Below are 72,089 nucleotides of genomic sequence, written 5' to 3'. Positions count from 1 at the left end.
CCTGCCTGCATCTACTACTATTACTCCACACATCGACCGCTATCCAGCATGCATCTAGAGTATTAAGTTCATAAGAACAGAGTAACACATTAAGAAAGATGACATGATGTAGAGGGATAAACTCAAGCAATATGATATAAACTCCATCTTTTTATCCTCGATGGCAACAATACAATGCGTGCCTTGCAACCATTTCTGTCACTGGGTAAGTACACCGCAAGATTGAACCCAAAGCTAAGCACTTCTCCCATGGCAAGAAAGATCAATCTAGTAGGCCAAACCAAACTGATAATTCAAAGAGACTTGCAAAGATAACTCAATCATACATTATTCAGAGAAGATTCAAATATTTCTCATAGATAAACTTGATCATAAACCCACAATTCATCGGATCTCGACAAACACACCGCAAAAAGAGTTTACATCGAATAGATCTCCACAAGAGAGGGGGAGAACATTGTATTGAGATCCAAAAAGAGAGAAGAAGCCATCTAGCTAATAACTATGGACCCGAAGGTCTGTGGTAAACTACTCACAACTCAGCGGAGGGGATATGGTGTTGATGTAGAAGCCCTCCGTGGTCGATTCCCCCTCTGGCGGAGCGCCGGCGAAGGCTCCAAGGTCTTCCCTCGTTTGCAGATAAGGCCTTCCCTCGTTCATCCTTTTCTCCCACAAGATAAACTACTCATATAAATGCATCTTCATGTTTCGTGCAATGCACGGGCATCTTGCTAGTTACTTGTAAAATGTGAATGGAAAATGAGATTTTGTTATACCCCAACAAAAGAGGACTGGAGGGAGTGATTTCTCTGACACGGACGCGACCTCTCATAGCACAGGAATTGAACTGGCGCCCCGGCCAAGAGGGCCCCACTCGCTGTAGGCCCGGCTGAACACGCCTCCTCGCCGCATGCAACCGGCTTCAGACTGCCCCGTCTGCCTTCATTGAATCCGCGCATGTGCCGGCAACACGTCCTTCTGCGAGCCGGACGGCATTTTAGAACACAAAAAATGACCAAAATATAATTAATTACGCATGGTCTTGACTTGTTGTGCTCACACTGGTAGCAGGAACTAGAGGTTTTTCTTTATTTATAACTCTCCTCACATTTTTTTGTCTTTGAAGTGAATCATCACTACTAGGGAAAACCTAATACACAGAACTTTAGCAGTAGCGCCGGTCAAAAAAGCACGTTGGTGCTAAGTAGCAGTAGCGCGCTTGTGTAAACGGCGCTACAGATAAAGTTCTAACAGTAGCGCGCCTGATGTTAAAAGCGCTACTACTAAAATTCCCACCGCTTAGCCGATAGGCTACACATAGTAGTAGCAATCTACATTGAACCGTGTTACCGTAGCAGCGCGTTTACGCTGAAAGGCGCTACTGTTAAAGGATATAAAATTAAATGGAAAGCAAATAGAAAAGTAAATGAAAATGAAAGAAATAGAAGAAGGTATGATACTATTCGGGATGTATTAGTGATAATATTTGATGAAGTACGGACGCAAGAGATGATTTACTTTTTCTTATTGAATGCATGCTAATTTGAATACTTATTTATTTTACGATTTGGTTTTGCTTATTGAATGCTCATGTCAATATGAGTCCTATAAGATATTTTGAAATGTATATCTTCCGTTGCTCAAATAGGATATGTGCTTGCCCAAGTGGCCGGTCATGTTTGCAGGTTACACCTCCGAGTGGCCTATGTTTTGCCGGAGTGTAGATTCATTTCCGTTCCGGCAAATTTCAGGCGCTCGATATGTCCTATTTTAGCGAAGGTCATGCCGGATTTTTCCGTGAATTTTGGCATGACTTGTGCCAGAATATGTAGGAAATATCGAGTGCCCCAGATTTGTGTGTTGAGTATCTTGGTAGTTGTCTTCGATTGATTTTCAATTAATGTTTCAACTATGAACATAGGAAATGTCTGACGACGAAAAGGATTTCGGTATTTGCAAATACTACGAAGAGGAGCGCAGCCTGTGTGACAGAATCTTCCTAGATGATTATAGGCGCTTCAGCATCAAGCTGGACAAGGACTTCGAAGTGGATACAGTAAGTCACAATGACAAGTCTTTTTTCGTAATTAAGCATGACATCTTCTTCATTTGCTTCAACTTATAATTTATTTATTTTACTATTCTACTAGCGTATCCCCTGCCATGCAAGAGTTTTTGTCTTGGATAAATAGGTTTCAGTCCTATGAAAACTACTATGGTGGTAAAGAGAGTTTACTTGAAGACCGAGCATGGTTGTATTTCCACGCAAAATTATACAATGCAAACACCTACACCTATTTTGGATGCAAAACTTGGCAAGCACTATGCAAGACTTATGCATTTGAGCCTGATATGGTTATCACCTTTGATATTCGTCCGGAAGATGATATTGAAGGTAATATCGACATCTGGGTTGATGTGCAGACGCCTACAGTTATACCATTATGTGAGTTTCTCAACCATATTTATGTCTTTGATATTGTTTATTCAAAAATAGTTGAGAACTAATTTATATTGACAGCTTATTTCCATTCAAGCAAACATGTCCAGCGCTTGGTAGACAGTACCTACTACTGTCCCGGGGCTGAACTAAACTACGAGGAGATAAGTCATTATGTTTCAAGGCTTGAGGATCTTCATACTGTCAAGACAAATTATTTTTCTGGACTTGAAAATCTTAGTACTCAAAACGTGCGACCAATAGTGTTCATACTTAACTACGGTCACATCTATTTAGTAAAGATGGTAAGATTTTTACTATTTGTGCTCAGTGCATCTTTTGCATACATTTATTTTTTAAGCTAAACTTCATTGCTAAGTATATTACTATACGATGTTCTTCAACAGGGACTCCCGATGAATTTTGTGCCTCATTGGATCGAGACTAAAGGTCGCATGAGAATTGTTATCTTACGGCCAAGATATCCTACAATGCACTTTAGTGCATACATGATTTCTAATAGCGAGGAATGCTTAATAGTGAAAGACTAGAGCAAAATTGTGAACGATCACAGAGAAGTACTAGGGGGCAGCAATCAGAAGCGCAGCCCACGATTAGGAGACATGTTCATTTGCATGCCCCAACTTGATGAAGCAGGAGTGCTACACATGTTTTATGTTATTTTACCCGAGAGAGAGAGAAGAAGGAGTGATTAATTAGCTAGCTAGAAATGAGTTTGAAGATGATGATGTGCTACACTATGACTATGATGATTACATAGCTAGTGTTGGTGGTAATGACTATTATTAGCTAGTGTTGGTAGTGATTACATAGCTACCACAGCTAGTGTTGGTGGTGATTAGCTAGCTAGAATGAGTTTGAAGATGATGATGTGCTACACTATGACTATGATGATTAAATAACTACTGTCGGTGGTAATGGCGATGATGATGATTAAATAGCTTGTGCTGGCGGATTATATTCAAGTGGAGGCAACATGTGGTGCACATCGAAAGTACTACTAGTACAAACTAGATCAAGTTTGGATTAGTAGTATACTTTTGACATGCACCACATATTGCCTCCACTTGAACCTAATCCACATTTATTTGACACACTGTTATGGACATAATGATATAAACCTAATAATTGGTATTGTACAAAAATTTGTATAACTGCGTATAAATACACTCAAAATAAAAAAATAAAAAAGAATACTAGTAGCTATGGACAGAAAACACAATGTTACTAGCTAGATTAGCAGCAGCGCGGGAAAGAACACACGCTGCAGCTATGTGTCTTAGCAGTAGCGCACGTCGCATGCGCTACTGCAAAGTAATAGTTGTAGCGCCTTATTAGTAGCGCAGTTACCCGCGCTACTAGTGGGCACTAAACGCGCACTACTACTAGGGTTTTCCCTAGTAGTGCATGGTTGTGGACAGTATGTATGAATGTGCAGATATCTGTGAACATGAGTTTGATGTGGAAGTTGAACTTGGAATGTCTGGCTTGCGCGTGAACTATACCATGTCCAATGCTTCATCTGTTATTGTTTGGAAAGTAATTGCTGTTACTACATGACCCGAAAAAAATATTTTGTGCCACATTAGTAGATGCACGGACATCACAACAGTTATGCCGACTGGATAAACATTTGAACCTAGCTACTATGAAGGAAATTTTGAATTGACAACAGTTTTAGATAGCATGAGACGCCTAGCCTGCTCTGCCTCTGCTAGCTTATTTCTGGCTTATTTCATCTCTCCTTTGGCTTGGGTGAAGAGAGCATCTAATTGCTCTTTTTGCTTCTTCAGGCACTCGGCTACTTTCTCAAGGGCTGCTGCACGCTTTCTTTCAGCCTTTACTAGAGCCACGAGGACACGAACAGCTGACGTCTCCACCTGGCTTGTGTGTAATCCAGCATCATCTGGGAATTTCACCTTGTGTATAATCCAGCATCATTAGGGAACTCGCACCTTGTGTGTAATCCAGCCTCATTTTGTAAACATGATCTCGAGGTTGACCATACTTCCCTCCTCGCAGGAACTGCATCCTGACATGAAGTTACTTCTTTTTTAGATCAATACTCAGAGAAACCCAGATCCATTTAGTAGAAGCCAGATAAACAGAACTCGGAGAAGTGAATTCAAAAGGAAAAAATATAAAAACAGACTACAAGGTGAGAACACCCACTTCCTACATCAAGCTAAAAATGAAAGCATTAGGACGATTAAGTCTCTTCTTATTACACATCGAAGAACACAAGGCTTAAGAGAAACAGAAACTACAACATATACACATCGAAGAAAATGAGGCTAAACGAAAGTAATTGAAAGGGTGTTACTTACCAAAGCTCGTTTTACAGGTTCAGTGCAGCTCCTCTTTAACTTGCCACACTCCTTGAAGATGTCCCGAATATCCCGTGTTTGGTCTTCATTGTTGTGCTGCATGTTCGCACTCGTGGTTTTAAAATCTCAACATGGCAAGAAAGATATACTACTAGTAATACTCACGCATCTTGTGGGCAACATTAAAGCACCCGTCTGCCATGTTAGAGCATCTCCAATAGAATCGCAACACGCGGTGCTTTAAAAAAGCGTTTACAGTGCTGAGATCGAGAAGTAGAGATAGAGAGTAGAGACTAGAGAGTAGAGGATAGTTCTCAGCATAGATAGATAAAAAAATAGATAATTCACCTACTCCTCCTCGGTGATGTCCTCCTCCAACGTCTGACTGTAGGCATGAAGATACCGATCGTCAACGGATTCCCAGGGCGATGCTGCTCCTAGCCTCATGTTGAATTAAGCATCCTCTTTTCGCCTATGCTTGTCCTCGCGATAGGCGGATCCCCCCGCCCTCCTCTTATCCCTCTCTGTCCTCCTTTGCACGTAGAACTCGCACTCGTTGATGATGTCCTGCGGGAAGCGTTGGCGCCACAATGCCATGGCTTCCTAATCCATCTAGGTGATGCCGAGATGGTGCTCCCACCTCCGGTGGTCGCGATGATCCTCGTCGGTGATAAGCCGCGCAGAGGCGCGAGCTCCTGCGCCCATTCCCGCGTCGGCACACTGGGTAAGTTCAATGTTCTATGAGGCTACCAAAGGCGCCACGCCGCCGCGTCGTATGCGTGGGCGGCCTCGTTGGCGGTGTCAAAATTGCCGAGGCCAAGGCGCATCCCACGGAACCGGATCTCATCGGAGAAACCGCCGGAGGGGCGCGCACGGACGCCGCGGTATCCCCAAGTTTCCCGGCGACGCGGTGGCATTGTGGCGCGGCGGCGGCGAGGCGAGAAAGAGCAGGGAGAGAGTGGTGGCGAGGCACAGAGCAGGGAGAGAGCGGTGGCAAGGCACAGAGCGGTGGGAGGGCATTGGATTTTATAAAGCGCACCGGACGCTGCGCGCCAAAACTAGCGCACGCCCGGCCACTTTTTCCTGCGTGCGCGATCCTTTCCCTACGTCTCAGCTATCTCTACTCTCTTCTCTACTATTATATTGATTTTATATTTAATATTTATATTTATCTCTACTTCTCTACTGTCTACTTTTTTTATCTATACTTATCTCTACTCTTATAAAAAGCAGAGTTGGTGATGATGGTGTGCCTGCCATCCTGCTATATAGGTCGTCCGATCTATATCTAACGGATAGGAAGGAAACTATGACAATTTACCCGCACTCCTGTCCACATTTGCAGATAAGGCCTTCCCTCGTTCATCCTTTTCTCCCAACAAGATAAACTACTCATACAAATGCATCTTGATGTTTCATGGAACGCACGTGCATCTTGCTAGTTCTTATAAAAAACAGAGTTGGTGATGATGGTGTGCCTGCCATCATGTAATATAGGCCGTCCAATTTATATCTGACAAATAGGAAGGAAACAATGAGAATTTTGCAAAAAGATACCCACACCCCTCTCCAGATTTGCAAATAAGGCCTTCCCTCGTTCATCCTTTTCTCCCACAAGATAAACTACTCATACAAATGCATCTTGATGCGTGCAACGCATGGGCATCTTCCTAGTTCTAAAAAACTTTCCATCATTTGCCACACTACTGGTTGCAGAGGAAAAACCTACCCAAGCACAGCTCGATACAGGTGCGACGCACAATTAAAACCCGATATTCTGTTGGACAATGGAGTCTATAACCAATTACTTTTACGGGAACAATAGCACCCAGGAAATTTGAAGGGTAGGTATGAACAAAATTGGAACTGCACATGTACTGCTAAGTGATTCAATACACACATTACCAATCGAGGAGGAAAATGATGGTCGTGGCAGCCTCTGTGAGTCATGGTCGGCAACGGGAGTCAGTTTATTGTCCACGACGGTGGTGCTTCTGCGCTTGGAGTCAGCTTCCACGAAGCAGATCCGAGACCGTGGAAGACGGTGCCGGGGAAGAGGCTCCATGTACGATGACAATGGTGGACCGGCTCTAGTGCGGCGTATGACGTCATTGATGAGGCAGATATGCTGCGGTGGACGAGTGCGCCGATGTAGAAGGGGAGAAGCATGAAGACTGCGGTTCCGTGGAGAAGTCTATTTTGTGGTGGGGATAGAAAATGGGGGGGTATTCAGGTGTACTACTTTGGGTGTCGGGGTGGGGTTTGGCTGGGTAAGGTGAACCTGAAGTTATGAAAACAGCCCCCTACCAAGCGTCATCCATATGCCTGTTCTGAAGGCTATGATGGTAACTTCCCACTGCTCATCAGGGTCGTGGGAGATTTTTCCCGCCGGCCCTCAAAATTTTGTGACACTGAACTCCCCGTGTGGCGTGTTGGGTGATACGGCTAAGCAACTAGCGAGTAGTACTAGTAAACTCTGCATATTAGGTTTGACCGAAGTCAAACTTCCTAAAGTTTGACCAAGTTTATATAAAAATATAAACATTTACCATAACAAAATATGTATGATGTGAAAGTACATTCAATAATGAATCTAATGGTATTTATTTGTTATTGTATATGTTAATATTTTTGTTATAAACTTTCTGAGAGTTTACAAAACTTGACTTTGACCAATGCTAATACACAGACTTAAATAAAAATGGAGGGAGTACACATTTGTTTTCTTAGTTTGTAGTGAACTAATCATTTGTTGAAATTGTGAAATAAATATATTAGGCTACTGACTTCAAATGTAATGGTCTATACAATTCAATAGTTACAATCATTGTCAAATTCCAAGATGTATACGAGGTCTATAGTACTTCACAACATGCTCAAACTCACATAATCCCAGTCAAATGAGAATCTACATTGCATTTCATAGTTATTACTTTGTAGGATGCAACAAAACCATCCATAACTCTACATCGGCCATTATAAAAGCAACATTTTGAACATATCCCAATGTGTGAATGAAACGTGTAGAGAGAGCTTGCAAAGATGGAGCAGATAGGGCGGAAAGATTGTATGTATGTGGATGAGAGAGTAGGAGACAAACCTAACGAGACAGAGAGAGATAGAGAGAGAGAAAGAGAGAAGAAGTTAGGTCTGTGAGAAAGATGGAGACATGTAATATACGTGAGATGGGTGTGCATCCGGATTCTGTACACGTGGATGGAGAAGAGACAACATGTTTGATGAGAGAGCTGGAAAAACATGGACAAGAGGGGAAGGATCTCGTGGGTTGAGGGATTGATAATTTTGTGCAGGGGAGAGAGGGATTGGTAATTTTGTGCAAGAGAGAGAGGGTGGGGGAGCAGTCAGTCAGCCGTCGTCACATCATCCTGCTTCCAAATGGCCCCGCATTCTCTAGCGCAGTGTGGTCGTCGTCTTCGATCTCCTCGATTCCCTCTTTGAAGATTGAGGTGTTGTGCATGCTGGGGTGCAGAGAAGCACAAGCTAGAGTGGTCGCCATATAACCTTGCATGGGGATGAATTGTGTGCTCGGGGGAGGGTGTGTGTGTTGTGTTGTGTGTGTATGTGTGTGTGTGTGTCAGATATTGAGAGAAAACAAACCTAAGGAGAGAAATGTGTGTGTATGTGACGGAAAGCTACATGCTAAAGAGGGTATTCACGAAGAGATTGTGCGGGCCTTGAGGTGGGCAGGGGCCGGGTGAGGGTGTCAAAATGTGTGCGTTGATGCATGTGTTACATACGATCATGCGAGGGACGGACGAATTGAGAGAGATGGTTGTTGTGTTACGCATGCTCCTCTCTCTCTCTCTCACGCACACACACACACACACACAAGTAAAATAGAAGTATGTTCTCTCATGTATACACAACGTATCGGCATCTGTCTATGTCTCACTCATGCATGATCATTTGCACATTCACGCCTCTCCATGTCTCTATCACACGCACACCGTCTCCACATTGCCCTTCTGCCACAACACACATATGGACACATACACACGTTCTCTCTCAGTCACACACACAAAATCAGTATTAAAAAAATCTAGGGCGCACCTAAAACGTCCAAATCCAAATAAACACGAACTGGAGCCAAATTCAAATATATGGAAATATTGTAGCGTCAAGAACTTTTCCAGGAAAAAAAAGTTGAGTAATATTCGGGGATTCTTTTCACACACACAAAAAGGTTCAGTGGATGTCCGTCGAGCACGACACGGTGATGCACCGTTGGATCGACCGTGCAGTCGCGGTTCACGCGCTTGCACAGGATTCCGTATCGTGGCTGTGGTAACTAATAAAAGTGCTGCCTAAGTCTAAGGTTTACGTGTACTAGTACGGTTTTCTTTCAAGTTTGACCAACCCTATATAAAACTAAACTAAGCTCCCATACGCGCACTCATCAATATGTCGCCGCCGCCGTTGTGCATGCCGGCGCCCGCCTGCTCCGGCCAACAATTTCTCGCCCATCACCGCCGTGTCGCCGCCATCCCTGTGCCATGAAGCCGAAGGCTCGCCCGCTCACGTCTTCTGTAGTCCCTCCTCGTGATGCCGCTGCGCTGCCAAGCATGCGAGAAGTTGGTGGAGCCGTGTCTATGCACGCAGCATACGAAGAGGAGGACGAGCGCGTGCTCCAACACGCCGGTGAGGAGGAACTAGCGTGTCATTGTTGTCTCCGCCCGCGCGGAGGAGGCGCGCATGGTGGCTATCGCGGCGGAAGCCGGTCGCGCGCGCGTCGAGCCCACAAACCAGGTGCGGACGCGGAATCTACCTTCGAGACCTTGAATGCCACGTGGATCCTGCAATCTGAAGGAGCAATTTGGGTCAGTCGACTCTTGTGAGCCGTTTTATGCAACATGGATGGCTAGAAGGGCTTCTTCAACCTCCAAAATTGATGCACGGTTCATCTTCTCAGCCCGCCACACGCCTAACCGTCTGCCGCCACCCCGCCCTCCCCTGAACCGCCTGTCACCACGATGCTCCCCCCACCCACCCCCGCCATCCGTTTAACCTCGGGCACGATCCATTTTTTCGGTGAACTGCATTCCACACCCAACACTCATAAGATAGATCATGGGCACCCTGCCACCCTAATATAGATACTGGGGTAGCTTCTCTACCATCTTCTTCCTTCAGTCCGTCGAACTTATTTCACAAATCGACTGACCCAAATTATACTACTAGTACGAACGTATTAAGTACAGTAGGAACACGAAGATACGAGCAGTAGTACCAACTGCAAGAAGAACAGTAGTAAGACATAGTACTAGTACTATTGTACGTACTAAAGAGTTCAAATAACAAGAAAGAACATAAGCATAGTTCTGTTGGGGCCTCAGCACAACACACCCTTGAAAATAAACTAAGAAACTAGTCCGCTTGAGACTGCAGTAGAACCAGCATGAGCGACGGCACTGCCACCTACTCGGAGTCCGAGTCCACGTCCTCGACTTCGTCCTCGTCCCTCTTCCTCTTACTCTTCGCTGACACTTCTTCATCCAACCATTGTAGATATTTAAACAAAGGTAGGCATCCATTGCTGCTTACAGGATGTGATCTTCATCTAATGTCTTCGACTCCCATGCATGATGAAACTCGTGGTGAGGTTTCTTCAGTTTAGCGTACGAAGGATCAATCATGGCTGCTACCAGGGTTAGCATTGAAGGCTGAGAGGAGGGCACTAGGCTTTCCTTCTGGAGATCGAAGGGTTGGCCTACAATGAGGCCTATCCGACCCAGGACATCCCCGTAGTTCCTAAAGTCTACTGTAACGAATTTCACTCTTTTGTCCTTGAGGAAGTTCTTAAAATCTTGGCACTCAACGTCGGCATGGCATATGTGTTAGACCAAGCACACGTTATGTATGCAAACCTGGATCACGGCGGGCTTCTTCCTCTCTGCCTCCTTTAGATTCTTCTCTCTTTCCAGGACTGTGGTGTACTCAACATCTAGCCCAGCGACCCACTGATCCGTTGAACTGTTGAACATGCTTAGGAAGCGAGCAAGGCATGCTTTCACTGTTGCGGATCCACGTGTGTGGATGCCAATGAACTCATCACCGGTGATGGCTCTAACCTGGTACTCAGCGGCGACCATGGAGATTTGGGAAGTCATGGATTTTGAGGAGGGTTAGGATGAAGTTGAACTGGTGTAATGTGAAAGGATGGGACGACTGGGAGCAAACTATTGTAAGGTACTGTACTAGTAGAAGACGGGGACGAGTAGGCCGTGCGAACGGCGTGGGGTTGCTGGCTTGCCCGGTGGATAAACGGCTGCAAGACCCAAAGAGTTCTCGAGAACTATGTGGGGCCCACTAGATGTCATGTCTACTAGACCCATATCGTAGGCCTGACAGTATAGCTTCTGCCTGTTTGCACGCCATGCCGGCGCGTGTATGTAACTTCACTTAATTCCGTCAACCGTCGCGCCTCCCACGACCTTCACCACCCTTGCGCGTTCGCGCCCTTTGAGACTTTGACCGGCTATAAATGAGCAATTATTTTTGCCTACTCCGCATGCATGATACTCCCTCTGATCCTTTTTACTTCCGTCAACCGTTGGCAAAGTGTTTGACCAAATTTATACTAAAAATATCAATAGCTACAATACTGATTATAATGAGTATAAGAACTATGTTTTATAATGAGTATAAAAATATTGATTTCACATTGTGAATGTTGATACATTTTGCTATAAGTTTGGTCAAAGTAGAGGTACATTGACTTCAGACAAAACTTAAATGCACAATGCAGACTAGTTCCTCCGTCCAGGTACATGTCATGTCCTATCTTGTCATCACGACAAGGTTAGCTATTAGAGTACTACTACCTCCCTTCTAGTTTAAAGGGCTCGATTCAAAATTTTCACCTACTCTTAGCAAGATAGAGGCGGTGGAATAGTTTTTGTAGTCTGCAAAAGTACTCAACTAATGCTGTCGTTCTTCACAAAAAAATGTGTTTACTAATGCATGCATGAACACTAGTTACTCTAACCCCCCTCTCTTCTTTAATTCTTTGCCACATCAGCATGTTTTCTATTCCCGTGTGCATGATACCAGCTAAGATTCCACCATTATGGCTAGCCTTAATCATTGCATGCAATAATTTAGTGCACCTTGAAATATGAACATGTGTGGGGTGTGTATGTTTTTAATGACTTGATACTATACCTAGCCCGGCATGCAAGATGACTTATTATGCACCGTTCCCCATACCTGCAGGAAGCCCGTTCGTCTCCAAATCTTTTCCTCTCCATGTGTGGAAACAATAATATGCCTCCCAGACTCTCCTTCTCCCTCTGGCGGTCCCACCACTCCACCCCGTGTGGAAAAAATCTGCATGCATGACTCTCCTCCCCCCACGCTCGTCCAATCTGTTGTGACCAGCAATATTTCCACCCCTTCCCTCCCCCGTAATTTACTCCAACAAATATGCCCACGTAGCTGTTACGTTAATCACACAACATATCTTCTGGGACGCTGATTCAGTTACTTAACTGCAAGTGCATTGGGTCACTGACATATGGGCTCAACAAGGGTTTGGCCCACATGTTAGTGACGCAATTGGACCTGCAGTTAAGTCAGTGCAGCTCAGTCCATATCTTACGTAGGTGTTCCATTGCTCGCTATAAATACTGCGCCACCCACGGCATTTGGAAGAACACTCACATTCATCGCTATCTCCTCCCCCTCCCAAGCCCTAGGCGCCCCTCGCTGCACTGCCCGGACGGTCATGCGTCGTTGTTCCGTTCCTCGCCGCCACTAGTTGAGGAGGACGCGTCGGTGTTCCACTCCTCGCCGCGACGCGTCGGCGTTCCCAATCTCACCAGCACGCGCGTCGGAGGATGCGTCCGCTCCCCGCTACGAGGAGAACACCGCACCGCCCACCGAGCCCCCCCCCCCGCCTTGAGGAGCTTTGGAAAGAAATGGATGTCGCCATGTGGGAGGCTTTGCCGCCGACTAACCACACCAAAATAGAGGCGGAGAAGAAGGTGGAGAAGAAGGCCGAGGAAGAGAAGCGCGTCGCGGGGCAAGCTGCCTGGCAGGTCTATGTCGCGTCCGAGAGAGTCAGGCAATTGGCTCTTTGGCAAAAGGCTCGTGCAAGGACCATGAGGGTGGTGGAGGACGCCCGTGCCAAAGCCCTGTGTGCAGTCGGGCCCAAGCACCTCATCTACGCTTGGTGGTACGTGGACCGGGTGCACGCTTCTAGCGAGGAGGAGTACCTGCTGGCGCCGGATCACCACACCGGTGAGATCGCGTTTGCCCGCCGGCAAGCCGCCAATCAGCACCTCGTGAGTTGCGAGGCTGAGGAAGAGGCGGTGTGTCGGCGCGCTGGGAAACGGCTGCGCACTAGGGCACTCGTGGTGCGCCACAAGCGCTCCTGTGAGCGCCGTGGCTTTTAGTAGGAGTATAATTTAGCTTCGTAAGGTGATCTCATTAGTTTTGGGACCCAAATGATAAATCCCGAACGTTCGGAAATTATTAGCATCCTTAATTAAGTATGTAAGAGGGAAATTTTGGAAACCTTGTGTATCCGTACGCATTTTGTAAGTAGGTGCATATAGCACAAACTTTACTACTATATACCATCGCACTACACGTCTCTCTCTATATATGCTTGCAGACTGTGCTATTCCCTCCGCCCAGGTGAATAAGTCATCTTTGGTTGTGCACCATGACCAAGAAGGAGGGAAGACTTTATACACCTAGACGGAGGGAGTACTACTATTGCTTATGTACGTGCAAATGCACGTTTTAACATTACGATGTGGTTTTTGTAAAAGTAGAAAAACAGCACTAGTCAAGCTTGTGAAACGATTCAATGCAAAACAAATGCAAAAATGCTCGTTTGGTTGTTTACTTTTAGCTTCCTTCTCTGTGGTTATTTCTCTGTCGTACTTTGTACGGAGTATCTCACTGGTCGGAAAGGCATGCAAATTCCCAAACCGCTTCCTACACCATGTACCGAATTTTTTGCCTAACAAGTTGTGCCGTGCAATTAGAATTCCAACTTGAGTACTAGTACAACTAGTAGGAGTACCAGTGGCTAGTTCATTTAGGCTTCTAGATTACTAGTAGTAATCCCATTACTACTAGCTCCGTCCTGGTTTATTTGTCCCCATTGTAATCTGTGTCAAATTTTGATCATAAATTTAACTAATGAAATGTTTGTGCATGTCACATGCACTAACATTTTATCAATTAAATCTTTGGTGAAAATTTACCATAAATTACAATGGTGACGCATAAACCAGGACGGAGGTACTAGTAGTAGTTTAGAAGCCCAAATAAAGTGAGGCGCCTTAATGTTACTCTCCACTGTGACTAGTCTTATGGGAAAAGCTGGGGAAGAGACGGCTTATTTTTTAAGCCGCCAAAAGAACTAGCCCTAGGAGTAGTAGCTAGGGATACTAGGATTAGTATCTAGGGATATAGTGTGTGAGATGAACTGGAGAAAGTAAATGCAGAGAGATGAAATGCAAATAAGACGGAGGGATGTGATGGTTGCTTGTCCGTTCACTACTGGGAAAAGCCTAGCAGAAGCGCGAGTTTTGGGTGTATCAGTAGCGCGGGTGCCCGCGCTACTGATACGGCACCACAGCTAGCTTGTAGCAGTAGCGCGTGTTGACACACGCTACTGTTATACATGGTTAGATGTAGCGTGCGTTGCAAACAGCGCTACTGCTAATTAGCTGTAGCGGGTCTTATACCCCGCGCTACTGCTATTACTTTCAAAAACAAAAAAATCTCGATCCCGTGCGTGCTGTCAATGGCAGCAGTGGTAAGATCTAGCGATGATTGGCGTCGCCGGAGGCATGAATGGACAGCGGAAGACCAGATCCAGCAGTGGCTGTTGGAGAGGGCCCGTTTCTATGGCAGAGCCAGGCCGCGGCGTGGGGCTCCTCTTCCCGACCATGCCAGATAGCTCCGGGTCATCCATGGCGACAACCTGCACGGGCATGGACATGGGAGGGTGAGTCAAAGCAGAGGGAGAGAGAGAAAAGGAAAACCGAGGGAGAGAGGAAGGTGATGTAGGGAGCAGCGGAGCTAGTCACCGGTGGCAAGTGCTCCGGTGTGGTGGCGCGAGGCGGCGGCCTCCTAGACGTCGGTGGAAGACCGGCGAGCTCCTAGACGCCGGTGGCGCGAGGTGGCGGCCTCTTTAGGTGCCATGGAGGAGGAGGGGCGCATGGGCAAGAGGTCCATGTGAGAGTGTATGGAAAGTGAGAGGAGAGAGTGGCGGAAGAGAGGAGGGATTTGGAGGAGGAGATGGGGATTCGGCCGAGGATATGGTGACTTCACCTACCTCGTACTTAGTAGTAGCGAGGAGTATAAAACCGCGCTACTACTATAAACTTAGTAGCAGCGCGGGTTTATACCCCTCGCTACTACTATGGCATGTGTCGGGGGGCACGGTAGAGACCGCTTATTAGTAGCGAGGGTTAAAAACCCGCGCTACTACTATCAACTTAGTAGTAGCGAGGGTTAAAAACCCGCGCTACTGCTAATTAGCAGTAGCGCCTCTTTTTGTGCCGCGCTGCTGCTAAGATTCTGTGTATAAGGTTTTCCCTAGTAGTGGTTTATTTTACCAGGCCACTTATTACTAGCAGTGGTTGGGTTTTGTGATATGACGACTTTACTGCCACGCCACGAGCAGGTGAGACTCCCGTGCAGCGCCGCCCTACACACATGTACTACATCGGTCGTGGTTTATTAGTCCCCCATTGAATTTGACTGAAGATTTAACTGACAAAATGTTAGTGCATGTCAACAAAAACTATATCATTGGATTCGTATTTGAACATAGTTTTCAATGATATAATTTTAGGTGACAAGCATCAGCATTTATCGTACTATATATAATGTTAGTTCAATTTTTGGTCGTACTAATCTATAGTATTAAGGTGCCCGTGCGTTGCACGGAAGAGTGAAATGCATTGATCGGGGAGTTGTTTATTTTGACAAAGGATGTGGGGGTCCTCTCATGTGTAACGGGTATCGATAGGTTTCTTCAGATATTATTTCATCTCTAGAGCTCACAAACATCCGGGTGAAATAGATAAAAAGGTATCTTTTGCAAACAAAAGCATTCAATTGTTCAACCTGCATCCAAAACTTGTGAAGACATAACACTTTTTGTGGTTTGCAAGAAATGATCTTTAAGAATTAGTTTTTGAGTATCGATTGTTATACATGTTGGCTACAGATGACATGGCGCTTTCTTATAGTCAACAGTTGGCTATACTATTAAGTATTAACCATGCCCTTATACACCTAGACGGAAGGATTAAATCAGGATGACTTGGATGGGGCAGAGGAGATGTAAGAAATGGTTCATAGTAAGTCTTTCACCAGTACTGTAGTAAAAGTTCATACATGGAAGATTCTAGACTAAACCATAAATGGATACGCTTTTATTCATGCGCGATATTCCAATAGAGCAAGATCATGCATGGAAGTCTCCACATGCTTAAACAGCGGATTACATTGGGAGAAGACTAATGATGAACATTTAACTTGATAATGCGTATGTCCGGGTGAACCTCCTTGGAGTCCCCGTGCACCGTGTTGGGGGGTAAATAGTACCATGCGTTTTCCATGTCCACATCAGCGGGAAGGTCCCAGCTCGGCAGAGTCCAAGTCAGTTTGATGTAGCCGGTGTCGCCGCCCACATAACTCGGAGGGGTAGTAACAGTGAGCACGCACCCGTACATCGGCCTCGTGTCAGTGTCAGCGTCAGCAGCGTCGCCCCTGACGCACACTACAAAGACGGGGCGATGGCCTATGTGGGCCTCGCCGGTGCCCACGATCAAGAGGAAGACGTTGCCGTCCTCCTCCAATACTAGCACGCGGCAGTGATCCTCCAGCGACTCCAGCATGGTGAACGGGTAGCACGTCTCGTACTTGATGTTCTCCGCCTAGGGCCAGTAGTGACCGCTGCACGCATCCGTGAGGTGATGCACGATGTCCGCCGGCGAGCCCCAAAACGGCATCGGGCACTCATAGCAATAAATGAAGGGCTCCTTGGAGGCATCGACCAGGTCGTCCATGAAATGGGAGTGGCTGTAGGGGACGTTGCACTAGTTGAATATATGTGCAAGTTACTATGAGATTTAATCCGAATAAGCACAAAAAAATCATGACGGCTATAACAGAGATTAAAATAATCATGTGGACTAGCATAGTAGATGAACAGATAGAATCTACAGTAGTAGGATACAGAGTAGAAACATGAATTCTACCACGATTTCGAACAGGAAGGACAGAAACACATACAGTGCAACGGGAGCAGCACCGTTGGCGTTGAGGTTGTCGCCCATGTCATTGAGGAAGAGGTTGCCGAGGTCGGGGAAGAAGTCGTCGTCAGTGAAGTCGTGGCTGCCAGCAGTCGCAAGAGTGCGCTCCCCAAATTTCAACAGTGCCCGTCGAATGGAGCGTAGGAGGGAGTGGCTGTAGGGGACGTTGCGGTCGCCGAATGGAGCGCAGGACTAGCACATGAAGCAGTAGATGGTGCTCCTCCCTAAGTCTCTATCTCTACTACTCTTCTTTGTTTCTTATAACAAATCAAATAGTATTGTGCCATCTGCTGCATGCCCGGCTGAACACGCCTCCTCGCCTCCATCATCACCAACTGAGTCTTCTATAGGAGTAGGAGTAGAGAAAAAACCGAGTTGGTGACGATGGTGTGCCATGCAATGCATGGGCATCTTGCTAATTTTTTTGCATATAATTCCAAACACCACGTAGACACGGTCTTTGACCATTTTACAACTATGTTAGTATCATTGTTAGTGGTCCGCCGGTGCAAGTTATAGCCCCAGGTGTTTTAACCTTTTTTAGTAATGATATCTAGCGATTGTTCGGCACGAGCTCAATCCTGGCGAATCCCACGTAACCGTCAGATTTCCATCCAACGGTAGCCTGTTTTTCAGCCATAGTATTTGACAAAACCACCACCCTTACACACGTACTGTAACTGCGTCGCGGGCGTTTGCAACTGCCATGTCTCCTAGCGAACGTTTGTTGGGATTGGAGTTAGCACTGATGGCAGTTCGTAGTCGTTCCACGCTCGGGCATTGAAGTCTGTAACTATTTTAGATTACAATATACTACTCCTCTCGTGCTAGTAGTAGAGCAGAGTCCTACTCCACTACTACTCTACTCAAGCAAGTTAGGGCATAGTAGTAGGTAATGTAGGGAGTACCAGTACTATGATCACTCAAGCAAGTTTTCTGGCATCAATATGACCCTACGCTGCTGGTATGTGTCTCGTAAGTCAAGCGGCGTGCTGTAGTTATCATCACCTGTCCACTTCTGGCAGCACATATTTGCTTCTCCATCTTTGTACGCACATAATCTCGTCCAATCTTCCATCCCCACTAAGGCGCCTCCCCCTCTCGGCCGAAACCCAACCACTAAAAATGGCAGAACCGAGCAGCGTCCGTCGAAAGAGTGGCTGGAATTCGCTCCCCACAGAGGTAATCAAGCTCATTGTTTCGCGTGTGGACAATCTCAGTACCATGCCGCTCGTCGCGTGCTCGTCGGGGCTGTACCATTTACTCAAGGCCCTCAGGCCGGAGCTTTTTAAGCCAGCTCCTTGCTTGCTAATGCCACCTAATCTTCAGAAACAGCGTGTCACATAGCATAACGATCGTAGGGTGGCGAGTATCAACCCCCTTGACTGCGATCCGATCCCCGTCACCCTCAACTACATTAACGGTATGTACTGGGTCGGCATGAACACGTCTTGGGTGGTGCTCGTCGACGGACGCGGCAGCTGGATGCTCGTGGAGGTCTACACCCGGCGATTGATCCCCCTTCCTTCGATTAACACTGCACTGCTTTGGCACTGCAGCCCAGAATACTCGGAATCTTATGTAGCCAACATGATACCAAGTTTGATTTTCTCAAGGTTGTAATCTGCCAAGTGCCCACAAGATCTGCGAATTATAAAGACTTCAGGCTAATTGCGTTCTTCAACAGCGGTCTCGCTTATCTGACAAGTCATTGCGGTAAGTGGATAAATCTGCACGTCCATCATAGGATCATACATCCTCCATGGTTCTCTGATGCCATTGAACACAAGGGCTTCATTTACGCTGTCAACTCCTTCTATGGCTGGACGTATTGCTGGCCTACTCCAGTCATCGCTACAAACGGCTGTTACAGCAGTATGTTACTTTCCTATGATATCATGATGGCTTGCCTATATTACTGACAACATTTACTGAAAAAATATTCATGCTCATAACATGTTATTCTTAAGATTGACTACATCAAGAGCCCTTTTTTATTTGACTCCAACTTGATATGATGTTGTAGGACGCCTGGTGTCCCTACCCTTCCTAATCCCAGAACCTTTCAAAGAAAAGCGGCATGGCAGTTGCAGGTGGTTCCTGGCTCGATCAGACGACGGCGAACGATTGATGATCGTTCGCACGTACCGGACGTGTTGTTTCGCGGAATACAATCACAGTCACTGCAAGGTCTTTGAGCAGGATCCCAGCTTCTTTGAGCCTTCAGGAATTTTTGACTAGAGGTTGGTAAGTAGCCTTGGTACACGCTCTCTGTTTGACAGACTGAATTATCCAATTAACCAGGAGATAACCGACGGCAAGGATCATGATGGCAGTGCGGTTTCGTTCATCAGGCAAAACTGTGTGTACACAGCGTACCATGCATCTCTGCATGCACCATACCCTGATATGTGCTGTCACGCTCTGTAGCCCAAAGTAGGAGAGAGGGTTGCAAGTATCAGACTTCAACCTGCTGGCTGGAGTTTCCCCCGTCAAGCACCCATCTGGTTCAAGCCGTCAGCCAATCTCCACAGCTTAATAAATAGTAACGTCTAACTGAGCCAGTTAGTTGGATGCGTACACTTGGTGTAGTAGGATCTTTATTTAGTTTGATGCATACACTTGTTCTTTTTTGGTAGACTTTTTGTAATAATGGCTGATGTTTGGTTTGGAAGAGAGAGCTGCGTCTTCACTCTTTTGGCCTGCTTACTGCTTCTGTTGCACCCCCAGCCCTGGTTGCTACTGCTGCTATTTTCAATGTACAATCAGTAGTATATTTCGTCTGTTGGTTGAATAAATGTGTTGTTAGAACGACAAACACAATGTTTTGGAAGCCGTTGCATGGTTCGATCCTTAGTGCCCCGTACCGTACGTAGCGCATACTATTTTTTGTACGGAACACATTTTCCACTTGTTGATAACATGCAGCCCACTGATGAAGGCCCAATAGAGGAGCCTATAATTAACTGGAAGGGAGGCTCTCACATGAATCCGGCCCAGGTACATGCTCATGGTCCCCTAAACATAAATAAGTAAATAAATAAATAAAGCTAAATGCTCATGCACCAGTTCTTTAAATTCATGATTTAACAAGAGGATATTATTTCCTATGATAGTGTCGTTACATTCAGTCGATATTATTCTTAGGCAAAGATAGCAACCAGTCATCTTTCTCCCAGCATTTTCTTCATGCAACCAGCGGACCCATGCAAATCGTAGTCAACGTCGTAAATAGTTCCAGTCCATTTTTATTTTTCCAATAAGAATTTCCAACCCAGCCCAGCACATTGGCGACAGCACTTTATCCTCCGCCTTGGTGCGCTCGCCTCGGCGCCGCCGTCCGGCCCTGTCAACATAGTTTTTTTTAAACGCTCCCTGTCAACATAGTGAATCGGGAGAGAACTATAGTTGTGAGTATGATAGTACGGACCCACCAGGTCCACTCCCGAACACAAGCAAGTGCCTCTTTTACTACTCAGATGCACCCCTCGTTTTTTACTCTAATCCACCCTGCTGATATATGGGACCCACATCATTTTCAACGTATAGTCAATTAACGACAGAATTGCACAACTTTTTTTTGAGTAGTAATTCGGAGGAGCAGACTATAAATTGGGTTGTGCGGTCTCTGTGGCCCGTCTAACAACGTGACCAGCCCAACAGTTTTTTCTTTGGGAAAATAGGTAGCCTAGTATTTCTTTTTGAAGAATACCCAAGCTAGGCCTATTTGTTTTCTTCGACTTACTGGGCTGCAAATCTTTCAAGACGAGGAGGGATGCATTCCAGCCTGGCCAAAGAGTATGGTCAGTGTCTGTTAAAAGTAATATCAAAGGGGTTGAAAATTCCAAAAAAATTATAGAAAATGGGATATTAGTTTCTTTTTTTGTTTTTGTTCTTCATTGATACTTTATAGTATTTCATTGGATTTAACATGACATAGTACTAATTTATTTATAAATTTGTTTTAGTATGGCTACTAATTTTTGGATTAAGAATATTTTGTTCCTCGGTAAAAAATTGTGAATTTTCAAAATTTCGCACATATTTAGTTATTTTTTTAACCCTGGTACTGACCAGAAAATGGGCAGCAATTCTAAAAATGGAAAACGGGCTGCAATAAATTCCATATGAATTAGAAAATGAGTAAAAATAATAAAAATAATAGCAAATGGGTGGTACATGCCACAGATTTCAAGGCTGACTTGTTTACGCAAGGCCTTGTCAGTGAACACATGATTCTACCAGCAGTGACTATTGGGTGTCCATCCAACGGCCGACGTGCTTCTTCAATCTCTGATCTTCCTACTCCAGCCGCCTAAACTAACACCGGCGGGACTGCTTGCTCCCTCCTCTTGTGGCCCACTGCGATGTCGCGCAGGCTTCCCCGGCCCACCCTACTCCCTCCACTGGCCTGGCCGCACGCAATCAACTGCCTCCTTATTACGTGAAAAAAAATGATTCCTCCAACTGACATCTGGGGTGCACCGGTTGGGAGGCTAACCTGTGGGCCTACTAAATTGACACATATGCAGGGTTTGTCAACTTAGTCAACAAACGATTCTAGTAGCATTAACCGTTGGATTTGAATCGAACGGTCCTGCTACTTCTTCAATCATTGCTCTTCATGCACCAGCCGCCAAAACCTGCGCCGACGAGACCGCCTGCTCTTGCCTCCAGTGGCCGGCTGTGCTGCCCTGAGGCCTCATCGCCCCCTACTACTCCCACCGCTAACCAGGCCCTGCGGCGACGGCAGCCTCACACCGCAGCCGAACCAGTGAACCCTCGTACTCCTCTCCGCGTGGGCATCCACTACCGCGTCTTCCCTGGCTCCGCGTCTTCCCCGGCTCCGCATCGTCCCCTTCCTAGGCCTCGCCGTCGTCCACCACCCTGGTGCTCTCGGCGCGGCGTGGTCAACGTGGTCATGGAACAACTTCCATCGGACGTGGACTGTACGTGGAGAGGCTGACAGCTGGGTCCACGGCTGCACACAAGGAAATGTCTCCAACGTATCTATAATTTATGAAGCATTCATGTTGTTACATTATCTGTTTTGGATGTTTATGGGCTTTATTATACACTTTTATATTAGTTTTGGGACTAACCTATTAACCGGAGGCCCAGCCCATATTGTTGTTTTCTTGCCTATTTCAGTGTTTCGAAGAAAAGGAATATCAAACGGAGTCCAAACGGAATGAAACCTTTGGGAGTGTTATTTTTGGAACGAATGTGATCCAGGTGACTTGGAGTTGAAGTCAAGGAAGCTTCGAGGTGGCCACGAGGGTGGGGGGCGCCCCCCCCCCTACTGGGTGCGCCCCCTGTCTCGTGGTCCTCCGAGTGTCCCCCGACCGACTTCTTTCGCCTATATAAGTCCATATACCCTAAAACCTTCGAAGACAACAATAGATTGGGAGTTCCGCCGCCGCAAGCCTCTGTAGCCACCAAAAACCTCTCGGGAGCCCGTTCCGGCACCCTGCCGGAGGGGGGATCCCTCACCGGTGGCCATCTTCATCATCCCGGCGCTCTCCATGACAAGGAGGGAGTAGTTCACCCTCGGGGCTGAGGGTATGTACCAGTAGCTATGTGTTTGATCTCTCTCTCTCTCTCGTGTTCTCTTTATGACACGGTCTTGATGTATCGTGAGCTTTGCTATTATAGTTGGGTCTTATGATGTTTCTCCCCCTCTACTCTCTTGTGATGGATTGAGTTTTCCCTTTGAATTTGTCTTATCGGATTGAGTCTTTAAGGATTTGAGAACACTTGATGTATGTCTTGTCGTGCTTATCTGTGGTGACAATGGGATATCACGTGATCCACTTGATGTATGTTTTGGTGATCAACTTGCGGGTTCCGCCCATGAACTTATGCATAGGGGTTGGCCCACGTTTTCGTCTTGACTTTCCGGTAGAAACTTTGGGGCACTCTTTGAAGTACTTTGTGTTGGTTGAATAGATGAATGTAAGATTTTGTGATGCATATTGTATAATCATGCCCACGGATACTTGAGGTGACAATGGAGTATCTAGGTGACATTAGGGTTTTGGTTGATTTGTGTCTTAAGGTGTTATTTTAGTATGAACTCTATGATAGATTGAACGGAAAGAATAGCTTCATGTTATTTTACTACGGACTCTTGAATAGATAGAACAGAAAGGATAACTTTGAGGTGGTTTCGTACCCTACCATAATCTCTTCGTTTGTTCTCCACTATTAGTGGCTTTGGAGTGACTCTTTTTTGCATGTTGAGGGATAGTTATATGATCCAAGTATGTTATTATTGTTGAGAGAACTTGCACTAGTGAAAGTATGAACCTTAGACCTTGTTTCCTACCATTGCAATACCGTTTATGCTCACTTTTATCATTAGTTACCTTTCTGTTTTTATATTTTCAGATTGCAAAAACCTATATCTACCATCCATATTGCACTTGTATCACCATCTCTTCACCGAACTAGTGCACCTATACAACTTACCATTGTATTGGGTGTGTTGGGGACACAAGAGACTCTTTGTTATTTGGTTGCAGGGTTGTTTGAGAGAGACCATCTCCATCCTACGCCTCCCACGGATTGATAAACCTTAGGTCATCCACTTGAGGGAAATTTTCTACTGTCCTACAAACCTCTACACTTGGAGGCCCAACAACGTCTACGAGAAGAAGGTTGTGTAGTAGACATCAATGGCTGGGTTGGAACGGAGAAACTGCGACATCGTCGTGTTCATGGGGAGGCAACAGAATGCGTCCTGTTCATCGGGAGGCAACGGAATGCGTCGTGTTCATCGGGAGGCAACGGAACGCGTGGGAGCCAACCGGCTTGGATGGAACAGCTGATGGAAACGAGGCCTGGCGTACCGCACAACGGAGGAAACAGCCTTGTGTTCGACCGGCAACGTTCGAAACGGGATCCTGTTCATCGGGAGGGGTCTGGCATATCGCAAAACGGAGGAAACGGACTTGTGTTGGACCTCCTATGGTCAAAACGGGGTCTTGTTGATCGGAGGGGTGTGGCTACCGCAAAACGGAGGAAACAGACTTGTGTTGGAGCGCTACGGTCGAAATGGGGGTCATGTTCATCAGGAGGGGTGTGGCGTACCGCAAAACGGGACTCCACAGGATACTGTTCATCTCCACCATCGACCTCCTCCAGCCTCCACGGGCAACTGTTCATCCACCGTCGACCTCCTCCAGCCTCCACCTGCGATTATTCATCCACGGGTTCCTGTTCATCCAGCCTCCACCGCGCGCTACTCCACCGGCTACTGTTCAACCAGCCCTCTCCACGGGCTCCTGTTCAACCAGCCCTCCACGGGCTACTTTTCATCCACATCTCCACCATCTACTTTTCATCCAGCCCTCCACAGGGTCGTCCTGTTCATCCAGCCCTCCACGCGGTCCTGTTCATCCAGCCCCAACCGGCTCGATCGGTCGGGGTCATGTTCATCTAGAGGCAACACCACGGGGTCCTGTTCATCCACCCTCACCGGAAACTGTTCATCCAAACCCCCCTAGCAATGCTCATTGTTCATCCAGAGGCAGCATCGATCGGCTTCAGTTAGCAACAGTAGCGAAGGATTCGCTCGATCGGGTTTAGTTAACAGCCATCGATCGATCGCTCGGATTCAGTAACGCATAGCCTGCAGTGCAATCGCTCGGGTTTAGTAGGCGAATGCCTCGCTCGGGTCCATTTAGAGCCCAACGCCTCGCACCCACGTGCGTGCGTGTACGAGAGAAACGCGCAAACCTCCGTGCATCACTCGGCCCCAAACACCCACCGTAACCGGAAACACCCCGATATTTTCCTCGCCCTCGCTTCTACCATGGTTTTTTCCGTCATGGATGGCCCAAAGAATGTCATACAGTTGCGTCTCCGGCCCGCCCAGGATGAAAAGCCATTTTCTGTCATGATTTTTTGTCTTAGAAGTAGGAGCCCACCACATCTATGATGATACCGGGTGTCGGTGTCAAAACCGGCGGATCTCGGGTAGGGGGTCCCGAACTATGTGTCTAGGCGGATGGTAACAGGAGACAAGGGACACGATGTTTTACCCAGGTTCGGGCCCTCTTGATGGAGGTAAAACCCTACGTCCTGCTTGATTAATATTGATGATATGTGTTACAAGAGTGGATCTACCACGAGATCAAGGAGGCTAAACCCTAGAAGCTAGCCTATGGTATGATTGTTGTTCGTCCTATGGACTACAGCCATCCAGTTTATATAGACACCGGAGAGGGCTAGGGTTACACAGAGTCGGTTACAAAGGTAGGAAATCTACATATCCGTATCGCCAAGCTTGCCTTCCACGCCAAGGAAAGTCCCATCCGGACACAGGACGAAGTCTTCAATCTTGTATCTTCATAGTCTTGGAGTCCGGTCGATGATGATAGTTCGGCTATCCAGACACCCCCTAGTCCGGAACTCCCTCAGTAGCCCCTGAACCAGGCTTCAATGACGACGAGTCCGGCGCGCATATTGTCTTCGGCATTGCAAGGCGGGTTCCTCCTCCGAATAATTTATAGAAGATTGTGAACACCAGGATAGTGTCCGGCTCTGCAAAAATAAATTCCACATACCACCGTAGAGAGAATAATATTACACAAGATCAATCTGCTGACGTGTTCTGCGGCGTGACGTCACACCACTTCCAAGCCTTTACTTAAATTGTTTTTATTGTTCCACCTCAGCGCGTTTAGCGAAGCGGTTTCCTTGGCACGTCTTATCAAAGCAGAGATCGTGTTCCCCTTATTCCGGGATTCCCATCAATACAGATGTGGGTAACCCAACCGCGCCATTGATTGTGACGCTTGGGAGATAAGCGAGTTTTACCAGGCCGGTGGGGACGCATGTTTCTGTCCGCCCATATAAGGGGATAAGGATCCAACCCTTTTACCTGCGCCTTCTTCCTCCTTGGCTGATCCATCTCCGCGAACTCGAGCTCCAGCGCCCAAGTCCGCACTTCTCACCTCAACCTTCTCACACCATGTCTGGAGCGGGAGGCAAGTGGATGGCCTCCTCCATCACGGAGGGGTAGATCCAGAAGCTGCGCGACGCCGGATACTTGTCCAGTGACATCGCGCACCGGCTCCCCAACGAGGGAGAGCTCATCCCCACCCCAGGCCCCATGAGAGGGTAGTGTTTCTTCCCCATTTCCTCCGCGGACTGGGCTTCCCACTTCATCCCTTCGTCCGGGGGCTCATGTTCTACTATGGCCTGGATTTCCATGATCTAGCCCCGAATTTCATCCCCAACATCTCGGCGTTTATCGTCGTGTGCGAGGCCTTCCTCTGCATCCAGCCCCACTTCGGCTTGTGGCTTAAGACCTTCAGTGTCAAGCCGAAGGTTGTGAAGGGCAGCCAAGCAGAGTGCGGAGGCGCCATGGTGGGCAGGATGTCCCACGTTACGTGGCTGGAGGGCACTTTCGTGGAAACCATCGAGGGGTGGCAATCGGGGTGGTTCTACATCACCGAGCCGCGTGACCCTGATTGGGCAGCGGTTCCCGAATTCAGATTCGGCATCCCTACATTGCTCACCTCCTGGAAAGAGAGTGGCCTGATCTGGGGGGATTCGGAGGAGCTGACTGGACTCCAAGCCTGTATCCAGAAGCTGGTGGACAAGAAGCTCAAGCTTGTAAACGTAGTCCAGGTCATGCTCATCCGTCGGATTCTCCCGTGCCAACGATGGGGTTTCAACATGTGGGAGTTCGATCCGGCGCAGCACCAGACCCTGAGCGGGCTCTTCGACACTACGTACGAAGATGTCTGGAAGGTGCTGTTCAAGGGCGCCGAAGCTCCTGCATCCGCTACCAAAGATCGCGGATTTCGCTCGCAACGTCCGGTTGACGAGGTAAGTGATTTTGCCACTTGTTTTCCATAGTTTGACTCTATGCGGGATCTAAACTCCCTTTACCTTTGACAGGAATGGCTGGCGAAGGCCGAACGTACTATCTGTCCGGCCCCATTGCCAGAGGACCCAGCGGACGCCTGCCTAACGGGGCTGTTGGCTCCGGCACCCCACGTGGTGCCAGAGAAGAAGGCCAAGAAGACGGCCACGGGGACTCGGAATAGTTCCCGTTTTCAGGTGCTATCGGATGATGAATCCGAGGCCGACTCCTCCCACCAAGGCGAGGAGAAGAAGAAAGCCTCTCCCCCAGCGGGGGGAGGGAAGAAAAGGAAGGCCTCCCCAACAAGGGAGGCCGAAGGGTCCAAGAAGGGAAAAACTCTCCCCCCGGACTACTCCGCCAACGCCAGTGATGACAACGAGGACTGGCCTCCAAGGGCCAAGCCCCTAGCGAGATCGTAAGTATCCGGACTCCCTAATAACTTCAAGGTTTTTTTCTTTTCGCCACATAATGTCTTTCTAATGCCGCATACAACCCTGCAGTCCGCCCAAGGATGATCTTCCCGTTTCATCGAGCGGGTCCTTGGGTGCGTCGGATATGGATTCCCTTCCGACTGCCTCCACCCCCCGTGCCGCGGACGACGCCGAGGTGGGATCCCAGGAAGGGACCCACCAGGAGGAGGAGGCCCCGGAGGTGTCACAAGACAACCTCCCGGACTTTGCACCGGACTCAGCCCCGGAGGCAACAGTGGCTCCGGAGTCCGGCGGGCGACCCCTTCGTAAGAAGGGCAAGACCGCGACGCCGGCTACCTCCGTCCAACCAGAGGTGCCGGATAATTTGCTGGAGGCGCTCAATGGCGCCTCCATCAAAGAGGAACACCGCACTGTTATGAGTGCGGTGATTCAGAAGGTTCAGCTCACCAAGAGCGGGCTGACCGAAGCCTACAGCAGCCTTCTAACAGGCTTTGAGGTAAGAGTTTCAATATATGTAAAATGGTACCGCATAGACAGTAGCCCCTAATGCTCGGTTCGGTGTTCGGAAAGAAAAGCCGGACTGAGGATCTTTAGAAACATAAACGCAGGAGTCATAAAAAATATGTCAATATGGGATTGCAAGCTATGCTGCTGACCTCCGCCGCACTGACTGCGGAGGTCAATACTTTGAAGGAAAACCTCGAGCGGTCCAAGAACAAGCTCGGCCATGCCAAGAAGCAGCTCGAGGAAAAAGAAGGTGAGTAATACCTTATGAAAATTGTACCTTACAGAAAAGGATTTGGTTGCAAGAAAAATAACAAGGATAATGTGGGTATTGCAGGGGCCACTAACGAGGTGGCGACCCTGAAGGAGGCGGTGGCCACGACCGAACACAATGCGGCCGCGGAGTGCACCGAGCGAGAGAAGCAGGAGGCGCGGGTGGCGGAGGTACAGCAAGAGCTCCAGGATCTCGTGAAAAAACATGAGAGCTTGGAGCGTGACTCGAAGACTCGAGAGTCTGAGCTTGCAACGGCTCTTGAGAGTGCCAAAGCCGCTAAGGCCGAAGCCTACAAGGCCCTCTAGGAGATTGAGGCGGTGAAGAAAATAGCAGCGGGTAAGGCATTTTTCATGCAAAGTAAGCATGTGAGTGTTAATTACCTGTTGCTTACCCGAATTCGGAGCTCTCTAGGAGCGTTCACAGATCCTCCTCGCAGCGTGTCCGATGCTGCCGCATTCTACCGGGCCGAGGAGGGGAGCCCGACGGAGAAGGTCTTTTGGTCTCAGTATGCTGAGGTCGGACATCTGGTGCCCCTTAGCGACCAGCTGAAGCCGCTGGTCGAGCTCCATAACGCGGCCGAACAGGCCATGAAGGGCGTCATAGTTTGGTTGTGGCCTAAGGAGGCCATGCCTGGGAGCTACTTCGGCCTGGTGTGGCGACTGGTGGATGTGTGCCCGTGGGTTGAAGTCATCAAGCATTCCGCTTGTATTGAGGGTGCCCGTCGGGCCCTTGCCCGCGCAAAGGTGCACTGGGGCAAGATGGATGCCCAGAAGCTCGTGACGGACCCGCCACCAGAGGGCAAGGAGCATCGCACGCCCGAGATGTATTATAAGAATGTGCTGAAGGGCGCCCGCACTATTGCGGGTGAGTGCTCCAAAGATGTAATATTTGAGTAGACTCGCATTTTGTTATCCTGTGTGCTGAAAACTTAGTTCATATGCGCTAAGCAATGCTTGTTAATTTAAAATATTACCTTCTGTGCGGCTGTTTATCAAATCTGAGAGATGGCAAGTCGTCGGCTTCAGCCCCCATGCCACGAGTGTTGGGGTGTTCGGGATAAATTTGAGCGCTCTTGTTCCCATTTTTGGGTCCATCTAGGGAGGCGTTCAACACAGCGAACAAGGCAACCGGACTAATAATGCTTGAACACTCTCACTTAGCCATAGAATTCTATAATTTTAAATTTCGGCGAAGCCCGTAGTCTTCGGAAGGCCGAATTTGGGGCGCTATCCACGCCTTGGCCGGACAGTATCCGGCTCCTCGCTCGACGCGGCATAAGTCTTTAAGGACTCGCAGAAAACCTCTCGAACAGCGACCGGCTCTCGCCTCATCATGACGGTCAGTTTTAGCTTTCTCCACTGAGGCGTTAACCCAGCTCAACTGGGGCGCAATCGCAGTGGTTCTCCCAGTGCTACCTTAGCCAATATAACGGAACATAAGGTACCAAAACATGGGAGCCGGGCAAACCCAACTATTGACCCAAGACATGATTCGGAGCCGATGCATATAGTGCTATAAGTTCGGGGTGCCGCACTTGTGAAAGTGTTCAGACTCATCACACCATAATGCGGGAAACATAAGCCCCTAGTGTATATTAGCCGTACCAAAGTGTATGGATGCAATATGCCGTGAATGAACATATGTATGAAAAAGAAATGCAATTATAAGCAAAAAGGTGCGGCATTGTTTTATTCAATAAGTGCTGCTACGAATGCAGAACGATACAAATAGTGTGATAAGCAAGGTATGGGACTGTTAAACATGTCCCCCTCCAGGGGTAGGCTGCAGATTGGTGTATAAAAATGCTCGTAATGGAGACCACCTGTATATTCCTTGTAGCCTCTATCCTTCCCTGGCTGTTGCATCATGAGTTCGGCAGGTCTGCTGCCGGACAGGGCCTCTGACAAACGGAGTCCTGTGGGTAAAAAATAAAAGGTAAAAAGAAAAGAAAAAAGAACGACACACTTGAGAGCCCCTGGTGTGGTTGAGCCGCAGTCTGGGTTTATCGTGGTCGTGCCCCTCTCCCCATGCCCATGGTATCTTCAGAGCTTAATGGTGTACGCGAAGGACCTGCTTTGACGTTTCGCAGGAGCTGGGGTTGGGGCCGCACTGCTACGCGTGCTCGGAACGTGCCAGGTGGTCTTGTTGTAAGTTACTCCGGGCGCGCTTAGCTGTGTCCGGCCGCTTAACGGCCGGACTCGAGAATTGCCTTAAGAGGCTGCATTGCACTTCTACCGCGAGAGCTGCTGTATGTTCCTCCGTGCGGAGAGAACGTTCAGTGTTTCCATTGACTGTGATGACTCCTCGAGGGCCTGGCATCTTGAGCTTGAGGTATGCGTAGTGTGGCACCGCATTGAACTTTGCAAACACGGTACGCCCGAGCAAGGCATGATAGCCGCTGCGGAATGGGACTATGTCGAAGATTAACTCCTCGCTTCGGAAGTTATCCGGGGATCCGAAGACCACTTCCAGTGTAATTGAGCCTGTACAATTGGCTTCTACACCTGGTATGACGCCTTTAAAGGTCGTTTTGGTAGGTTTAATCCTTGAGGGGTATATGCCCATTTTGCACACTGTATCCTGGTAAAGCAGGTTCAGACTGCTGCCGCCGTCCATTAGGACTCTGGTTAGGTGAAATCCATCGACGATTGGGTCTAAGACCAGTGCGGCGAACCCGCCGTGGCGGATGCTGGTGGGGTGGTCCCTTCAGTCAAAAGTGATCGGGCAGGAGGACCATGGATTGAACTTCGGGGCAACTGGCTCCATCGCGTAGACATCCCTGAGTGCACGCTTCCGCTCCCTTTTGGGTATGTGCGTTGCGTATATCATGTTCACTGTCCGCACCTGTGGGGGGAAACCCTTCTGTCCTCTATTGTTTGGTGGTTTGGTCTTGTCCTCGTCATCGCTATGCAGCCCCTTGTCATTGTTTTCGGCAATTAACTTGCCTGCCTACTTGAATACCCAACAGTCCATGTTGGTATGGTTAGCTGGCTTTTCGGGGGTGCCGTGTATTTGGCACAAGCGGTCGAGTATTCGGTCCAAATTGGACGGACCGGGGGGTTGGTCGTTTGAATGGCTTCCCAACCGTCGTCCGCATCCCAACCGTCCTGACCGCAGTCCGGCCAGGGCTCTCCTGATAACGAGAGATATTTTAGCGAACTCAAGATGTCGTCGAAAGGTGAGTGTTGAAAGATGTCCGCTGCGGTGAACTCCATGATCGGCGCCCAATCGGATTCGATCGGGGCGGGCGCGGGAGGTTCGGAGTCCGGCGAGGAGTCCGGCACCTCGGAGTCACGAGCTTTATGAGGGACAAAGTCAGTGTTCGGCTCTATCGCCGTAGAGGTTGCAGCCCCCGAGGCGGTGTCTAGGCAGTCGTCCTCGATCTGCGGAGCTGGCTCCGAATTGAAGATCGGAGCGGTTTCGAGTGCGGCCTCCAAGGTACTATCCGGCTGCAGAGCTAAATCATGCTCGCGCGACAGTGCGGCACACTCGGCTTTGGCTCGAATCCATCGAGGATCAAGTCCCCGCGGATGTCAGCCGTGAAGTTCAAACTTCCAAATCTGACCTGACGGCTAGGGGCGTAGCTTTCGATCTGCTCCAGTTGGCCAAGCGAATTGGCCCGCAGTACAAAGCCGCCGAATACGAAGATCTGTCCGGGGAGAAAGGTCTCACCCTGGACTGCGTCGTTGATGATGATTGAAGAAGCCATCAAGCCTATCGGTGACGACACAAAGGAACTCTCAATGAAAGCACCAATGTCGGTGTCAAAACCGGCGGATCTCGGGTAGGGGGTCCCGAACTGTGCGTCTAGGCGGATGGTAACAGGAGACAAGGGACACGATGTTTTACCCAGGTTCGGGCCCTCTTGATGGAGGTAAAACCCTACGTCCTGCTTGATTAATATTGATGATATGTGTTACAAGAGTGGATCTACCACGAGATCAAGGAGTCTAAACCCTAGAAGCTAGCCTATGGTGTCATTGTTGTTCATCCTATGGACTACAGCCATCCGGTTTATATAGACACTGGAGAGGGCTAGGGTTACACAGAGTCGGTTACAAAGGTAGGAAATCTACATATCCGTATCGCAAGCTTGCCTTCCACGCCAAGGAAAGTCCCATCCGGACACGGGACGAAGTCTTCAATCTTGTATCTTCATAGTCTTGGAGTCCGGTCGATGATGATAGTTCGGCTATCCGGACACCCCCTAGTCTGGAACTCCCTCACCGGGTTTTGTCACAATTATTGTCATAGAAGTGTCATAAGTATAAAAGAAAAAAAATCATTCGGCCCAAAATGTCACGGATGTGTCTTTTTTTTGTAGTGCACTGATATAGATGACTCTAAGTCTCAATCTGGATACATATTGAAAGTGGGAGCAATTAGCTAGAGTAGCTCCATGCAGCATTGTAGACATAGAATATTTGCAAAATACATACGGCTCTGATTATGACAGACACATTGACTAAAACTTCTCTCACGAGCAAAACATGATCACACCTTAGTACTCTTTGTGTGCTAATCACATAGAGATGTGAACTAGATTATTGACTCTAGTAAACCCTTTGGGTGTTGGTCACATGGCGATGCAAACTATGGGTGTTAATCACATACAGATGTGAACTATTGGTGTGAAATCACATGGCGATGTGAACTAGATTATTGACTCTAGTGCAAGTGGGAGACTGAAGGAAATATGCCCTAGAGGCAATAATAAAGTTATTATTTATTTCCTGAATTCATGATAAATGTTTATTGTTCATGCTAGAATTGTATTAACTGGAAACTTAGTACATGTGTGAATACATAGACAAAACATCTAGTCCCTCGTATGCCTCTACTTAACTAGCTCATTAATCAAAGATGGTTATGTTTCCTAACCATAGACATGTGTTGTCATTTGATAAACGGGGTCACATCATTAGAAGAATGATGTGATGTACATGACCCATCCATTAGCTTAGCATTATGATCGTTACAGTTTCATTGCTACTGCTTTCTTCATGACTTATACAAGTTCTCACACTATGAGATTATGCAACTCACGAATACCGGAAGAACACTTTGTGTGCTACCAAACATCCCAACGTAACTAGGTGATTATAAAGGTGCTCTACGGGTGTCTCCGAAGGTGTTTGTTGGGTTGTCATAGATCGAGATTAGGATTTGTCACTCTGTGTTTCAGAGAGGTATCTCTGGGCCCTCTTGGTAATACTCGGCACTATAAGCCTTGCAAGCATTGTGACTAATGAGTTAGTTGCAGGATGAAGTATTACGGAACGAGTAAAAAGACTTGCCGGTAACGAGATTGAACTAGGTATTGAGATACGAACGATCGAATCTCGGGCAAGTAACATACCAATGACAAAGGGAACAATGTATGTTGTTATGCGGTTTGACCGATAAAGATCTTCACAGAATATGTAGGAACCAATATGAGCATCCAGGTTCCGCTATTGGTTATTAACCGGATACGTGTCTCGGTCATGTCTACATAGTTCTCGAACCCATAGGGTCCGCACGCTTAACATTCGATGACGATTGGTATTATGAGTTTATGTGATTTGATGTACCGAAGGTTGTTCGGAGTCCCGGATGAGATCATGGACATGACGAGGAGTCTCGAAATGGCCGAGACATAAAGATTGATATATTGGAAGGTTATATTCGGACATCGGAATGGTTCTGAAGTGTATCGGGTATTTTCTGAAGTACCGGGAGGTTATCGGAACCCCCCGGGGAGTCAATGGGCCTTATTGGGCCCTAGTGGAGGGAGGAGAGATCAGCTAAGAGGTGGGGCGCCCCCCCCTAGGCCCAAACCAAATTGGTTTAGGGTTTGGGGGGCCGGCCCCCTTTCCTTCTCTTTTCCTCCTCCTTCCTTCTTCCCTTACTTGGACTAGGAAAGGGGGGAGTCAAACCTACAACTAAGCAAAACTATAAGGGAAAACAAAAACTACTTAGTGAAGAACGAAAACAAGCACACATGAGAATACCAACCCCACGCTATTGCTCCCCAGCAACGGCGCCAGAAAAGAGCTTGATAATCCCCAAGTGCAGGGAATCATCGTAGCAATTCCCAAAGGTGGAAGTGATAAGCATGGAGTGTCGAACCCACAAGGAGTTAAAGGAAAGATCAATATTCTCTCAAGTCCTATCTGCCACTGATATGACTCTACGTACACCGAACGTTTGCTTCCAACTAGAAGCGAGAAGTAAACTATGTTGTGGGTATCAAGAGGATAACTTTGTATGATATCGGAGAGCTAAGATATAAAAGTAGGTGTTGTTATCATAAAGTTAGAATATATTACTAAATATTATAAATAGCGAGTGTGGAATAATGATGGGTCGGTGTGCGGAATTATCCTAGGCAATTGTTAACAAGACCGGTAATCACTATTGCAATTTCATATGAGGGAGAGGCATAAACTAACATGCTTTATCTTCTTGGATCATATGCACTTATGATTGGAACTCTAGCAAGCATCCGCAACTACTAAAGATCATTAAGGTAAAACCCAACCATAGCATTAACATATCAAGTCCCCTTTATCCCATACGCAACAACCCCCTTACTCGGGTTTATACTTCCGTCACTCAAGCAACCCATGATAAGCGAATCATGAACATATTGCAACACCCTACAGCGGGAATCCCTCACGCTTGCGCGACACAGGAGGCACAATAGGACAGCACCAAAATAAAGCATACAACTCATACCAATCTAGATCATCAATCAACCAAAAGACAAAGGATATCTACTCAAAACATCATAGGATGGCAACACATCATTGGATCATAATATGTGGCATAAAGCACCATGTTCAAGTAGGGATTACAGCAGGGTGCGGGAGAGTTGACCGCGTAAAAGAGATGAGGATGGTGATGATGATGGTGATGTTGATGAAGACGATCACCGCCGCGATGATTCCCCTCCCGATGGCACTCCGGCGCCACCGAGATAGAGGAGGAGAGGTTCTCCCCCTTGTGCTCCCTCCTCCATGGCCTCCCCCTGGATGGGGAGAGGTTATTCCTCTGGTCCTTGGCCTTCATGGCGATGATGGCCCCTCCAGGTTCCTCCTCCATGGCCTCCAGTGATGATGGCCCCCTCCGGCAGGGTGCCAGAGAGGGTCTAGATTGATTTCTCGTGGCTACAGAGGCTTGCGGTGGCAGAACTTCCGATCTAGGTTAATTTCTGGAGGTTTGGGCATTTATAGGAGAGGTTGGCATCGAGGACAAGTCAGGGGGGCCCACGGGTAGTCCACGAGGAACAGGGGCGCGCCCCCCACCCTCGTGGAGCCTGCGGGACTCCCCTCCGGTAGATTTTTATTCCAGTATTTTTTATAATTTCCCAAGAAACCTCTGTTGATTTTCAACGCATTCCGAGAACTTTTATTTCTACACAAAAGAAACACCACGGTAGTTCTGCTGAAAACAATGTCAGTCCGGGTTAGTTCTAATCAAATCATACCAAAATCATGTGGAAATATTATAAACATGGCATGAATACTTAATAAATTATAGATACGTTGGAGACGTATCAGGCGCCGCCCCCTTCCCCTAGTCCAATTCGGACCCATGGGGGGCGCGCCACCTCCCCTTTGGCCTACCTCCCCCTTTACCATATGGCCCAATAAGGCCCATTACTTCTCCCGGTGAATTCCCGTAACTCCCCGGTACTCTGAAAAATACCTGAATCACTCGGAACCTTTCCGATGTCCGAATATAGCCTTCCAATATATGAATCTTTACGTCTCGACCATTTCGAGACTCCTCATCACATCCGTAATCTCATCCGAGACTCCGAACAAACTTCGGTCATCAAAACACATAACTCATAATACAAATCATCATCGAATGTTAAGCGTGCGGACCCTACGGGTTCGAGAACTATGTAGACATGACAGAGACACATCTCCAATCAATAACCAATAGTGGAACTTGGATGCTCATATTGGCTCCTACATATTCTACGAAGATCTTTATCGGTCAAACCGCATAACAACATACGTTGTTCCCTTTGTCATCGGTACGTTACTTGCCCGAGATTCGATCGTCGGTATCATCATACCTAGTTCAATCTCATTACTGGCAAGTCTCTTTACTCGTGCCATAATGCTTCATCCCGCAACTAACTCATTAATCACATTGCTTGCAAGGCTTATAGTGATGAGCATTACCGAGAGGGCCCAGAGATACCTCTCCGATACACGGAGTGACAAATCATAATCTCGATCTATGCCAACCAAACAAACACCTTCGGAGACACATGTAGAGCATATTTATAATCACCCAGTTACGTTGTGACATTTGATAGCACACAAGGTGTTCCTCCGGTATTCGGGAGTTGCATAATCTCATAGTCCGAGGAACGTGTATAAGTCATGAAGATAGCAGTAGCAATGAAACCGTGACGACCATAATGCTAAGCTAACGGATGGGTCTTGTCCATCACATCATTCTCCTAATGATGTGATCCCGTTCATCAAATGACAACACATGTCTATGGTTAGGAAACATAACCATCTTTGATTAACGAGCTAGTCAAGTAGAGGCATACTAGGGATACTATGTTTTGTCTATGTATTCACACATGTACTAAGTTTCCGGTTAATACAATTCTAGCATGAATAATAAACATTTATCATGATATAAGGAAATATAAATAACAACTTTATTATTGCCTCTAGGGCATATTTCCTTCAACATTACCATTAGACAGGAAAGAAAACGAAATAAAAGCTTAAAAATTGAAGTTATCTAAGGAAAAAAATTGAATTGGTTGCATTGGTATTACCTTTTAAGAATAATGATAATGAAATAAATTTGACAAAATTTACACACAATTTGTACAAAAATTGTGGTTTTTATAATATGTAAAAATTAGAATATAATAGTGGAATTTTGGACAAAGTAAGTTTCCTAATAAGGAATGAATTAGTGACATTAGTGTTACCCTTAAAGAAGAAAGAAAAGGAAACGAAAACTAAAAAAACAAAATAATGATGTTTTCCAACGGAGAATGAATTAGTGGCACTGGTATTATGCTTACAAAGAAACTAAATAAAATAACAAATATTGACAAAATTGTGCACAATTTAAAAAATCAAAATCAAAATAATGAAGTTTCCTAAGAAATAATGGAATTTCGAATGTAATAGTGGAATACGATAGTTGAAATCGATGTTCAAATCTAGTATGGAAAAACTTTCATGGTTGAGGTGGGGCAGGAAGATATCTTCTTGCCAATGTCAAGGGGGTTCTATAGGGCAGAAAAAATTGAAGGCTGATATTATATCGATTCCGTGTTTACGCACAAGCCCATCAGCTTGCATATCCATATGAAGCGTGTTCCATATGGCATATGGGGATCACAAATATGGAAACCTTGCTAGAGTTGTTCTTAGAGTTGGTTCTAGGTTCTTCTCATTTCATTTACTTTTCTTTCCTTTGTTGTAAAACTATTGATTGTTTCTTTAATAAAAATCAATGGTGAGCCTTTTTTGTTTCCAAAAAAAGTTCTATCGAAGCTGAGGAAATTAGGTATGGGACCGACTAGATGTCAGTAGACTGAAAAGTATATTTGGCCCAATCACTTTTTTGTGTGGAGTTCACCGTCTCCACAACCTTCGTCAATGTCCGCTACTCTAATCTCAGGATTACCAGCTCCATATGCACATATGCATCTTTAGTTTAGCTGCTTTGCTTAGTGCTAAGAACAATAGAAATTCCAGTTGACAACCTAGCTCAATAGGGTAGCGTTGTACACCAGCCAGCTTTCTATCCGGACCACGCTAGCTATACACATTCAGATTTCATTGTGAATTTTTATTCTTAACACAGAAGGTCAACCTCATGTAGACAATCAGCTAGCCCATGTACAAACTAACAGCTTGTACCGAATCAATGTAGTAAATTTGCAACTAGATCAATGTAGTAAATCTGCATTGACTATTAAAAGTAATACATATATACTTCAGCTTCATTCAAGAGTTCAAACTTACGATTAGGGGAACATATAATATACATGAATATATAAATATATAATAGTGAAACTTCTGCAAAAAAAAGTCTTCCACGGAGGATTGGATTAGTGACATTAGTATTACTCTTAAATAAGTAATAATAATTCACACAGAGATGCACTTTTTGCAATATGCAAGACTAAATACTGGATTTGTTTTCTGGAAAATAGAAGTGTTGTAAGAATGAATTAGTGACATCGGTATTTTATACATGCATCTCCACTTCTAAAAATAAAAAATAATTAAGGTTTCCAAGAAAGAATGAATTAGTGGCATTGGTATTACCCTTTAAGAAAATGGAAATAAAAATGAAATAAAAACTGACAAAATTTGTACACAACAGAAATTATGCTTTTTTATAATATGCAAGAATAAGAATATAATAGTGGAGTTTTGAAAAAACAAAATGTAGTGGAGTTTCGAATAATAATAATAATAATAATAATAATAATAATAATAATAATAATAATAATAATAATAATAATAATAATCTTTTCTAATGAAGAATGACTTGGTTGCATTTGTATTGCCCCTTCAGAAGAAACAAAATGAAAAAAAGACAAAATTTTCAAAAAAAAAATACACAAAAATTGCGCTTTTCTATAATAAGTGAGAATGGGTATATAATAGTGGCATTACGGGAAAAATAAGTTTCATAAGAAGGAACGAATTAGTGGTATTGGCATTACCCTTAAAGAAGAAAGAAAATGAAACAAAAACAGAAAACAAAATAATGAAGTTTTCAAAGAAAGAATAATTAGTGTTATTAGTATTACCCTTTAATAAGAATGAAAATGAAAAAGAAATAAAACAAATGAAGAATTTTTTTGCTCATAATTTACATAGGAATGACTATTTTTTATAATACAGAAAAATAGGAATACAATAGTGGAACTTCATAAAAAGTAAGTTTCATAAGAAGAAATGAATTAGTGGCATTGATATTACCTTGAAAGAAGAAAGAAAATGAAACAAAAAGAAAAACAAAAAATAACGAAGAATGAATTAGTGGCATTGGTATTACCTTCACGAAGAATGAAAATGAAAAAGGATGACAAAATTTGCACACAATTTACACAAAAACTGCGCCTTTTACAATATGCGAGAAAAAAAATGATAGTGAAATTTCAAAAAATAAATCCTAAGAAGGGATGAGTTAGTGGCATTGATATTACCATTAAACAAGAAAGAAAATGAAGCAGGAACCAAATAATGAAGTTTTCCTAGAAAAAATGAATTAATGGCATCGGTACGCTATTACCCTTTAAGAATAAGGAAAATGAAAAATAAAATAAAATTAATAATTACAAAACTTGCAAACGATTAATTTTCTTTGTTTTTTATAATATGTAAAAATAAGAATATAATAGTGAAATTTCGGAAAAAAGTGAGTTTCTGAAGAAGGAAGGAATTATCGACATTGGTATTAATCTTAAAGAAGAAAGAAATTGAAACCAAAATTAAAAAACAAAATAATAAGTTTTCTAATGAAGAATGAATTAGTTGCATTGGTATTATCCTTTTAAAAAGAAACTAAATAAAAAATGACAAAATTTGTGCACAATTTTAAAATCAAAATAATGAAGTTTCCTAAGAAAGAACGAGTTAGTGGTATTGGTATTACTCCCTCTGATTCTATTTAGTTTGCATCTAATTTTTTCTATTTTTTCCCTTTTAGTTTGCACGCGAGCATTTTTATCCTAATTCTTCTCAAACTACTGCTGCTTTTGGGTTGTGCATGCGGATGCATTAACTAGTTGCAAGAAAGAGTATTTTTTGACAAAGCTGGCCCCTTATAGTAACTTCAAGCACGTTTGGCCCCTGGCCGAAACTAATAGCAAATCTGGCCCCTAGGGTCGGCGCCAACGTGCAGGGCACCATATACGCACATCTCGGCTCCATTCTGTATGGCGCCGAACTAGTGGGCCCAACAGCTGCCCGTCAAGCCGAACGGATGGCAAAACCGGAGACGTGGCATATTCGGCGCCACGGTGTTGAGCGCCAATGTGCGGCGCCATGCTACTTGGCGCTGAGATTCGGTGCCATAGTGAGCGGTGCCGTCATCCTTAGAAGAAACCAACGCTCTTGTTTGCATCATTCTGGATGCCTCCTGGATTCGGACGACTACTGGCGCCGAAGTGTTTGGTCTAGGCACCGCGTAACCTGGCGCCGTCGTTATTCATTTCGGCGCTACGTTCCCTAGCGCCGACCTGCTCAATCTCGGCGCCAATCTCATTGGCGCTGAAGCACCCAGCTGATAGAAAATTTGGCCATCACCTCCACTCATTTTGTAGCCAACCCTGAAACATAACAACAGCAGATATATAACATCTCAAATCTCAGCACAACACATCATAGCTCAACAACAAAAGCCATCACAATACAGCGCAACACTAAAATGTTTAACAAACATCATCACAAAGAGTCCAAACATAAGAGAAATGACCATAATGTCACACATACTTAGTTCATAGACATAAAAGGTCTCGAAACAAAAGCAACAGTACACAGTACACAGTACACAGTACACATTACACATAGTCAGGGCTTTCTTTTTGGTAGCGCTGCTCTCTTTCTGAGGGCATTTGAACCGGGGGTGGTCCTGTTCACAAGTATATGCTGCCTAGTTGTCCTACGAAGCTGAGTAGGCTGAGTCGGCTCCGGTGCTTCGAAGCATTGCGACAATATCGTCTGATCATCTATGGAGTTGCCTGCCTCGTCGTTCATATAGAGATGACTAGAAGATGTGGATGATGGTTGCACATTAGCCAAGTCTGTAGCAGCAGCCCGACATGCAATCCTAGCAATGAGGCGACGAGACCAGTGGACCATTTTCTACAAAAAACAACATATAGTTACCTCAAGGAAATATAATGTAAAGAATTATGTACATCATGGATAGTTCACCTCGAGGCATTCATGTAGAGTAGATTCGGCTTGTGGAGTTCCTAGATACACTCGCAGAGCGTTGCCAGCTTCGTTAATCCCTTGTAGGAGCTCCCTAGCCTGCAAAAAAAGGAAATCTCAAAGATAATGACCTACACATAAGATGTATTGAGAGTCGGTTTATTAGGAGGAAGTATTATTACCATGCGGTCTCGCACAGGCCCATGCTGGATGTGTCTACCACCCAAGCGCACGTTATCATCATACTCATTCCCTTCATCGCCGTCCGAAGGCTCATCCAAGCAGTCAACATTAGTCCACCTAGTCTTTAGATGCACTCAAGTCACCCCGTGTAGCCAACTAAGATGCTCTCCATAAGAAGACTCACGATGCATTTGCATGTTGATGCCTGGATTGTCTTCAAACTTATTCCAGACTTTCAATATACTCTTGGTGCTTGCACCTCCAGTCACTAATTCTCTCGTTCTTTTGCCGATCAAGCCTAACAGCACACAGTAAAAAGAGAGTAGTTCATCATGAGCATATATTGTGAAAGACGAATAATAATCACTAGGTTTCACGGGATTACTTGTGCAACTCAATAGACGTCGATATAGTCTCCGGTGGTGATAGTTGAAGCCTCCCAAACTGCCTCGTCACTCGGTGTGGTAGGTGGAACTCCACGGCATAGAAGCAAATGAGTGGGCATCTCACACTCCACATCGATTCGTCTTGGGTGCATACGACATTAAGTTGAAAGTCAATCTGGTCATATGGCAGCCATTGCACCTATCATCAAAGTCAAATTTTGTTGCTTGGATTACAAAAGAGCACATCAGAATAAAGAATAAATGATGAAAGTAATCTTGTTGTGAACTCACATGCGAAGGTAACAAACAGTCAAGCTCGTTGGTGTAAGACATGTATAGATCTTCCGTCTTCCCCCAATTGGTCCTCACATCATCCCAACAATGCATGACAGTAGGCAAGCGATCCGGCTCATCATATCCCAGTCACGACACGTTCGGCTTATGGGTCGGCCGACCGGAAGTCTCTCCCACGGCCATATCTGGAAGAGCAGCACAAAACCACCAATGTTGGACGTACCAGAACTCCTCCTGCAAGCCTCATCCAGTTGTCAGTATAGGAAAGCCAGCCCCGCTGAGCCCCAACTATACCTCCCTGCCTCGTCCCAGTCTCGTAGTAGAGGGAGAAACATCCAAGAAGCAGAGCTATCCCCGGAGTCCGCGAAGAGCACAGTTCCGAAGACGTAGAGAACATAAGCCCGGGCATAGCGCTCAATAGTAGGTTCATCAGCTCCATCTGGTAGCTCGTGAAAGTGTTGTTGGAGCCAAGTGAACTTCAGCCCACCTGTCTTTGAACCCTTTTTATCTGGCATAGGATCTGGTGGCCTAACTCCAAGAAGCTCCTCAACCATGTCCTGGTATTTTCCAGACTCTATTTTTCCAGTCACGGCCTCTCCTTTGATTGGCAAAGCAGTGATCATGGCCATGTCTTGAAGAGTGATAGTCATCTCCCCACACAGAAGAAGGAAGGAGTGTGTCTCCACATGCCACCGGTCAATAAGTGTTGTTAGGGCAGCGCCATTGTAGGTCGGCACCCCACGCCTGGCCATGGTCACAAAAGCAATGAGCTTCGCCCTTCGTATGTGAGGTGTGTACCTCTCATCGTACTTCATGATATCTTGTTTCACGGAATGGCCACGTATCCGTAGGGAATGGAGTTCCTGCATTTGTTATGAGAAAATTAGTACTCCTTGTGTGCTGAACAAAAAGGAATTGACATGAAAAATCAAAGCATACCGTGCCTTCGGTGATCATCCGACCTCGGTGCTCCTTCTCGTACTCCTCATCAAGTAGACGGTAATGAACCGCCATCCTGCAAAGACAAGGTATAAACTGAAATGAGATCATACATGCCAAATGAAAACTTATAAGCTCTAATATAATAAATATGTTTGACAAATGTAATAACCTGAGTTTTTCTGCCTAGTACTTCTGCCAATCTCCCAACTACCTTGGGACGACGGTGGGCACCTCTATAATGTCTAGTGCCTCGCGGACGCTTAGGACCTATCCCCCTACCGCTTGATGAAGGGTTAGCAGCTACAGATTCAGCGATTACTTTGTCTGCGGCCTTTTGTTTCTTGCGTGCCTCACAACTGAACTTCTTTGTGTTCTTGTGACCTTCCTCACCACATGTAGAACAGCGGTTCTTCACAGTGTCCTCAACAAAATAATCATCTTGCTGCGGCTGCGGTCGCGGTCGCTTCAAGGTTATCTTCCACCAACCACCCGAGGTCTTCCTAGCTCTGACCTTCCAAGGACAATCTTCCTTCTCACACATCACAAGATAACGCTTGTTTTTGTTGGACTTGAATACTATGTATGGCTGATGATGTTTGACGGCATGCTCTTGTAGCCAGATCTACATGTGCAACATAGTCTTGAACTTCAAGCCTTCATATATCAAAGGTCGTCGCCGAGGTCGGTCTCATGCTTCCTCCTCGGTGACAGGATTAGGCGCTTACGGCCCAAACTCCCGCATGTTAGAGTCTGCTACGACTAGGTGTGCATCCCTAACATCTCTAAACTCTTGAATGTTCGAGTGAATTGCAGAAAACCACCACATTGAAGCCTAGGGTTGCAGAAAAGACTCTTCTACGATTTTGTGCCAGAAAACACTGATTTTGGTCCTAATCATTTGCAGAAAACACCTAACCGTCTGTTGGGGCATTTTAAGCACTATTATGACAGGTGGGGCCAAATTTTGAGGACGTGGCGTAATGCCCACGAGCTCACACCATCTGATGGTGCTACAGTGGCAACGCACACGCCGTCTCCGTTAAAACAACACGGGTCCCTTATCCACTTCATTCTCCCCCTTTCACCACTCTACTCTCCTCTGTCTATCTTTCTCCCCGTGCTCCATGGCGACAGCGAGCCCTGACGACAGCGGGGGAGTGGATGCTGCCGGCGGGGGAGTGGATGGACGCTGCAGCAGAGGGTTGCTTCCCCGCGGCAAATCTATCGAAGTGGAGGAGGTGTGCGGCAGCTCAAACCCTAGTCAGTACCCGAAGAGGAGAGCGTCGTCGCCATTGCTTGAGTACCGCGCCGCCGGTGCTCTTGCCCGTGCTGTGCAAGCTACTCTGACGGGTAGCCATCAATGAGCTTCTGCATTTGGTGGTGTTGAGTAAGTTCTCCCCCTCTTTTACTGTGGATTCTAGGGTTAGGGTTCAATTTCTCATAGTTCAATTGTTAGGCTTCGATTTGAATGAACTGTAGGTCATTATTGTTTGTAGTCTAACCTCTGATATGTATCCTATCAGTTAGATGAATTTGCTTCAGTGTATGAAGTTAACTTAATTTTCTCAGTGTACAAAAGGTTTTCAGTTTACTGAATATTGTTTAGTGTCCATAGTTAATTGAATATGCACTGTATATAGTGTATAGTGTACTAAGTTAACTGAATTTTCTCATTTGTAATATTTTACTGAATATGCACTGAATAGTTAACTGAACTTTTTTAGTGTTCAAAAGATTTCAGTTAACTGAATATGCACTGAATAGTTAACTGAATATTGAAACTGTATGTATGAACTTAACTAAATTTTTTAGTGTGATATTTAACTAAATATGCATTGAATAGTTAACTGAATATTGAAACTGTATGGATGAACTTAATTGAATTTTTTTAGTGTTCAAAGGATTTCAGTTAACTGAATATGTATTAGTTTCACCTAGTAATTTGTAATATTTATTTGTGCACTGTATATACTTCAGTTTGTTATTGATTTTAATTATTAGAAATGTATGCATAGAAATTAATGTGTAGCTTCTTTCCTTTGTAGTTTGTGTGATGATGTGTGGGAAGTTAGGCTCCACTTTCATGACATGGACAATTTTGAGAGGACCATGTGTGTTTTAGACATAACATTTCTGAATCTAATAGCACTAATAGAGACAGCAGGATATGGAGAGGATGACTACATGTACTTTTTTAGGGATGCTGGCTTGGGAATAGCTGGTTTGGAAGAGATCTGTGATGATGACAAGGTCAATGAGATGCTAGACCACATTGCCAACAGAGATCAGACCATAGTTAATCTGATAGTAGTTAGGGGTAGTGAGCCCAGACCTGGAGATTTAAACATAGGCCATGTTTGTGAGCAGCAGGTCCCTATAGGCAGTGTTGGAGAGAGGACTGTGTATGACGTCAGTGATGAAGGTGTGGTGTACAAGTCACCATCCAAAAAAACAAGGAGAGTTGCACAAGTTGATGAGCAGGAGGCACAAGATATGGATAAAGGAAATGCAGGAGATGATGATTTGGAGCAAGAGGAGTTGGAAAGAACTATGGAGCTTAAGAGGAGGAATAAAATACAGAGGTATAAGAAGCATAAGAAGAGTGTTGAGAGGGTGGAGGCAGTTAAAAGAAAACTTCCTGTTTTACTAACTTAAGATGACTTTGACTTGGAGCAAGATGAGGATTTCATGGCTAGGATGGCTGAGATGAGGAGGCAGAGACAGGACCCATTTTTACACTTTGAAGGTGACACTGATGTTGAAGAACCTTATGAGCTAGAAGAAGAGGTAGTGAATGAGGAACATGGAGAGGATGAGGAGCATGGAGAGGATGAGGAAATTGAAGAGGAGGTGGTACCACAAGGGGAAAAGAGGAAGAAGTTGAAAGTAAGAAAGGGGCCAACTACTAGATCACATGCAAGTTTGGAGCAAAAATTTGAGGATGTTTGGGTGCCATCATCTGATGAGGATCCAAATCCTGGTGATTTGAATGAGGAGGATGATGATGGGGCAGTACCCCTAGCTTTTGTGCTTGGCAATAAGAGTAGGGCCAAAAAACCCAAACCAAGAATCTGGTATGCTGAGGATAGAGAGAGCCCAGAGATGTAGTTTGTGAAGAAGCTTTGTTTTGAAAGTCTTTACCAGTTTAGAAGGGCACTTCTCACATTCCACATAGCTCAAAACAGAAACTATCAGTTTCATAGGAACTGCAATGACAGAATCATAGCTATTTGCAGACATGAAGATTGCCCTTTTTTCATTGCAGCTTCTGTGTTGGCAAATGAGAGAACATTTTGCATTAGAAAGGCAAATTTTTTGCACACATGTCCAGCTGTAGCAGAGAGCACCAAGGTGACTACCAAGTGGGTCACACATCAGGTGTTAGAAGCAATAAGAACAGACTTGAACACATCAATAACTACAATAATGCAAAATCTGAAGAGCAAGTATGGAGTTGAGATCAGCACTCATATGGCCTACAGGGCTAAGAACAAAGCAGTTGAGATGGTGCAAGGAGATCAGAGGGGTCAGTATACCAGGATTAGGGATTATTTGCAGGTTGTCTTGGACATAAATCCAGGTAGTAGGTGCATTGTCACTACTAAGTTCTTGAAGGAGCATCCAAGCAAAAATCCAAGGTTCCATGGCCTATTCATCTATTTGAATGCTTGCAAGGAAGGATTTTTGAATGGATGTAGACCATTCATAGGTGATTACTTTACTTTGCAAGGAAGGATTTCTTAATGTTTAGTTTGCCTTGTTTCAATGCCTTGTTTCTGACTTGTGTTGTGTGCCATTGCAGGTGTGGATGGATGCTTCATCAAGCTGTCTACTGGCCAACAAATCCTGGCTGCCACAGGAAGGGATGGGAATAATAACATATATCCCGTTGCTTTTGCAGTTGTGGACAAAGAAGACACAAAAAGTTGGACTTGGTTTCTATCTGAACTGAAGACAGCAATTGGTGGAGAATCAGGGAGATTTGGTTATTACACCATAATCTCTGATAGACAGAAGGTAATTCCCATGTTTAGTTCATAATTGCTTAGTCCATAATTGCATAGTTCACAATTGCATAGTTCACAATTGCATAAGTAGTTGTTGGCCATATACATTGCTTAGTTTCTTAAGTAGTTGTTGGTCATATACATTGCTTAGGTACATAATTGCTTAGTTGTGATTATGGTGATTTCTCCAATCAGGGCCTTCTTAAAGCTGCAAACAATGTATTCCCCAACTGCCCACATAGATTCTGCCTTAGACACATCTATCAAAACTTTCAGACTGCTGGTTTTAGGGAGTCAGAATTAAAGAAGTACATGGATAAAGCTAGTTACTCTTATACTGAACATGACCATCTTGCTGCAATGGATGCTCTTAAAAGTGAGTGCAAGGCTGCTTGGGCTTGGCTTAACAAAGTTCCTAGAGCTGCTTGGGCTAGATTTGCAATGGACTTCAATTGCAAAACTGACCTAGTTGTCAACAATATTAGTGAGGTCTTTAACAAGATGATATTAGATGTGAGGGGAAAACCAATAAAGAGCATGATTGATGGAATCAGGACAAAGTTGATGGTTAGGTTCAATGGCAATAGGACTAAGACAGAGGTAGCCAAGTGGGATATATGCCCAACATATGTTGAGTTGCTTGAGGAAGCAAAGAAAAATTCTAGGAATTGTCAAGCATTGATGGCTGGGCCAAATATCTACCAAGTGACAAGAAATGAGAGAACTTATTCAGTTAACCTGCAGCATAGGACATGTGGGTGCAGGAAATGGGATATGACTGCACTCCCATGCAATCATGCAGTATCAGCTATCACCAAAGCCAAACTGAGGCCTGAAGACTTTGTACATGACTTTTTCAAAAAGCCAATGTATCTGGCAGCATACAGCCCCATCATATACCCTGTACCAGGACAAGATCTGTGCCCAATACCAATACCAGAGACATAGAACCTCCAGTGTTCAAGGATAAGCCAGGGAAGAAGCAAACCAAGAGGAGAAGGAGCCAGTTTGAGCCACCAGCACCCAAAGATACATCTAGGATGGCTTCAATTACATGCAGCAACTGCCAGCTTGTAGGTCACAGATACACATCATGCAAACAGACTCTAAAACCAGGCTTAGCAATGAGAAAGAACAAGCATTAGGTTTGTACAAGCATCACACATACACATCATTTTGTTTTCTAACACTTGAATGTATTAACTTGCTACAATTCTTATATGCAGTCTAGCAACACAGAGGAGGGTAGCACACAAGGAAGCAGGGCAGCTTCATCAACAACTCCAGCACCAAGGGGATCAACAAGTGGAGCACCAAGGGCAGCTTCTTCAACAACTCCAGCACCAAGGGCAGCTTCTTCAACTGCTCCAGCACCAAGGGCGGCTTCTTCAACAGCTCTAGCACCAAGGGCAGCTTCTTCAACTGCTCCAGCACCAAGGGCAGCTTCTTCAACTGTAGGTGCAGCAACAAGGGCAACCAGCTCAACTGCTGCCAGGAGAGCTTCCTGGAACCCACCAAGACAGAGAAAGCAACCCAGCAGGCTGAAAGACTATTTCTATGCTTCTGGGAATTGATGTTCAACCTTGATGATGATGTGATCTAGCTAAACTAGTAATTGCTAAGATCTATTTTGGCAACAACTTATGGTATTGTAATCTGGCTGAACTAGTAATTCCTATGTTTCATGATGATGTGATATGGTACTGTAATCTATGAATCTATGAATCTATATGATGCACTGTACTTGAGCCTCTCTATTTGTGTCAAGTTGGCTTGTTATTATAACCATTACAATGTTCAATAGTTTAGGCTAAACTAGTAATTGTTATATGATATGAGGCTAGGGGGCACCCTAGGGACATTTTGTCGATAAGCCGATGATATGAGGCTAGGGGGCACCCTAGGGTCATTTTGTCGATAAGTCGATGATATGAGGCTAGGGGTGACTCTAGGGTCATTCTGTCGATAAGTTGATGATATGAGGCTTGGGATCACCCTAGGATCATTTTGTCGATTCATCGATGAAATGAGGTTAGGGGTCACCCTAGGGTCATTTTTGTCGATAAGTCGATGAAATGAGGCTTGGGATCACCCTAGGGTCATTCTGTCGATAAGTCGATGAAATGAGGCTAGGGGTCACCCTAGGGTCATTCTGTCGATAAGTCGATGATATGAGGCTAGTGGTCACCCTAGGGTCATTCTGTTGATAAGTCGATGAAATGAGGCTAGGGGTCACCCTAGGGCCATTTTGTCGATAAGTCGATGATATGAGGCTAGGGGGCACCCTAGGGCCATTTTGTCGATAAGTCGATGATATGAGGCTAGGGGGCACCCTAGGGTCATTTTGTCGGTTCATCGATGAAATGAGGTTGGATAATAGTGCACTCACATTCAACAGCCCCAAATATCTTTTATCAAATTCTACTAAGCACTCACATTCATAAAGGTTCCTCAAGGTTGGATCCAACACCTGATCTCACAAAATACATACATAAAGGTTCAGAAATAGATACTAAAGTACTTAATAGATGATTATCATCTAGATTACAACACTGCTGGATCCAACACCATAGATCACAAATTCATCACTGAAGTACTTGGGTCACAAATTCATACTAAAGTACTTGATAGAAGATTATCATCTAGAAACTGATAGATGATAATCATACTAGAAGGCACCCTACTCATCTAAGATGGCCTTCACACCCTGAAGCTTCAACTTTATCTTTTCCTCGGACTTTTGAAGCTCAGAAATGTGATGCTGCAGTTTAAGCCTCTCCTGTCAGCCTCTCATTCTCCTTCAAATGATTGAACTTCAAGTTCCTAATCACATTGGCTTGAGCACCTGCCAGGTTCTTCAGAGTTTCATAGTTTTGCAGCATCTTCTTCTTCTCCTCTTCTGTCTTTGACAGTTGTGCCTTCAAGTTCCCCACTACAGTCTCAAGCTCAACAATCTTCACATCAACATATTCCTTCTGCTCCTTCTGATTCTTTAGCTCCACACCCCTCTGCTGCTGGGCATCCAAGAGGGAATTCACATCAGCATACAAACTGTCATAGTTCTCATGTAGTTTCTTCTTCTCCTCCTCTTTCTTTGACAGCTCTGCCTTCAAGTTGCCAACTATAGTTTCTAGCTCAGCAATCTTAACTTCAAGATATTGCTTCTGCTCCTTTTGATTGGCTAACTCCACACCCCTCTGCTGATGGGCATCCAAAAGAGCATTCACATCAGCATACAAACTGTCATAATTCTCCTGTAGTTTCTTCTTCTCTTCTGTGAGGTTGTGGATTGCAAATGAACTCTCTAGATTGTCATTGGTCCTAGCTGATTAATCTCCTCATACATATCCCATAGCTTGGCCAATGCCTTCTCCATTGAGTCTGGCCATTCAAAATCAATCCATTGAACTACTCCACAGTTTAGGCCTTCCTGTATTATAAACAATAAAAGAAATAATTAATTATGTTTCGGGTATCATCAAACCAACAGGTTCTGGTATCTAATATGTGCACTATTAAACAGAGGAGTAAAGCACACAAGTAAACAATGCCCACACAAGTAAACAAGTCATTAAGCACTGACCATAATAAACAAATACTACCATCCACTAATGAGAACACACTCCAACACAGTGGCTAAAGCAAATTAAACAAAGACAAAGCACTTAACCAAGCTTAACAACTTGAGACACAAAGGAGTTAGCACTGACCAATATAAACAATGTGTACATTCCACTAATGACAAGGCATGTCAGAACAAGCTAAACAAAGACCAAGCTAAAAAACTATTAACAGCTTCATAAACAAAGCATATTCAGTTAAATATCACACTAAAAAATTCAGTAGTTCATACATACAGTTTCAATATTCAGTTTAACTAAAAAAATATAAACAGCTTGATAAACAAAGCATTAAGCAAACAGCTTCCTTTACACAGGATGTGAATCATACCTTCTTAGCACATCCAGGGAACCTCTTGTCCGTGTGCATCCCTTCAAATGCAACAAAGCGCTCGGCCGGCTCATCGTGTTCACACAAAACATTCACATCTGCGTCAGTGCCATTGAAATTCGGATCGTGCATCGTAACAGGAAGCTGCGGGAGCAAGCAAAGAGAAGGCTAGGTTCAAATCGAGCTCAATGACAAAATCCCCATTTCACTAACCCTAACCCTAGCTCTAGCTATCTAATGAACTGACCTTGATGATGCCATCGTAGGAGGAGGAGATGTTCAGCACTGAATCCTCACTGGTCTCGTCGCTCCACGACACCATGGCACCGGGGAGCAGCATAACGGCGGTCGGCGGTGTGGCGGCGCCGGGGGAGAAGAACGGAGTGAGAACAGAGTGAGGAGAGGGCGAGGCAGAGGAGAGAGTGTGGGGAGAGAGCTGGATCGATCCAGTTTTTACCCACACGGCGGAGCAGTAGCGGCAGTCACGCCGTTAGACGGCGTCAGCTACCGGCCGTGACGCCACGTAGACGAAACAGGGCCCCACCTGTCATAATAGTGCTTAAAATGCCCCAACAGACGGTTAGGTGTTTTCTGCAAATGATTAGGACCAAAATCAGTGTTTTCTGGCACAAAATCGTAGAAGAGTCTTTTCTGCAACCCTAGGCTTCAATGTGGTGGTTTTCTGCAATTCACTATGAATGCTCTGATGTTTGCCCCATACCTTAATAAATGCATCGGTCTCCTCCTTGGTAAATTGGAACTCCGGACGGTCCTCGTCATAGTCAGACACAAAAGCTTGAGCATAACTCTCATCCTCAGGATTCTTTTCTCCAAATGTCTCTGGATCTCCATCAAGTTGGCTTGATGCCACGAGAGGTACACAAGGTGAGGATGGAAACATGATTTCAGGGACGTCAACAAACTGTTCGTCGGTCCCCTCGCCTTGAGAATTGTTTTCTTTCCCGATGAAAGCCGGCACCCCACCGCAATGGTTGTGAGGTGGTGTGTCATCTTTCCTAAAGATACTTCTCTCTCCACTACCTATGTTTGCAGCCTTGACTTTCTCCTCGATGATGGCATGTGTATCCGTTAAACCTATCACCGCAACACAAGGATTTTGAGTTAGTGTATCTTCGTTATCAACATTTGATGGTTGGCTTGGACCCACATCATAAGCGTCCGCATAACCAACAACATTTGATGGCTGGCTTGGACCTACTTCCATAACCGAGGGGTACTCATTCAGATCGATGAGAAGTTGAGGCCTCACAATACCGGTGACTTTGATGGAAACGACCACTAGAGATCTTATTTGGGACCCTTCAACAAGTTCCTTGTATAAATTTCACTCGTCAATGCCACAGATAGGTATCATCTGAGTAAACGAGCGAGAGCCACACCCAGCATCGTATCTTCCTTCTAAAGAAACATCATCACCAATGTCGTTCCACCCCAACAGTTCTCTAAGCTTCAAAGCAACCTCATTGAAACTAGGACTATGTGGAAAGAAAACAACTTGACTCGTTATGTCTACAAATTCTACACCACTGCTGGAGGAGGTCACACGCCCTCCATGATGAACATGAAGTATCTTTGAGTATGCCATCTATATTCATTTCAAAAAATACAACTTTACCCATTAGCGCACAAATTATACAACAAAATGCCGAAAACCGATAAAATGGACATATATTATATACGTAACCTAACATCTACATCACTTCATATATAGCAAATATCACATCCAAATCATATCAATTTCAGCAAAAATCAACTTAACCTAATATCATATTAACTGCATTTGTGCTGTGAGAAGGCCAGAAGATACCTTACGGTGGGTGGAGAAGAAGTCAGCCCCCGTTGTTGCGGAGGAGAAGGCCGGGAGGGTCTGGGCGGAGAGAGGATGAGGCGGACGGGCCGGACCTCAAGCGGCAAGGTTCGTCGCAGAGGGCCCAGTCGGTTTGCGCCGGTGCATGGTCCGGGGCGGGGGGCGTCGACGGCGACTGGCCTGGGCTGAGGGAGGCGACTGGCCGGGGCTGGGGGGAGGCGACTGGCCGGGGTCGACGGCGGCTACCTCGGCTGGCTGCGGCGGCTCGACTAGGTTCGATGAAAAGGATATGGGGAATTTCCCCACGGTGAATCGATTGGGGGGAGGGTAAAACCTATCCATAGTTCGGCGCCAGCAAGTATGGCGCCGAATATGCCACGTCGCCGGTTTCCCGTCCACTCGGTGTTACGGTGATATTCTTGGGCCCACTAGTTCGGCGCCACAATTGTTGGAGCCGAGATGTGCCTTGTTCTTTGGCGCCGACCCTGGGGTCCAGATTTGGAATTAGTTTCGGCCAGGGGCTAGACGTGCTTGAAGTCGCTGAAAGAGGCCAGTTTTATCAAAAAAATACCAAGAAAGAGGAAGGGCATGCACTGGTCGAGCTCCTGGACAGCGTGCATGCGGTGGCGTGGGGAACGAGGAGGAAGGAAGGCAGCCAATCAACTGGTTCGGAGTTACGACTGTGCAATAATTACAAGCATGCAGACAAAGACAGCTCAAACCCCATACCATGGGTCAAAATGTCCAGTTCTTGGTCGTGTAACTCTCCTTGGTATATGTGCTTGCTCTTAGACGCGAACTAAATAGAATCGAAGGCAGTACCCTTTAAGAAAATAAAAAAAATCTAAAATAAATAATGACAAAATTTGCGCACAATTACATAGAAATTGTGCTTAAAAATATGCGAGAATAAACACATATGATAGTGCGATTTTTTGTAACAAGAAGTACCCTATGAAAAAGAATAAACTAGTGGCATTTGTATTACCTTTAAAGAAGAGCGTAAAATAAAACTAAGACAAAATTTAAATAATAAAAATATTTAAGAATGAATGAATTAGTAGCATTGGTATTACCTTTTAAGAAGAATTGCCACACATTTTTGCACTGAAATGGCACTATATGCAAATATTAATCATATAGCAGTGCAATTTTGGCACATACTTGTATAGTACTCCCTCTGTTTCATAATATTTGTCGAGGTTTTAGTTCAAATTCATGACAGGAATTATGGAATGGAAGGAGTATTTGGGGGCATATATTTACACCCACTTAGCATCCTAAAAATACCCCACAGAAGAAAAAGAAATACAAACCAACTAATATAGAAAATAAAAAATAAGAGAAAAACAAATAGAAAGAGAAAAATAAAGGGAGAAAGGGAAGGCTGGGTCCCACCTGGTAATGGTCCTCGGCCAACTAAGGAATCAACCGACCCAAGTACTTCCTCCGTTTCTTTTTACTCCGCATATAAGATTTGGTCAAAGTCAAACTACACAAAGTTTGACCAAATTTATATAAATAAATATGAACATCTACAATACTAAAACTATACAGTATGAAAATACGTTTCATGGTGCATTTGATAATATTGATTTCATATTGTGAATGTTTATATTTTTTAATATAAAGTTAGTCAAACTCTAGAAAGCTTGACTTTGACTAAACCTTATATACGGAGTAAAAAGAAATGGACGGAGTATGTGGTCAGCCGATTTAACACGGCCCAAACACCTCAAAGAACAAATCGGGAAAAATGGCAACATGAATCACAAAGCAAGATCAACGGCACACAAATTCGACTGACCCAGAATAAAATTTCAAGGACTTACATGTAGCTAAATTGATTAGGTATGTAGGTTCTTCTCCGCTTTGACTCGGGTCAAAACAAATGTTGCCTATATTGACTCTTGTAAGTCGCACAGGCCTAGTTAAAAGACGACTCGTCGCTAATCGTTCCCATTTGTAAACACTTCTGATATAATGAAATTCATCGTCAAGCATCGACAATTTTTTCCACAATTGCTTTTCGCGTAACAATCTGGACCTTTTATTTCTTAATTGATACCGATTCTGACATAGAGAATAACTAATTTGCTAGTATTTGTTTTCTTCATGTTACTGTCATCTTCGGCTCACCATCCCTCATGAGGTCACGACTATGAGAAATTGAGAACTCTCTCTCCTTTCCTTCCCGCTAGAAGTTGCTACATGCTAAAAGGTTGTTTTCTTGAGCGAAAAGCTAAAATGTTCTTGGTTCAAATGCACTTGAAATCTCTAAGACATCATATATTTTACAAATATGAGTAAATTAGGGGTGCTCAAATAACACTTCCCACTTAGATCGTCACTGCCCCCTCTCCCCTACCATCTCAGTCTGAAGCCTAACTCTTCCAGTCTCGCATCCATCGTAGTATCTGCGTCAATTCCTGTCCACCTCGTCTCCGTCATCCTAGTCTCTGCGTCAATTCATGCCCCATCGATGGCGAAAACATCAAGGAAAGCTCAAAATAATTTCAGTTGCATGGATAATGGCATACCTTCCACAAAAACACGGACCATACATTTTCCCGTTCAAAGAGAACATATATGTGATCCACACAATTCTCACACACAGATATTGGATATGATATGTAGGAGCGCATAATTCCATTTCATATCGAAAACCACAAAGTAGAATTATAAAAAGAGATATCCTACTCATGACCCCAATCACCATACTGCAAGCTGATGGGAGACACCTCACCAACCTATGAAACACATTTACTCATCACCTTACACATGCATGCAAGAGTGCGTCCATATAAGCTAGCCCATATGTTGCACCGGCGACCTCACATCTTCTTCCAAGCCAGCCATGGATTCCCTCCTCTGGTTCGTGGAACTCCTCTCTCTCCTTTGCTTCTTCGTCTTCTACTACCGCCACCTCCAGTCCAAGAAAATAAGCAAGGCGGAGCCGACCGAATGGCCAATCCTCGGTCATATTTTCGGCATGGTCGCCAACCTGTCCCACTTCCATGACTGGGCCACCGGCATCCTGGCCGGCACCCGCTACAACTTCGAAGCGCGCGCGGGCATCACCGGCGTCCGCTTCTTCGTCACCTGCGACCCCGCCAACGTGCGCCACATCTTCACCTCCAACTTCACCAACTACCCCAAGGGCGAGGACTTCGCCGACATCTTCGACGTCTTCGGTGACGGCATCTTCAACGCCGACGGCGACTCCTGGCGCCGCCAGCGCGCCAAGTCCCAGCTCATCATGGCCGGCCCTCGCTTCCGCGCCTTCTCCGCGCGGTACAGCCGCGACAAGGTGGAGAGGAGCCTCCTGCCCTTCCTCGCCCACGCCGCCGACGCCGGGACAAGGACCCCCTGCGACCTACACGACGTGTTCCTGCGCCTGACGTTCGACATGACCTGCAACCTCGTCTTCGGCGTCGACCCCGGGTGCCTGCAGATCGGACTCCCCGTGGTGCCCTTCGCGCGCGCTATGGACGACGTGCTCGAGACGCTCTTCCTCCGCCACATCATCTCGCCGGCGTGCTGGAAGCTCATGTACCGCTATGAGCTCGGCACCGAGAGGAAGATGGCCGCGGCCCGTAGGACCATCGACCGCTTCGCCGCGGACACCATCGCCAAACGCAGGGCCGACCACAAGCTCCGACCCAACGAGGGCGTCACCGACTCGTCCGACATGCTCTCGTCCTTCATCTGCAACGGTGACGCGAGCGAGTACAGCGACGACTTCCTGCGTGACACCACGGTGAACCTCCTGCTCGCCGGCCGGGACACCACCGGCGCCGCGCTCTCCTGGTTCTTCTACCTTCTCTCGAAGAACCCGCGCGTCGAGCAGAAGATCCTGGACGAGCTGGCGCCTATCGCTTCCCGGAAGAAGAAGAAGCTGGCCGGCGACGATGGGATGGTGGTGTTCGACGTGAGCGAGCTGAGCGGCATGGTGTACCTGCACGCGGCGCTGTGCGAGTGCCTGAGGCTGTACCCGTCCGTGCCCTTCGAGCACAAGGCGGCGGTGGCCGACGACGTGCTCCCCAGCGGGCACGAGATGAAGGCCGGCGACAAGATACTCATCTTCTCCTACTGCATGGCGAGGATGGAGGGCGTGTGGGGCAAGGACTGCATGGAGTTCAGGCCGGAGAGGTGGGTCACCGCCGACGGGAAGCTGAGGTACGAGCCGTCCTACAAGTTCATCTCCTTCAACGCCGGGCCCAGAACCTGCCTCGGCAAGGAGATGGCGTTCGTGCAGATGAAGACCGCCGCCGCCGCCGTGCTGTGGAACCTCGCAGTCGAGACCGTGCCGGGCCACGTCGTCGAGCCGAAGCTGTCCATCATTCTCCACATGAAGAACGGGCTCGCCGTCACGGTCAAGCGGAGGAACATCACTGGAGTGCATGGCTAGCTAGTACGTACGTGCGTGCCTAGTGCCTACACGTCTCGGCCGCAAGGTATACGGGGCGTACGTAGCTACGCGTAGCGGCCACGTAAGTACATGTATACGTATTTTATGTGTGCAAGAGTGCCATGTGTGCTTACTACTAGATGTGCGTTGTGACATGTGTGTAAGCTGTATGTATGTGTGCCCTAAATAGAAAATGGACGTATGGGCACCAGCTTGGATGCGTGATCTATACAGGTTGGCCTGATGCTTGTCCCCGCTGCACACTATATTTTCGCACGCGCTATATACATTTCTAGAAGTTATCATATGCCTGCTCACTTTCTTATTCGTTATGCATATCACACTTTTGTATGCTACATCCTTTTGCAACTAGCCGTGGCTAGAACGGGGAGAGCCAGACTTTGGAAGCAGCATTAATTCGGCAAACGGCCGGGGTCAGATATTCAGATAGGTATCCATGTCCCACATGCGTTTGTTGAATAATGTGCCACGCACAGGGAGTTGTATCAATCTATCCATATATGGTGTAATAGTAATATAGATCAGCACGCATGTGCTCCTACTAGCTAGGGGGCAGGAGCTAGAAAGAAGGAACTGTGCATGAATAATTCTACTTCTCCCCACAGATTATCTCCCCCCTCCAACCAATCAATAATTTTGCTGGTCATGTTTGCACAACTGCACTCCAATCAGCGGGAGTAGTAATACCCTGCTGTCTGCTCCCTTTGTTGCCGACGTTCGAATACTACTACATGAACTCCGACCATTCTCTGTGCTCCCGAATATTCGTACGTTCTCTGTGCATATAAGGCGCAATTCACAGGGATGGTGCTTTCATTCATGGACCAAATTGTTTGGAAGGTTTGCCCCCCGCCCCTTTCCCCCCCCCCCCCCCCCCCCCCCCCCCCCCCCCCAAAAAAAAGTCAAGTTCTTTGCTTGGTTGGCACTTCAAGATAGAGTTTGGACCGCAGATAAATTAGCCAAGAGAGGGTGGCCAAATTGTGGTTTGTGTCCACTTTGCAAGAGGGTGCAAGAAAGCGGGTCACCCCTATTCTTCAAGTGCCTCTACACTCTAAGGCTGTGGGCCTTGGTCATTGAAAAATTTCACATCTTCGAGTTGAACACCTCTTCGTGGCGATTGTCGGACTCCGTCGACGCTTGGTGGGCAAGCACTTGTGACGCCGGCACGCCAAACCGACAACCAAAAGCCTCCCTCTATTTTTCAGTCCAGTTATGTTACTGTATACTAGTACATGTTAATCTCACGACAAGTTATTAAATACTCCCTATGTAAACTTTTATAAGACGTTTCAAGTCACTAGTACCTTATAGGTAGTACTATCTATTTTTTTTTCTTCCACAATCTCGTCGGAAATTGTGTAGCCGCTGGATTCACCAGCTTGGTCCGTTGCCAAACATGGGAGTTTCTCTACCGTGTGACATGCATTATATTGCATACTAATGCAGCTTAAAATCTCAACACAAATAGATTTTGAGATGGTCAACCTTTTACATTGATACTTTTGTTTTTCTGCTTGTGCAGAGATAGTCCCATTTGACCGTCGGCTAAAATGGGCGCTTTCAGCTTTTCACCACCTTGGGCAGCCGTGTTTTCCCTATCAATCACTTGTCTTGATCAGTTGAGCGCTTGGTATCTTGTAGACTAGCTAGCTAGCTGAGCTAGCAGTAGCAACGGGTGATGCAGCAACATCATGACGGTGGAACTTTGGGCGGCACGCATGCAGCAACTGCACACGCACGCACAGCTGACAGAGGAAGCGCGGTGGAGTGGCGTGGCGGCTCTGGACGTCTATCTGGCGGTAGGTGACACGACGGCGTCAAGTACGGTGTAACTTTTGGAAGGACTAGCTAGGACGGGCGGGGGACCGATGGAGGCGCCTGGACGTACGTACACAGGATACAAGAATCCCAGCACGATCGGTCGATCTGTACGCACAGGCACTGTGCACGCACAGCCCAGCACGAGCGAGCGATGTGTTGTGTGGCGTACGTGTTCTGCATTGAACCTATAATTGATCCCACTTCACTGATGGCATCGGAGATCGGAGCATGCATAGCTGCTTCGTCTATCTGAAGGGAGATCACACACTTGACACGTGCGGTTCGTGATGTAAAATAGTGACAGTGCAGTGCAGCCGTGCAGGGAGAGGAGTTCCATCTAATTAATTACGGCTGATCGTCCGATCTACTAGTATTTCACACGGTTTACTTGCCTCGTCAGCGAGTGACAATAATACAGCACAGCGCAGCCGTGCGAAGCAGGGGGGCCTTCAGTTAAATACGACTACGACCGCTGCGACGGCGTACGTCTATCTTCGGCCGGTTCGCGGCCAAGCTTGTTCGCGGACGCTAGACGCTAACAATCAATTAAGATAAGTTGACGATCGAGGTTTCGTGTGGCAAGTCGTTTTCCGTGGTAACCACCACGAGATAACAGGATTGTAGATCGAGCTCAATTTTTTGGGGTGTAATTAAGTCTGGTTTTGGGAAGCGCATGGCCGAAGGAGGGGTTACGGGGCAAGCTGGTCGTGCCGGGGGTGTTGCTTTAGAGGGATGGTTGGGGTCAGCACACAACATATTGGTGGGAAAGGTTGAGAAGAGGGCGGGGCGGCGAAGAGGTCAGGGAAGTGCTGCCGGCTGCGGGTGGTTAGGCCGACGGTTAGGGTGATCTGGGAGGTGACTCGGAAAAAGATGGGCAATGACAGCGAGATCCTGGACATTGGGTGTCGATAGAAAAAGTATTACTTGCATAATATTTTTAAGTCGACTTGCATATAGCCGGTCCTTAATTTTGAACTAGCTTCTTGTTAAGTGGACTTACCTCTTTTTTCCTTGTTGTTCTTTGGACCGATTTTCATTTCAGTTTTCTTTTTATTATTTTTCAAAAAAATATGAAGTAAAAATTTTAATTTTCAAAAAGCAATATAAATTGTCCATAAATTTCAAAAAATGGTTCTAGTTCTGAAAAAATGTACATCAACTACCAAAAAAGTTGAAAGAAGTTACAAAATGTTCTCATACTAAAAAGATGCACAATGGCAGCGCGAACATCACTATTGGGTGGAGATGACAAAAAGGTGACTTATGCTTTCAGTCGACTTAAACATAGTCGGTCCCTACTTTTGAACTAGCTTCTTCTTAAGTTGACTTACATTTTTTTCCCTGTTGTTTTCTGTACAGATTTTCATTTTGGTTTCATTTTTTTTAAATGTTTATTTTTTTATTGAAAATATAAAAATTATTTGCAAATTTCAAAAATTGTTCCAATTTCTAAACAATGTACATAAATCTCGAACAATGTTTAAGAAATGTTCACAAAAGATCTATAAAGTTTTGACGTAATAAAATTATGCTTTTGTATAAATGAAATATTTTTATATTCCTGAAAATGAAAACAACTTTACAAAAGTAAAACAGAAAACACAGTTCACTACAGTATGTTCGCTATATTCGCTAGCACAGTCGGACACAACATTAGAGCATCTCTAGCAAATCCTGTAAAAATCTCATGCTGCAAAATCGTGTTAGGGTATACTGTAAAATGTTTTTATAGTATGGCGTGTGTTCTGCTAGACTATATCCTGTAAAATCGTTTCGGGTCAGATGTAGATCCCACTTGTCAGCAATTAAGTTTACAACAGAGTCCTTGAAAAACAGCATAAACCCCCCTAAATGTAAACTATAGATTGCAATTGGGTTGGTCCGCCACCATGACTAGCTGGCAAGCAGGCGGCGGTTGCTAGCACGCAAGCGGTGGCTAACTAGCACGTAGGCGGCAGATGCTAGCTTGCACGCGACGCCATCCATAGCGGCTAGCTAGCACGCGCGCGATGCTATTCGTGGCGTCCCCTTTGAACGTGCCACTGCCGTGGTCGGCGGCCATGGAAGGCACCGCGTCTTGGCTGGCTCCTGTTCGGGTGGCGACCTCAAGCCTGCATCCATGGACGAGCTGCCACGACCACCCGAGAGCTCAAGAGGCGCAATAGGCGATAGGAATAAGGCGGGGAAGGGCGGGGGGCATCAGCCGGCTAGTTGGCGACGGCGGGAATGTCTAACATCGGGAGTTGGCAACAATGGCGGTTGGGCCTAAAGTTTCCTTCACGCAAACCATTTTGTTTTGTTTAATGGGAACTAAAAATTTGCCCCGAATCCTGAACCTATGAGGGGTTGGAGGCTCAATTTAAGGTTTCCATAAAAAAAAAATAGGGGTCAACAGATTTTGAGGGATCTGCTTGGGTCAGTTTTTTCACTTAGAACTACAAAACGACAGTTAATTTACAGTTTCAGGCCTTTTACGGGATCTGCTAGAGATGCTCTTATGTGAGTGCCACACATCTACAGCCACAAGGATTGTTATATAGATTTCTGGGGGGGGGGGGGGGGGGGGGGGGGGGGGAGCGGCCATGTACCTCCGGGGAGCGCCTCCAAAACACCTTCAGCGCGGGTTTGCGCTCCTGGCGCTCATGCGCCTCGCTTTATAGGCTCGCCCAAAAACCAGCCAAGACTCTCATGTCGCTAGGTTTGCTAATCACGGGCATGGTCGACTGGTTAGTCGTTGACTTTCAAAAAATTAAAAAAAATTGAAAATGTTCCTGAATCCAAAAAAGTTCATGGATTTGAAAAAGAATCACAAATTCTATATATTCCACTAATTTCACAAAAAGTTCACGAATCAAAAAAATGGTTGCGGTGATTTTGAAAATAAATCACAGATCTGGAAAAAAGTTTATCGATATTAAAAGAAAAGTTCATAGATCTGAAAAATATTTACTGATTTTTGAATTCATCAATTATTAAAAATGTTCATGGATTTGAGTTTTTGAGAAAAATGTTCAGGGTTTTTAAAAAATCATTATTTTGAAATAAAAAGTTCATGGATTTGATTTTTTTTGCAGATTTTGTAAGAGAGCATGTGAAAATATGTTATGAAAAAATTTAAAAAAACTGAAAAATAATCACCAAATATTTTAATCATATATTTGAAAAATGTTAAATGAGAACAAAAATATTTCTGTTGTATATGGAAAATGTAGAATGTGTATGAAAAATACGAAGGCATGTTAAAAAAGGATAAATAAGAAAAACGAAAAATAAAATAAAAGGAACTAGAAAAACTTTAAAAGTATAATAATAAAGAAATAAGGAGGAAGAAAACAAAACAGTGCAAAAAAGGGAGGATATTCGGCATACAGATTCGGGCTGAAGAGGAGATGCTAGGCTATACCTCGCTGCAGGAGCTACCATCTTCCTATAAGAAAACATGAAGCGTCCACGCGTATGGGACGGCCTAATAGAGTGTTTTCTCAGTTGTGCACTCATTTGTTTTTATTCTTATTTTTTCAACACATTGTCCTTTTGTGTATGCTAAGAAAATGATATATTACACGTTTAAACTTTTTAAAATACATCATTAACATTTTTCTCAAATATATGTTTTAATGTCCATTGTTTTCATACAAATTTTACATTCATGGTGTACATCCAGAACATTTTCTAGAGACCTTCAACATTTTTCAAATACATTATCAAGAAAAATCAATATTTTTTATATCTATTGTTTACATACACATTTGAACACTTGATATACATTGAAAACATTTTTTTATATATGTTTAACATTTTTCGTATACATGATTGACATTGGAATAATTTTTTGGTAAACACTGTACATTTTTTTATTATGCTTCCACAATATTTTTAATACAAGTTTAACATATTTCTGAATTAATAATTTTTTTATTTTTCTACACATTCTTGCAATGTTTTTGAAATTCGTGTACATTTTTAAAATGTCACATATATACATTTTGAAAACTATAAACATGCTTTTTAAGTTATGCCAAAAAATATACACTGTGTTAGCATTTTTTAAATACTCGTTTTTAAATCATTTGAAGTAATTGTGATATTTTTTATTTTACAAATAAAAATAAAATTTGTAAAATATAAAAAAAGAAAATAAATAATGAACGGCCATAGTGAACTAACGAATGCGTCGAAGAACTAACTGAGCCGGTCCACTACTAGCCCTTTTCAGGCAATCGCCTCCTACAGCTTGTTATACGCAAGATATGGAGGGAGTACTATGTAAAGACAGTAGATGATGTATGTTGTGCATGCATGTGGGGACAAACCAAAGGAGAAGTTCAACTACAAGTTCTTCAGTTGTGATGGAGCTACTGGATCCGAGCTCAACAGAAAATGATCCTAAATGTTCGTATTTTTCTGAATTTTGGTGTATGTTTTCTGTATAGTTACCTCAGTTAAGAGCATATTATAAGCCCGCTTACACGACACCTTGACTATGTAGAGGAGTGAGATAAAGAAAAATGAAAAGATTGTACTCCTAGAAGAAATAATAAATGCAGAGGAAAGAAAAAGAGATAAAATGGAATGGATAACTAACCTGATAGCCAATCATCCAACTAACCCTGTTATATGAGTGATTAATAATGTTGACTCTTGATGACTTAGCAATCACATATACTCCAAATAATAACCAGCTACTTAGAAATACTCGAAGATGAGCAATGCATCCACTAGTACAGAATAAAATTGTATGTGAGAGCGTTGCCAAATCAACATCCCGAACAAACGGTCTGCAAATAAATACGTAATGACAATAACTTGTCCATCACATCCATAAGTTAATGTAGCTTCCCTGCATTGGAATTGGTCACAACAGCTGCTAGCTACTACCTCCGCCGTGATTTACTAGTTTCGTGTATTTTGGGTTAAAATTTGACCATATATTTAACTAGGGAAATATTAATGCATGTCATTAAAATGTTGTATTCATATTTAAATGCAGTTTGCAATGATATTACTCCCTCCGTTTCAGTTTACAAGTCCTACGTGTATACCTAGATTGCCAATTTTATCATCCTAATACAAACTATATAGCACAAAAATTATAGCGTTTGAAAATAGAACATCTAAAGTTTATATTGGTATATTTTTTATAATATATGACTTGTATTAGGTTGGTCAAATGAACGACCTAGGGGTATGCGCATGCCTCGTGAATTGACGACCTAGGAGTACTATATATATAATATATATTTTATTAGTTGAGATCACAATCAAAATATGACACATAATACAAGGAGAACTAAACCAAAACGGAGGTAGTAGTAGCTTGAGAGCCACTCGCACGCGTGCACTTATGGATGGATCAATGGATATGTACTATTTGATATTTGAACACTGGTACTCCCTCCATTTCAGTTTACAAGTCCTACGCGTATACCTAAGTTGCCAATTTGATCATCCTAATATAAACTATATAACACAAAAATTATATCGTTTGAAAATAGAACATCTGAAGTTTATATTGGTGTATTTTTTGTAATATATGACTTGTATTAGGTTGGTCAAATTAACGACCTAAGGGTACGGGTACGCCCTGTAAACTGAGAGAGAGGGAGTATATATAGCTCCTAATTAATTCCCCTACAGATGAGATGGATCGAGAATGTCGTCGTACGATTCACTGGCGCACGCTACTGTAGCGTGGTCTCTGTGATGCTAGCTTGACAAGCCCAGCACGCTAATGCGAATCTAATGAAGCGCCGTACGACGACACCGGTCGCTGCTAGCTTAAAATGCTGAGCATGTCAACCAACAGCGAGCGATTCATTAGATTTTAAACAAGTATTGAAGATAAAACTAGAAGAGATAACTCTCGCAGTCTCTGCACTGTACGTGTACTCTAGATGAGATAGACAAATTAAAGCAACGGCCGACATGCCCATCATGCGGAGGTTAACTAACTTGGAAGCACGTGCCGGTCGGCCGGTGCGGGTGCTCCGTCGACGTTGCGGTTGTTCGACGACGAGGCGGCGATGCTTTTGCAAGTGGATCGATCGGTTGACAGACGACAGGTGCGTGCCTGTGTACCGGCGGGCGGCGCTCGCTTATGGCAGTGGTAGAAACCTCGTCGATCGTCTCGGCCGTCGCCGTCCATCTCGGTGAAAGCCACGGGTGCGTGGTGTGTCCATCCCTCGCAAGGATGCGACCGGTCGCGGCCTCGAAATAAGTCGGGTCGTCAGGGTGTGGAACGTGGTGTTATCCGGAAATGACAGCACCGTGGACCGCCCGCCAGTGCCCAGTGACTGGAGCACACCTCGCTGCAACGACGGGAGTCGCCGTCGGGGTTCGCACTGGAGAGAGGCAAAATGGCTGTTGTGCTTTACCCCGCTCGTCCGGTCACCCGCTCGGGACCTACGCACCACAGGGGGGCACATGGATCGACATGTAGCGACACTACTTGAAAAAAATATGAATATTTATTAAACATGTTTTTATAATTCTAAACATTTTTGTGTGGTGAACAATTATTGAAAACACCAAGTTGTTTTAAAACCTGAACTTTTTCAAAAACATGACCGAATTTTGAAATTGTGAAGAAAACAGTCAGGAAATTTCTAAAATATTCCTATAACCGGTCAAAGGAAGCTTCCATGCGCCCATTTAACTAGTTCGCTCCCTCCTCCTTTTGATATGGTGACTGTTTTAGGCAATGAGCGTATGGTGACAACTCGATGCAATGTGCCTCAAATAGGGAGCTCCTTTTTCAGCGACCTACGGGGTCGAGCATCTCCGACTACCCCCAGCACTTGTTTTAGGGGCGGTCCATGTGCGTAGCGGGACGACCCAACTTTTTCATGTCGCTTTTTCGCTTTCTGTTTTTTTCTCTTTAAAATACTACGGGGTTTCAAAAAAGTTTAATTTATGACACAAAATGTGAATTTGCGAAAAAAATATATTCAAAAAATCATAAAATATCCGTGAATTCAAAAAATGTTCATGATTAGAAAAAGTGTTTGGGAATTTTTAAAATATTTGCAGTTCAGAAATGTTCATGATTTTGAAAAACTATTTGCATATTGCAAACATGTTCATGAATTCGAAATAAAAATGTTCCAGAAATCAACAGATGTTCATGACTTTGAAAAATGTTTGTGAATTATTCATAAATGTCAAGAAAATCATAAAATATTTAAGAATTTCAAAATAATTTCATCCATTGAAAAAATTACTGGTTTAAAAAATATTCATGATTTCGATACATGTTCATGCATTTCAAAAATCTTCGTAAAAATATATTTTTGAATTCTAAAAATTATTCTCAAATTTCAAATAAAGTTCATCGATTCAAACAAATGATCACAATTTTGGAAATATGTTTGCGAATTAGTAAGTATTATTTACAAATTTAGAAAATGTTCACAATTTCACAAGACGTTTATGAATTTCTTTTAAAAAGTGTGATTTTAAAAAAATAACATTCACAAACAATGTTCGCAAATTCTAAAAATGTTCATGGTTTCCAAAAATATTCACGAATTTTAAAGATGTTCGCAGAGTTTCAAAGAAAAAAATTGAATAAAAAAAGTAGAAAGAATAGGAAAATAAAAGGAGAAAGGAAAAGAAGAAAGAAAAGATATTTTAGGGCACTCACGCACGTGCTCCCGGGAGCCGAATTGAATTTCGGTTTACAATTTCCTACATCTATGAACCAAACATGTGATATAAGTTTACGACTGTGGTTTTCGGTCACCTGTTTTGATATGTATTCCTATCAAATTTCCATGTCCATTATATCCCCGTGTTTTCAGAATCCTACCCCTCAGGCAAGGAGCCAAGGACTTTGACACAGTTGTAATAATTTTTGGGCCCGGGAGCCGAATTGAATTTCCGGTTTACAACAGTGTTTTTCCTATCATCTACTCCCTCTGTTCCCAAATATAAGTCTTTTTAAAGATTCAACAAGTGACTATATACGAAGCAAAATTAATAAATCTGTATTTTAAAATATGTCTATATACATCCATATTTTATAGTCCATTTAAAATGTCTAAAAAGACTTACATTTAGAAACGGAGGAAGTATGAACCAAACATGTAATATAAGTTTGCAACTGTGGTTTTCTATCACCTGTTTTGACATGTCTTTTCTATCCCCGTGTTTTCAGAATCCTACTACCTGCCATGCAAGGACTTTGACACAGTTGTTATAATTATGTGCGATGGATCCACATCCACCTGTACGAAATAAAATTGTCTGTGAGAGGTTACATCCCGAACAAACGGTCTACATATAAATACGTAAAGAGGACCAGATGTCGATCACGTCCATAAGTTAACCCACGTACTCCCTTCGTTCCAAAATAGATGACCCAACTTTGTACTAACGATAGTATAAAGTTGGGTCATCTATTTTGGAACGGAAGGAGTAGTTCCTTGCACTGGATCGGAATTGGTCACAGTAGCTGCAAGCTAGCTCGAGGGGTCCTTCATTAATTATGCTTTGCTGGTGATGGGTAGATCAAGCCCCTAACTAATTCCCCTACAGATGGGATGGATCGAGAATGTCGTGGTACGATTCACTGCCGCACACTACTATGCCGTGGTCTCTGATGCTAGCTATACGAGCCCAGCACGCTAATGCAAATTAAATGAAGAGATCAGCACCAGTAGTAGGTGATTATCTGGAGGAGTATGTCAAGAAACAACGAGCTGGTTTTAAAATACGTGTTGTATTGTAGGTAATACTAGAACTCTAGAAGAGATACCTCTCGCAGTCTGCGCACTGTACGTACTCTAACTGAGATGGGCAAACCAGCAGCTCACGTCATACCCATCATGTTGAGCTTTACCGGCTTGGAAGCACGTGCCGGCCGGCCGGTGCGGGTGCTCCGTCGCTGTTGTTCCGTTGCGTTTGTGCGACGATCATGTAGCAAGTGGATCGATCGGTCGACAGACTACGACAGGAACGTGTGCACCGGCGGGTGGCGGACGATGAGCGATGGGCATGGGCGGTAGGGAGGTGGCAACCTCGTGTCCTCGTCTTTCCGGCCGTCGCCGTCCATCTTCTCCGTGAAAGCCACGGGTGCGTGGTCTGTCGATCCATCCTAGCAAGCAAGGAAGCGAACTAATCCGCTGACCCGATGAGGCCTCGAAAATAAGTCGGGTCGTTATGCTGTAGAGCTAGGCTAATGGCGGAGCGTTGGTGTTATCCGAGAACTGTCTAATTCACATCTAGATGTTTTTTTCAAAATGTCACATCTAAGCTTTCATAAAAATATAATGCAGCAACAAAAAGCAAAAAAAGAAAAACACAAACAAAATGAACATCAACTTAGATGTGACATAACTATGCCACATCTAAATGTATCCTAGACAGACCCATCCGGAAATGCCAAGTACTGTGGACATGTAGCTGTTACGACGGATTCAATGGCGTCTAAACAACGGGAGTCACCGTCGGGGTTCGGCACGGGGACGAATTGCTGATGTACTTTTTCCTTCCTCGTCAGGTCACCCATTGTACTTACGCTCGGTGGCCGGCCCAGTGCCAGGAGGAGGTCCTCCCATAACGGAAGGCTTGGTTTTCCTTGGCCAGTCATGGAGAGGTAGGCGTGCACCTAGAAAAGGCCTATGAACTCTGCTTGCACGCAATTTATGCTCATCCCAGAACTGCTCCTATGGATGTTTCTTCAGACTTGAAAAACTTTCTTAAGACTATTTGGAAACAAAAAAACTTGCTTCCTCGAGTTCAAACCTTTGCTTGGAGACTTCTTAGTAGGGCTCTGCCTACGGGGATGAGAGCGGGTCCTTTTTTTCTACGATATCTCTCAGAACTATTGTAGATGTGCTCAACAAGAAGATGGTTTTCATCTTTTCTTTCTTTGTGACTTTGCTAGAGCAGTTTGGTTCTCGGCCCCTTGGTTTCTTCGATCTGACATTCTTATTCAAGGACGCTTGACAATGCATTCCATTCTTATTCACCTTGTTACTATGGGTCAGCCGCATGCTTCTTTGCAGAATGTTCTCAATTTTTTGTGGTGTATTTGGAAAGCTAAAAATGATTTTCTGTTTGATCGCAAAACGCATCTTCCATATCAAGTCCAAATTGTTGCGGCTAATATGGATTATGGCTTTCAAGAGGAGCCTTTCCATTTCCCTAATAAGAAATCCTCTAATAATAATTAACATGCATGCTTCTCACGATCTTCCTATACAGGGCCGCACTCTCAAATCTGATTTATTGATCCTTGGTACTAAGATTTTTTCGGATGCAGCGCTTCGGTCGTAAAAAATTCCAGGTCTTACACATGGACAAGTGGGGACACGTGTCGGTGTCTATTTTTATATTCCTTCAAACCAAGGTGAGATCAATATTCAAGTCAAGCTTCGGCACCTTCTACTTCTACTCCTCTTCAAGCAGAAGCTGTAGCTCTTGCCTGTGCAGCTCAGTTGGCGGCCCGCCTTAATATTCATTGTCCCACGTTTTTGACAGACATTCTTTTGCTGGCCTCTGATGTTGCCTCTTGGAACATTTCTCATTCTACTTCCCATTGAAATATTAGAAAAGAATTGGCGACCTTTGTTAAATGTACCTCTAATCTAAATCCTTAGGTGTTTCACATTTCCTGGGACTTTAATGGAATTGTTCATAACCTTGCTCAGCAGGTCTTCCAATCTATTGGAGGACCCTTTTTGACTTGTTCTGCTCATTCTCATTCATCTTCTCCATGTCCAGTGGCAAATTCTTTTTATGGTTTTCAACTTGAAGGTATCTAGCTGCATACGGTGTATTTTTTCTAAATGCAAGCAAAATTCATGCAATGTTTTATCCCTTCTTTCTAATTTCCAAATTCCTGGTATTAAGATTCACACACTGCACTGTTAATTACTTGCTCTTCGCTTCTTGGTTGTCTATTTCTTCTCTGTTCAAGATACTTTGCTTCATTTGTTCTTGTAGTATTTCAGTTGCAGGGATGGACTTCTTCAGGTGCAAGGAGACTTATTCGTGAATCTGCAGGCTAAGCCAATGATTTTGGAGCTCGGCTGGACTACTATCTGTATGTTTGAAGTTCTCTTTCTTCTTCAGAACTTGATGCAAGCTATTGGAGTCCAATTTCACTCTGAAGCTGTTGGCCCAGTTGCTCTTCATGTTGTTTCCATGGTGTATCTGTGCTCTTTGAGTAGCAGAAGGGCAGTTCATGTCACCTTCTTCTTAAGGCTGCCTTCTTTTGGTTAGTCATGTGGTTCATCAGAAGGGATTCTGCTCCCTTCATGTCTTCTCTGACTTCTATTCAGCTCATCTTTCTCAGATTCTCCAGTCTAATTATCTCTTTCTTGCAAGCAGTTTCTGTAATCATGATGTACACTGAATTTGAGCTGAATATATTGGCGCCGGTTGGTACCTTTCTCTGTTAAAAAAAGGCCATAGGCGTGTATTTTCCTTTTTTTTTAGTGGGGAAGGGCCAACCCACCCGTTCGACCATAACAGAAGTGTGGTTGCGGAACAATACAGCCCATCCGCGGCTAGGAAATAACCGAAATTACTAGCTAAGGAGTAGTCGTTGCAAAGGTCACTCCACTTTTCCAGGTTGCAACAAGTGTCGCGTTCCATATGCGCCACTTGTCGCAACCTGGGAGTTTTCTCCTTTTTCATAGATTTGTTTATTCAAAATATTTTATCTCTTAAACCGTGCTTTCAAATCTCGAACCGTTTTCATCATTGGATTCCTCACATCGAGATCTTTAAAACTAGATCCCATGTTGATAGATTTTGATGAACTTTTCTTTCCAGGAAAAAACCGGACGAAAAAACCGAAACGGGAGCACGGGTTTTCCCCTTTCCGAAAGAGGCACCGTGCCTCTCGTGGAAGCAAAACCGTGCCTCCCTCAGAATAAAAAAAACAGAAAACACGTTTTTTTTCGTTTCCGAGAGGCACGGCCGTGCCTCTCGCGAAAGCACAACCATCCCTCTCTCGAAAGCAAAACCGTTCCTCTCGTGGAAGGAAAAAAAAATAGAAAATGCGTTTTTTTCGTTTCTGAGAGTCACGGCCGTGACTCTCGCAAAAGCAAAATCGTGCCTCTCGTGGAAGCAAAACCGTGACTCTCGCAAAAATATAAAACACATTTTTTCGTGCATTTTTTTTGGTTCCGAAAGTTAAGGAAAACCAGTGGAAAACTGAAACGTCAAAAAAACCATTTTAAAAGCCGAAAACGCGTGCGAAAAAATAAAAAAAGCAAAATCTGAAGGGAGCGCCCAGAGTGCAACATGTGGCGGGCGGCCGAGAGCGCGCCAAGAGACACTGATCGTTGTGAGCCTCCCGAAGGAGCGCTCGTTAACTAGTTGCTCTCTGAAATAATGTACAAATCAGTGGGTGTGCCTATATCTCGCTTACAGCGACATATACATACAGCTGCCAGAATGGGCCGCCTCAGGGCAAGGGAGGCATGCCTCAAAAGGGCTCGTCATTTTAAATTATTTGTTTCAGTTTTTTTGCTTTTGTTTATAGGAGTACAAATATTCTAAATATATAGGAGTATATTACAAAAAACACTTTACATTAGTATTTGAAAAATGTTAATCATGTATTTAAAAAATATTAAATGTATATAAAAAATATTATCGATATATGTACAATGTGTAGGGACAAAAGTAGACATAAAAAATTCATATGTTTTTTGTAAAAATGTGAAACATGCACTTAAAAAGGTTATATGTATACACGAACTTTTTCAATGTATACAAAAAATCTACAATTTGTGTGGAAAAAAGTAGACATAAAGAAATATAAGTTTTAAAAATCCATTTATTTTCATGATGCTAAACATGTATAAAAAATGTATGACGTACACAAAAAATGTACACTATGTACGAAAAAATAGATATAAAAAAATATATGTTTTAAAAAAATACATATATATTTCCAAAATGTTAAACTGATATATAGAAATGTTCCTGGCGTATAAAAAAACTGTAGAACATGCAAAAGTATACATAAAAATATATAAATTGTCAAAAATTTAAATGTCTACATAATAATGTTCCTAATGTATACACAAATTGTACAAAAGAAAATGAAAAAAAGGTAATAAAATAAAAAACACAAAGAAACCAAAAGGAAGAATAGCAAAAAAGTAGTAAAAATTT

The 72,089-nt window shown here is 44.7% G+C and overlaps 1 protein-coding gene across 1 annotated transcript; it reads left to right on the top strand.

Moving 5' to 3' along the window:
• The first annotated feature begins 55,451 nt into the window (after positions 1–55,451).
• LOC123093732 (noroxomaritidine synthase 3) lies at positions 55,452–57,418 on the top strand. The gene has a single exon (XM_044515763.1). It carries the CDS (start codon positions 55,560–55,562, stop codon positions 57,111–57,113), a length of 1,554 nt encoding a protein of 517 aa, XP_044371698.1. The 5' UTR covers positions 55,452–55,559; the 3' UTR covers positions 57,114–57,418.
• Positions 57,419–72,089: the final 14,671 nt, after the last annotated feature.

Source organism: Triticum aestivum, chromosome 4B (genome assembly GCF_018294505.1).
Source record: "Triticum aestivum cultivar Chinese Spring chromosome 4B, IWGSC CS RefSeq v2.1, whole genome shotgun sequence".
Classification (NCBI taxonomy): Eukaryota; Viridiplantae; Streptophyta; class Magnoliopsida; order Poales; family Poaceae; genus Triticum; species Triticum aestivum.
This window is presented reverse-complemented; position numbering and strand designations above follow the sequence as displayed.

What these genes read in the sequence shown, in the direction of transcription:
- LOC123093732 (XM_044515763.1), top strand. Translation starts at nt 55,560, where the DNA reads ATGGATTCCCTCCTCTGGTTCGTGGAACTCCTCTCTCTCCTTTGCTTC.